This window comes from Salvelinus sp. IW2-2015, linkage group LG22, assembly GCF_002910315.2.
Source record: "Salvelinus sp. IW2-2015 linkage group LG22, ASM291031v2, whole genome shotgun sequence".
NCBI classification, from domain to species: Eukaryota; Metazoa; Chordata; class Actinopteri; order Salmoniformes; family Salmonidae; genus Salvelinus; species Salvelinus sp. IW2-2015.
This window is the reverse complement of record NC_036862.1, coordinates 660,803-732,450: the sequence shown is the minus strand read 5'-3', so window position 1 is coordinate 732,450 and position 71,648 is coordinate 660,803. Positions and strand designations below refer to the sequence as shown.

Sequence of the window (71,648 nt, the reverse complement as noted above, 5' to 3'; positions counted from 1 at the left end):
ATTCTAAATAAATCACAGACAGTGTCACCAGCAAAGAACCCCAACATCACACCTCCTCCTCCCTGCGTCACAGTGGAAACCACACATGCAGAGGTCATCCGTTTACCGACTCTGCGTCTCACAGACACGGCGGTTGGAACCAAAAATCTAAAATTTGGACTCATCAGACCAAAGGATAGATTTCCACCAGTCTAATGTCCATTGCTCGTATTTCTTGGCCCAAGCAAGTCTCTTCTTCTTATTGGTGTCCTTTAGTAGTGGTTTCTTTGCAGCAATTCAACCATGAAGGCCTGATTCACACAGTCTCCTCTGAACAGTTGATGTTGAAATGTGTCTGTTACTTGAACTCTGAAGCATTTATTTGGGCTGCAATTTCTGAGGCTGGTAACTCGAATGAACTTATCCTCTGCAGCAGAGGTAGCTCTGGGTCTTCCATTCCTGTGGCGGTCCTCATGAGAGCCAGTTTCATCAGAGCGCTTGATGGTTTTTGCGACTGCACTTAAAGAAACTTTCAAAGCTCTTGGATTTTCCGTATTGACCTTCATGTCTTAAAGTAATGATGGACGGTAGTTTCTCTTGTCTGGACTTCCTTGAGTGCCTTGTTTGGGTGAAAGTCAAGGCTGTACAGCAGAGCTCCTATGTGGAGGCCGTGAAGAGTTAAAGGAGTAATAGGGCATATTGCTGAAGATGCACCGCAACCAGTTGCGTATGTCTTATGTCAATCAATTGATCTGGATGTACTCATTGTGAAGAAGGTGGATTTTGTAGCATTCATAGCCACAGTTATTAATTGTAATGCACAAGTGTCCAAGAAGTCCAAGAAGGTGGACATCATTGTTTCCGCAGTCAAAATGTTTTTGGGGCTCCAAGACTTCACGGCAGACACACTGCAAGGACTACTGTCACCAGAAAATGTCCTGCCCTCACAGGATCCTTCTAAGCCCGTGTGAGGACCTGATTAGATTTTTAACAGAAAAGCAAGTTGATTTAGCTTAGTTTAACTTTCTTTTTGATAGTTAGTATGATAGTTTGTATTTTTAACCACCTTTATTTACTTTTTGGGATCTTTATTATCCACCAGCACAATAGGGGGCGTAATGCACATCCAATTGTTGCGAAAGTCATTATACTAGAGAATAAGAATATTTCGGTGCGCCCAATTAGCGACATTGCAATAATGATAATGAGTATGTGGGCTACAAAGTATCAGCTGTGTGCAAAGGAGAATGATGGATGGAGTGGCAGTAGAGGTGGCATCCCTCAAGGCGGCAAGATTGAGATTGATGCGTAAAAGGGGAATCTTTTCATAAGGAGTCATTTAATTGGATTTCGGAGGAGGAATGGAGGGAAAAAGAGAGGAAGAATAGGTTGAAGAGAATGAGGGAGGCAAAGGTTGAGTCTGAATTTGTTGAAGATGACGGAATAGAGAGGAAGTGTGTCCAAGAAGTTTTGGTGTCAAGTGCAAACAGAGTGAGCCCTACGCCACACCGAGTTCTGGAGGTGGAATGGAAGTGAATGAGGGCGAGTTAACTGAGGTGGAAGGTGTGGTGAAGAGCGCAGAGCCTGAATCTGACATCGATGGACATGATAAAGAAGAATCTGGTCCAGTGGGAGTGACATTTTTGGAGAAAGTGGATCCTTGCCTTTTGGTGGATCTATTTGTGGTTTCAGGGTGGGTGGGAAAGGAGTTGGGTGCAGTTGAATCAGTGAAGGTAACCTGTAGTGGACTTATGACATTTGTTTGTGTTTCTTCTGCCCAGAGGGAGTGGGTGCTCCGTGTCACGCAACTTGGGTCAAGATCTGTTTCTTGCTTTGCGCTTAGGAATAGGGCACCATTTAATGAAGTGATTTCTGGGGTAGTGTGGAGGTGGAACAATTGAAGTTGAATATTCCTGGTGTTTGTGACGCCCGCGGTTTGGTGCAACGCAGACCCGGTGGTGAACGTGGTGAAAGGGAATCACGGTCAGTCCTTTTGAGTTGAGTCTTTACCCGACAAAGTTATGTTAAAAATGGTCTCCCGGGTGGCGCAGTGGTCTAGGGCACTGCATCGCAGTGCTAGCTGCGCCACCAGAGTCTCTGGGTTCACGCCCAGGCTGGGCTGGGTTCGCGCCCAGGCTCTGTCGCAGCCGGCCGCAACCGGGAGATCCGTGGGGCGACGCACAATTGGCCTAGCGTCGTCCAGGTTAGGGAGGGTTTGGCCGGTAGGGAGGGTTTGGCCGGTAGGGATATCCTTGTTTCAGTATGTAAAAAAAAAAAAGAAATGTTATAAAATGTATGCACTCTACTGTAAGTCGCTCTGGATAAGAGCGTCTGCTCTTGGCCGGTAGGGATATCCTTGTCTCAGTATGTAAAAATGTAATAAAATGTATGCACTCTACTGTAAGTCGCTCTGGATAAGAGCGTCTGCTAAATGACTAAAATGTAAATGTAAATATATCAGTTATCCTTTTAGAGCATAGTGTGCCAAATCCACTGTGGTGTTTCAGGTGCAACGTTTATGGTCATGTCACAGCAGCGTGTTGGAGGGAGATTCCAAGATGTGGGATGTGGGCAGGAAGGCATGGGACAGAAGATTATGTAGAAGAAAGTATGATGTTGTGTGTGTCAACTGGTTGAGTGGTGGTGTCCCGTCCTCCCTGGCCGTTGGCATGGTGCAGGAGCAGATAGGGTCAAAGTAGTCGAATGGGTGTATATTTTTATACATATTTTTGGTTTATTTCTTTCCTTTTGTATCACAAAGTTTAATGATTTATATTATAGTCCAGTTGGGGGCGGTAATGCAACAATTGGATGTCAACCGCCATTAAATCCCAAAGAAGAAGAAGATTTCAGATTCAGCGAGACGGTGGACCGTTGATGGTGGTTGGAAGAGCACGCTTTTTTGAAATGGAAAAGCATCGTGGAGGCTTTTTAGAAAGAAGACGTCAAGACGAAGCAGCTGCTTTATAAGTGGGATGCACTGTTGAGCGCTACATCCCGAGGGGTTCGTGCTGATTGTACAGAGATTGTGACAGTCGGTTAAATGGCGTCCCTTGAGAAGGCAAGAACAAGATGTATGTCAGGAGAAGTGCAGTATTATCATAAGTAGACGTATACTTGGAATACGGAGGAGGAATGGAGGGAAAAGGGGAGGSAGAGGAGGTCTAAGAGAAAGAGAGGGAGGAAGAGGGTGAGCTTGAATCGGTAAAGAAATGGTGGAAAAAAGGGAAATCTGTTTAAAGAAGAATGGTAGAAAGTGTAAGCAGAGTGAGCTGAAGACAGGAGGAGAAATGGAAGTGAGGTGGTAGGTGTGGTGAAGTTCTCGGAGCCCGAGGCTTGCACTGAGGTTCAGGATAAAGATGAGTCTGTGACAGGAGTAAAGCTTTTGGAAAAAGTGGACCCTTGCCTTTTGGCTGATCCATTTGTGGTTTCAGTGTGGGTGAAAACAGAGTTGGGTGCTGGGGAATCGGTGAGGGTAATTAGAAGTGGTCTTTTGATAATTGTTTGTTTCTGCTGGTAAGAGGGAGAAGGCGCTCCGCGTTAAAGGAATGGGGTCAATAAATGTGAATTGTTTTGCTCTCAAGAAAAGTACGCCATTGAAAGGAGTGATTACTGGGGTAGCAGTAAAAGTTGACCAAATGAAGGGGAAGATTCCCGGTGTTTGTGATGCTTGTCATTTGGTTGCGATGCAGACAGGGTTGCGTGAGTGGTGAAACGGAAGAGTCATTGTCTGTTCTTTTGAGTTTTGATGTTGAGTCTTTGCGCGACAAAGTGATGTTAGGATATATAAGTTATCCTGTACGAGCTTTTGTGCCAAATACATTATGTTGTTACAGGGGTCAAGCTTATGGGCATGTGGCAGCAATGTGTAGGAGGGAGGTTCCTAGGTGTGAGAAGTGTACAGAAGGGCATGAGACAAAGAAATGTGTAGCATTGGGGAAAGTAGTGGTATGTGTTAATTGTAGGGATGCCCAAGGGGCTGGGGATCAGAAATATCCCGTGCGAGAGAGGCAGGTTGAGGTTTCCAGGGTTAGAGTAGTGCAGAAGTTGTCATATGCTGAGGCAGAGGAAGACGAGTCAAGGGGTAGGGATCCTGAGAGGAGTGGTGTGAGTAGTAGATCTGTACCACTACAGAGGGATAGGCCAACAAGTGATATATGTTTCACTAAAATTGGATTTTTAGCATGTATAGCAATGGTTATCAACTGTTCTGCAGGAATGGAACATAAGTCACAGAAAATKTAGGTTGTGGTGGCAGCTGCAGAGAGGTATTTGGGTGTGCGAGACCTGACATCAGAAGAGTTACAGGGTGTGTTATTAAGTGGTGGTGTCCCATCCTTTCAGGTTGTTGGACTTAGGTAGGACTAAATAGATTTAAATATGGAGTAAAGTGTTTAAGTTATAATAAAAAAAAAAATGTGTGACTGTAGTGTTAGATGTAAAAAATAAAAATACATTTTTAAAAAAGTATTTAACTAGCCTTATTTACAATGACGGCCTACCCCGGCCAAACCCTAACCCAATTGTGCGCCGCCCCATGGGACGCCCAATCACGGCCGGTTGTGATACAGCCTGGAATCGAACCAGGGTCTGTAGAGACGCCTGTAGCACTGAGGTGCAGTGCCCTTAGACCGCTGCGCTACTCGGGAGCTTTGTTTACTGATTTAATATTTTTTTCAAGAAAAGTATAAGGGAGTTGTACTCCAGTCTAGTAGGTGGCGGTAATGCCACATTTATTGTATGCCAACCGCCGTTAAACCTCATCAAATAAGAAGATTATGTTATCTGTCGTTGAAGCGAAGATTGTTCTGTCTGTGGTTGCAGTTGTAGCTGTAATAGCGTTCAGCAGACAGGACTTGCATAAACCTTGGCGTTCACCGGGCAGAAGTTTCCACATATCCAGAAGAGAAGTTAGTTTGCTGTCAAAGGTAAAATGCAATTTGTTGGCTCACACATTCACTAACGTTTTAGCTCATCTACACGGACGGCATCTGTCATTCAATTGCTAGCTATTTGTCATCATTATTGTATCTTCGGCATGTACTGTGCCGTAAAGCTATCTCTTGGTTATGACTCAGTTCTATTCAATGATGTATATAAATCATTGGTTACATTGCATTACACACAAGTCATTGATTGGACAAAGGCAGCTTCTGTAGGGGGTGATTTTGTTAAGAGCCCCGACGCTCGGTCTGAACATTAACGCATCGCTTGCGGTATGGTTTTGGAAGCATAAGGACCTTTTTCATATCGACGAKAAATAATTTTTGAAAAAACAAAAGGTTAAAACGACACTTTTTTTTTTTTATAGGGTCAGGGTTCCAACACCGCCATATTTCCTTGTTACAACTCTTGTTTACGGAAACAGACGGAAGACCGAGTGAACTAACGTTAACGTTACCTGTACTAATTAGTTAGCTATCTGCGTCTCAACACCTGTGTGTAAAACGGAAGACAGACGCCACCAACGTGTTGTCATTGAAAAAAACTGTCGGCTGTAAATGTATTGAAACCGGTTTAAACATTCTACATTAAGTGTTTGTTTTGCATTTATTACATTATTTTGATGTGATATGAAAGGAATTTGTTTCTAGAACTGTACCGCAATTGAGATTCGATTCACGTTTAAATKGAGTATTTGGGTGCTTTGGCTTCCAAACAGAACATGTAAGGTCCTTGGACTAAGCAGTAACTGGCAACTTTAGTCCAATATTGGGCTACTGTACAGCAGTATGAWCGTGTGCATTTAAAAAAATGTAATCCGACCTACTTATTAAAGCTGAATCATGGTGACTTATCAGTATTTGCTAGTATAGCTATGCTTGACCATGCATGTTACCTTTCCCAGTTGAGATAAAGGAGAATCAGAGATGTGTGCTGCTCTCTACGTGTTGTCTACGGTGATGGGGTATGTGCTCACCTCTGCCTTGTTATTGAAATGCCCAACACTTCTGCATCGGCGGAAGAGAGAGCCATTCCTGAGCAGACACATATCCCATCGTGGAGGTGAGTATTGCTGGAATCTTGCTTTATCCATACATGACACATCCATGAAACTGGAACTACAAAAGGCAGTGTTGTTCCTCAAGACATCTTGCTAACTTGGCTCACACCAACTCCGTTTCAGGAACCTCTAATTTATGAATTCCTTTCTGTCATGTCTGTATTTGCAGGGGCAGGTGAAAACCTGGAGAACACCATGGCAGCTTTCAAGCAGTGAGTCAAGTCCATATCCTCCCATTGACTCGTGCTGCATCATGTCATGTTTAACATAGGCCAACACAGGAGGATTAGGCTAAATATCCAGATTAACAGCAAGCAATGCCATAAGCAGATAACACATGGAACTGAATTGATGGTAAACCTACGCTATCAATGGARGAAGTAGGCAGATGGGACTGGATGTCCTTATGGGTAAAATATATAATTCTGCTGAATGTATTATTCAGCTTGCCAAAATTACTCATATCATCAAGTTTTATTGCTAGTAGAGGATGATTGTGTGTAATAGTAGTCCAGACTCAAAAGTATGAATCATGTCACGTCGGTGTGCTGGAGTGCTTTATCATGTACTGTGTGTGGCTGTTGCAACTGACAGATCAGACCATATTTTGACACACATGACACCAACAATGTTCAAATAGGAGCAGTAGTGGTTCATGGGTAAAATCATTGTGGAAGCCAAGCCAGAAARAAAATAGCCATATTTCAACCTATATGTTGGTAATTGCGTTGTTTGCTCTATAACCTGTTAGTTCATATGCCTTGCCACCGTGATACACTGCATTCGGAAAATATTCAGACCCCTTGACCTTTTCCACATTTTGTTACGTTACAGCCTTATTCTAAAATGGATGAAATCTTTTTTTTTTACCCTCAATCTACACACAATACCCCATAATGACAAAGCAAAAACAGGTTTAGACATTTTAGCAAATGTATAAAAAAAACTGAAATCACATTTTCATAAGTATTCAGGCCCCTTACTCAGTACTTTGTTGACGCACCTTTGGCAGCGATTACAGCCTCAAGTCTTCTTGGGTATGATGCTACAAGCTTAGCACACCTGTATTTGGGTAGTTTCTCCCATTCTCTGCAGATCCTCAAGCTCTGTCAGGTTGGATGGGGAGTGTCGCTGCACAGCTATATTCAGGTCTCTCCTGAGATGTTCACGGTCGGGCTCTGGCTGGGCCACTCAAGGACATCCGGAGACTTGTCCCAAAGCCACTCCTGCATTGTCTTGGTTGTGTGTTTAGTCGTTGTCCTGTTGGAAGGTGAACCTTCGTCAAATTCTGAGGCCCTGAGCTCTCTGGAGCTCAGCAAGGATCTCTCTGTACTTTGCACTGTTCATCTTTCCCTCGATCCTGACTAGTCTCCCAGACCCTGCCGCTGAAGAACATCCCAACAGCATGATGCTGCCACCACCATGCTTCACCGTATGGATGGTGCCAGGTTTCCTCCAGAYGAGTTTCATCCGACCAGAGAATCTTGTTTCTCATGGTCTGAAAGTCCTTTAGGTGCCTTTTGGGGAACACCAAGGGGGCTGTCATGTGCCTTTTACTGAGGCGTGGCTTCTGTCTGGCCACTCTACCATAAAGGTCTGTTTGGTAGAGTGCTGTGGAGATGGTTGTTCTTCTGGAAGGTTCTCCTATCTCCACAGAGGATCTCTGGAGCTCTGTCAGACTGACCATCGGGTTCTTGGTCACCTCCCTGACCAAGGCCCTTCTCCCCCGATTGCTCAGTTTGCCTGGGCAGCCAGCTCTAGGAAGAGTCTTGTTGGTTCCAAACTTCTTACATTTTAAGAATGATGGAAGCCAGTGTTTTTGGGAACCTTCAATGCAGCAGACATTTTTTGGTAMCCTTCCCCAGATCTGTGCCTCGACACAATCCTGTCTCGGAGCTCTACGGACAATTCCTTTGACCTCATGGCTTGGTTTTTGCTCTGACATGCACTGTCAACTGGTGTGTGCCCTTCCAATCAATTGAATTTACGACAGGTGGTCTCCAATCAAGTAGAAACATCAAGGATGATCAAAGGAAACAGAATGCACCTGAACTCAATTTCGAGTCTCATAGCAGAGGGTTTGAATACTTGTCTAAATAAGTTCCGTTTTTTATTTGTAATACATTTCCAAACGTTTCTAAAAACCTGTTTGCTTTGTCATTATTGGCTATTGATTGAAAATCAGTCAATCAGTACTCTTATTTTTGTTTTCCTAGGTTACCTGGCTAAAATGTTGCTCGCTTACCTAACTTCCTTCATGGGCAACGATGAGCAAGTTAGTTAACGTTAGCCTACTACGTCTAGCTACATATTGAACTTCCATCCTCTCAAGGGCCAGGCGCACAATGTATAAATGAATGGTTATATCAGAATCGCCATTTATAATCATTGGCCCGTATGTTGAATTAAGTAAAACCACAAGTCGAAATCCCTATCTCCATCCATGGCTAATTTGAGAAAGAGACGAGTTTAGCTAGCTAGCCACCGGAGGACAAAGACACGAGGTAACAATTAAGTTTTCTATCAATGGTGTTTTGCTTTTGATGTGATTGGTGTGAATTAAAATCCAAACTGGCTTTCCTTGACACTTATTTTTGGTGCGTCAGGACCATTCACAATTTAGCTCAATGCTGATTTTTGTCTTAACTTTTTTTTTATCAAGGGAGGCCAAATGCTCGCTGGCTTCCCTTGTATTCAATGCTACGGKCGGCAACAATGTCGTGACCAGACAGCATCAGATAGATGGGCTACACATACAGAGATAGAGGGGCGACGTTTCGCTCGCTCGGATGCTTTGTCCGGTGAGATGCAATGAAGGAAAATTATGAAACACAGAGAGACGAAATATGCATTATTACTTATTTTGGTAAATGCACACCACTTTGAAGTGTGGGTAACCGAGTTGAATTGGTTAACCTCACTCTTCGGCTTGAAATGCCAACGACTTGCTAGCGTTGCGGTGGTGTAGTTGGCTATGGCATTGTCAAGAGGGTGGTCGAGTGTTTGCAAGACAGAGGACGCACGATAAATCCCAATGAGGGAGGAAGATGTACTGTTCAGCACGCAGCGTTGATGTCCATTACGYGTGTGTACCCTGTCTATATTTGTTGACGCTATCCTCAACTTCCTGCTGGTGGGGTATATGTGTGTGATTGTCTCCTTTACATGTGTCCAGTGCAGTGGACCTTGGCACTGACATGCTGGAGCTGGACTGTCACATGACCAAGGACGAGCAGGTGGTCGTGTCACACGATGCCAACCTGGAGAGGTCGACTGGCGTCAGTGCCCACATCTCTGACGTGGCCTACGCCGTGAGTATCGCAAGGTTGGCTTCTCAACAGCCATAAAAACTTAGCCTACGTACTTTACCTAGGCCTCATTGAGGCAAGTGGTCCGTAAGGCCTCCAAGGTCCCGCCATTTCTTCCTGTCTTGGGCTATTTTAGACGCTAGTTTCCATGTCTTGAACTCCGCTTTCATATAATTCTACTCCCAAGTCTTTTGATGCATTTATCTCCCTATTAGAATATATCCTGTCAAAAGTTTACTCAGATTTTTGACCAAAGAATACATCTCAAGGGATTGTTGTCACGCTACCAGTATCGCAATAATACAATACCAGATTTTCCTTGGCAAGAAAGAGTACACGAAGCAGACTAAACTCTATGGTCCTTTTTGATAACCTACTTTTGTAAAATATTGTGTGCTATAGCTTGCAAAATAAACACGTGACATAAGGCTGTTTTTTCCAACATTAGGAGTGTTTTCCTCAAAGAATAAGTCTGCTTCATGTTTTGTTTCTTTTTCTTCCTTACTTCCTGGTATTGTGACAACACAAAATGTGTGTAATATGTTTGTTCTCTACAGGATCTGCCTCCTTACCTGTGCAAGCTTGGTGTGACTTTCCAGAGAGGTGAGTATCACTGTTTGTATGTAGTACATGCTGCTTTGGCAGGTGTGGATGTGGTCTTAATTTTTCCCTGTGTGTGTCTACAGAATGCGTCTGTGAGGGAGGGGATGACAAACGCATTCCTCTCCTCAGGGATGTGTTTGAGGCCTTCCCTAAGACCCCTGTCAACATTGACATCAAGGTCAACAATGACACCCTTATCAAGAAGGTGTGTCCTGGGGTTAGACATTTCAGGAAAGAAGTGGGTGCTTTGAATGTGTGATGGGGTAAGTGTTCTCATCAAATGGTTGTTCTCATTGTGGGTTGTGAACTTGTTTGTTCTGCAGGTCTCTGAGCTGGTTGTGAAGTATGACAGAGAACACATCACTGTTTGGGGCAACTCTAGCAACCAGATTGTGCAGAAGTGTTACAAGGAGGTACCCAATGGCTAATTTCCTTGTATAAAGATATAATCTGTTTATGCTTGATAATATTTACCTTGATCAACACAAAATTGGAAATTCTATTTACATGTTTTTATGATGGGTGTTTGGGAAGAACCTTTTTAGCACATAGGAAAACCGAGTTCTTTGTCATACTAGGAAAGCTGGATTGTGGACTTTGTTTTTTTTTATCACTACCTTGTACTTTCCTGTCTGTGTTGTAGAACCCTCGTATCCCAGTGCTGTTCAGCATGCGCAGGGTTCTAATGCTGGTGGGTCTCTTCTACACCGGCCTTCTGCCATTTGTGCCACTCAAAGAGCAGTTCCTGGAGATCCCCATGCCCTCCATTGTCACTAAGTATGCAACACCCAGAGAGACACACACACACGTAACTTAGCTTAGGCCATCATTTTACATGTAACACCTATCCTCCTTGGTTCTAGTGTTTGTATGACTTGTTTTACTTGATATGAGGCATGTCTTACCTTGCTTCAAAGTAGCCTAGCCAAAATTCAACTATAGAAATGTGGAGGCAATTATTTTACTAATATTTTAAATATTTTTTTTATTTTACCAAGTAGGTTGACTGAACACATTCTCATTTACAGCAACGACCTGGGGTTATAGTTACAGGAGAGAGGGGAGATGAATGAGCCAATTGGATGTCTGTTTTAAGTGCCTTGCTAAAGATCGACGTAAAGAAATCCACAGGGGCTGGTTCACTTGACCTCTTCTTACTACAGCTCTCTGCCACACTCATTGTTGAATCTTTTAACTTGACAATTGCTCCTGGTGTTATCCCTAAGGTTTGGAAAGCGGCACATGTCCTCCCGCTACATAAAGGCAGAGAGGTCCTTCTGACTTAGGTAATTACGGTCCAATCTCCAAGTTATCTTACCTAGCCAAAGTATTAGAATCTCTGACCCACTCCCAGCTAATAATAACTCTCTTCTAAATATGCACCAATTTTGTTTTGGATCTGGACATGACACTGTTTCAGTTACTATGGTAACTGAAGTGTGCAAAGCTGTCAAGGCAAAGGGTGGCTTTTTGAAGAATCTCAAATATAAAATATATTTTGATTTGTTTGACACTTTTGTTTTGGTTACTACATGATCCCATATGTGTTATTTCATAGTTTTGGTGTCTTCATGATTATTCTCCAATGTAGAAAATAGTAAAAATATAGAAAAACTCTTGAAGGAGTAGGTGTTCTAAAACTTTTGACCGGTAGTGTATGTTCTGTAATTCATGGACATTTTTCTCAGATGGGCTACATATTCACTCATTGGATGGTTCTCTCATCGAGCGGGTTCCTGCCTATAAATATCTGAACATTTTGATTGATAAAGATCTAATGTTTAAAAAGAAGCTAAGATTTAACGTGGACTTCTTTTTTAGACATAAACTCGGCAACAAAAAAAAAACTTTTTCAGGACCCAATTTTTTTTTGTAAAAATCAACTTCACAGATTTTCAGGGGAAAGGGTTTAAACACTGTTTCCCATGCTTGTTCAATGAACCATAAACAATTAATGAACATGCACCTGTGGAACGGTCGTGAAGACACAAACAGCTTACAGACGGTAGGTAATTACGGTCACAGTTATGAAAACTTAGGACACTAAAGAGGCCTTTCTACTGACACTGATAAACATCAAAATAAAGATGCACAGGGTCCCTGCTCATCTGTGTGAACGTGCCTTAGGCATGCTGCAAGGAGGCATGAGGACTGCAGATGTGGCCAGGGCAATAAATTGCAATGTCCGTACTGTGAGACGCCTAAGACAGCGCTACAGGGAGACAGGACGGACAGTTGATCGTCCTCGCAGTGGCAGACCACGTGTAACACCTGCACAGGTTCGGTACATCCGAACATCACACCTGCGGGACAGGTACAGGATGGCAACCACAGCTGCTCGAGTTACACCAGGGACGCACAATTCCTCCATCAGTGCTCAGACTGTCCCACAGACTGAGAGAGGCTGGACTGAGGGCTTGTAAGGCAGGTCCTCACCAGACCTCACCGGCAACAACGTTGCCTATGGGCACAAACCCACCGTCGCTGGACCAGACAGGACTGGCAAAAAGTGCACTTCACTGACGAGTTGCGGTTTTGTCTCACCAGGGGTGATGGTTGGATTTGTGTTTATCGTCGAAGGAATGAGCATTACACCGAGGCCTGTACTCTGGAGCGGGATTGATTTGGAGGTGGAGGGTCCGTCAATGTCTGGGGTGGTGTGTCACAGCATCATCGGACTGATCTTGTCATTGCAGGCAGTCTCAACGCTGTGCGTTACAGGGAAGACATCCTCCTCCCTCATGTGGTACCCTTCCTGCAGGCTCATCCTGACATGACCCTCCAGCATGACAATGCCACCAGCCATACTGCTCATTCTGTGTGTTATTTCCTGCAAGACAGAAATGTCAGTGTTCTGCCATGGCCAGCAAAGAGCCTGGATCTCAGTCCAATTGATTACGTCTGGGAACTGTTGGATCGGAGGGTGAGGGCTAGAGCCATTCCCCCCCCAGAAATGTCCGGGGACTTGCACGTACCTTGGTGGAAGAGTGGGGTAACATCTCACAGCAAGAACTGGCAAATCTGGTGCAGTCCATGAGGAGGAGATGCACTGCAGTAGTTAATGCAGCTGGTGGCCACACCAGATACTGACTTACTTTTGATTTTGACCCCTGCCACCTTTGTTCAGGGACACATTATTCCATTTCTGTTAGTCACATGTCTGTGGAACTTGTTCAGTTATGTCTCAGTTGTTGAATCTTATGTTCATACAAATATTTACACATGTTAAGTTTGATGAAAATAAATGTAGTTGAGAGTGAGAGGTTTCTTTTTTTGCTGAGTTTAGAGCTTGCCTTACTATGGTGACACCATTTACCAGAATGCAGCAGACACTACTTTTAAACCTTTGGATGCCTTCTACCATATCGCCCTTTGCTTTATTACAGGTGAGAGTTTTAATACTCATCACTGCATCAGAAGGTCGGCTGGACCTCACTAAAGTCCTGTCAATCAGTCACTTTGTTACCTCCCTTGTTTGCAAAGCTCTGCTTCACATGCTTCCAGCATACCTCACTTCACTGTTGAAATATACTGAGCAGAAATATAAACGCAACATGCAACAATTTCAAAGATTTGACTGAGTTACAGTTCAGTTAATTTAAATGTGTCCCTAATCTATGGATTTCACATGACTGGGAAAACAGATATGCGTCTGTGTCACAGATGCCTTAAAAAAAGGTAGGGGCGTGGATCAGAAAACCAGTCATTATCTAGTGTGACCACCATTTGCCTCATGCAGCTCGACACATCTCCTTCGCATAGAGTAGATCAGGCTGATTGTAGCCTGTGGAAAGTTGTCCCTTTCCTCTTCAGTGGCTGTGCATAGTTGCTGGATATTGGCTGGAACTGGAACATGCTGTTGAGCCAGAGCATCCCAAACATGCTCAATAGGTGACATGTCTGAGTATGCAGGCCATGGAAGAACTGGGACATTTTCAGCTTCCAGGAATTCTGTACAGATCCTTGCGACATGGGGCCGTGCATTATCGTACTGAAACATGAGGTGATGGCGGGTTTGACTGGCACAACAATGGGCCTTTGGATCTTGTTACTGTATCTCTGTGCATTCAATTTGCCAGCGATTTAAATTGTGTTCGTTGTCCGTAGCTTTTGCCTGCCTTACTATAACCCCACGGCCGCCATGGGGCACTCTGTTCAAAACGTGGACATCGCACACACGACGCCAAACGAGGTCTGCGGTTGTGTGGCCGGTTGTACGTACTGCCAAATTCTCTAAAACAACGTTGGAGGCGAATTTAAATTCTCTGGAAACAGCTCTGGTGGGCATTCCTACAGTCAGCATGCCAATTGCACACTCCCCTTCAACTTGAGACAACTGCACATTTTAGAGTGACCTTTTATTGCCCCCAGCACAAGGTGTACCTGTGTAATGATCATGCTTCTTGAAATGCCACACCTGTCCCGTGGATGGATTATCTTGGCAAAGGAGAAATGCTCACTACCAGGGAGGTAGTGAGCATTGTTGTCAGAGACTCCATGTGGGTATTGTGAGGGRAGGTAGACTGTTTTATCTGCTACCGCACGGCAAGCGGTACCGGAACGAAACTGCTGAACAATTACTCAAATGGCCACCGGACTATTTACATTGACACCCCCCCCTTCCATTTGTTTTGTACACTGCTGCTACTTGCTGTTTATTATCTATGCATTGTCACTTCACCCCTATCTACATGTACAAATTTACCTCGACTAACCTGCACATTGACTCGCTATCGCTACCCCCCTGTATGTAGCCTCGTTATTGTTATTTTTTAAACAAAATTTGTTAAAGTATTTAACTCTATCTTGAACTGCACTGTTGGTTAGGAGCTTGTAAGTAAGCATTTCATGGTAAAGTCTACACTTGTTGTATTCTGTGCATGTGACAAAGTTTGATTTGTTCTCTCTAGCCACTGGCTCTCCTCCCTCTCAATCTCTTGTTATCTGGAACCACAGGTTGCCGTTTGAAAGTTGATCTCTGGGCACAATTAAATGATTCAAATAACATGCCTGTTTGTTCTCTGGATTGTAAATACTTTCTAATTTGGAAGTAGGCCAAACAGCAGGGATCAATAATAAATGCCTTTCCATTTAAAGCAGCTGAATTTGGATGTAAACAGAGGTTGAGGCCACTGTGGTTTGTTATAAGCTAGCCATCTTTATTTTTCCTTTTTGTTCACCGGAGGGGCCTTTTCAAATGGATATTGTGAGATTCTGTACATTTTTCTTCTTACCCAGAGTCAGATGAACTCATGGATAGTGCTGGTGAACCTGTAGACTGTCATTGTGCTAACGCCAGTTAGCATTGGCTCGCAAAACCTCCTCTATCCCTTTAAAAGAGGATTGATCTGTTTAAGAAGTGTGCTTTTGATTCCTTTATTTTCACTTATGTATTGCCTGTGCTGTTTGATTCCACAGACATCTTATGAGGGATCCTGATAAGATGACTAAGAGTCAGCATGTCATCACCTGGCTGGCAGATACGTAAGTGTAATAGTCTGAGATTACTGTACCCTCCACTTGGAACAACTGCTCCATTGCACCCTTCAGAAGGAGCTCACAGCATTACGTTTAGACTTCCGATCAGTGGTTGTCTGTAGCTGTGGTCCAGAACAGGTGATATGTATCATAAATGACGAGGTTCATTAATCAGGGTCTAAACTTTCTCATGCAGCCTGCTGATGAGAAGAGCTCTGTTCAATCACCTAACAGCAAGGGGAATACAAGTAAGGCCATTCTGACAACTGCTATCGATTTTGCTTTTTATCACAGTCACGTTGTATAATGTGCTCTGCTCGTGCTTATTTTTTTWAAATTCCAGGTTTATGTCTGGGTGCTGAACGACGAGAAGGACTTTAAGAGAGCCTTTGACCTGGGAGCCACAGGGGTCATGACCGACTACCCCACAAAGTTGAGGGACTTCATGGAGAAGAATGGCACTGCTAAATCACTAAATAAACTAGACTGAATGATCTGCCAAAGTTGCCACTTCCCCACCACTAAAGCCAACTGACTTGTCAAACTATCTCCAGACTCCCATGTAGATACAGCACTGTTTGAACACCACCACARGCAGCTAAGATTATTTGGCCCTTTGTCCTGCACGTCAACTGGGCAATACGCCTTGTTAGTGTGTAGTGTATCTACTTTTACAGTAAGGTTTTGTTATGTTGTTTGATTTAATTTAACATGGTCAGTTCAGATGTTAATCGTAGTTGAGGGATATTTGATCCAAGAAGTGGTTCAATATTCAAGTATGTCATTGTGTTTTGCTGTTTGACAGAATGCACACATCTGTCTTATTCAAGACTTATTTCAGTGCCAGTCTGTTTGTGCTATAATGCCATCTCCATTGCTCATAGTTGAGCCTAACATGGCATGACAGCAAAAATACTGGCATTACAATTAGTCTTGAATTTATGTAATAGTAAAGTGATAATTATTTTCACCTGCAGAATCAATAGAATTGTAAGTGTTTTAGTTTTTGCAGTTTTAGATTTTTTTTGTTTTTTTTGTTATTYAAATATTGATTGTAAAATTGTATTGAAATATGTAATGCATTTGAAGTTTGGTCGTGCTGTAAAGACAACTCTCCAGAAAGGTGCATAGAACACGGGAAAGGGATAGATGTGTACAGTTACTGGAGTTAGAACAGATGACCTATTGAAAGGGCAACAGTCAGACGTTATATCAGGGAAAGATGTKTAATCAGAATGAAGCCATAGGACATGGAAAATGTATGACAATTCAAAGTGTTAGAATTAATGATTAAAGTGATTTCCTGGATGTTTTGAATAATTTCAGCTAGTTTTTGAGCTCACCCGGCAACCTCAATGGACTATACTGTACTGACCTGAACCCGCCTCCCACTTTAAGCTTGCAACCTCATTGGGCGTTATTCCACCTGCCAATTAACATTGTCCATCAGGTCTGGTTGTTGCAGGAAAGTTTACATAGATGGGAAGGAGAAGCGGGGATCAGCAACAAGTCAATTTGATTGGAACACATGATTGCTAGAGAACAAAGACAAAAGGCTGGTCATTGTTTTTTTGTTTTGTGTTYGATCATAAATTTCGATTTCGAAAGTTAACGCAGTTGCGTTTGGTTGGCGGATCTGCACAGCTGTACCAAATATTTTTTATAACTAAATCAAGATAGACCACAGCCTGTCGTTTCCAATGGTAACAAATGAGTCATAGTGGGCAGAAAAAGGAAGGTGGGCAGAGCCAAGCACGAGCCAGCGAGATCCTATTGRAGCTTTCTAGCGTGCATTTGCATATTTCTGTTAGGGAACGCCTACTCTGAAGTGCACTTGTGCAATAACTAAATTCACATCTGCACTCCTGCTAAACACGGTTCATAACGGATTCTAGTTTTGACAACAGAAAACTGTTTAATTGATGAGAATTTGCAGAATGTCGGCAAAAATCCATCTCGTTCTATTTTCTCTCCATGCAGGCCAGTGGGCTTCCTCTCACTACCATATTTGATAGTGAGTTGAAACGCAAAGCTGATGCTTCACATTTATACAGTGAAATATCTCAATGTTCTATCTTTGACTGTGCTGACACTGAGGTAGGCATGGCAGGTAGCTCAGAAGGGAGTAAGTCTGAGATGGATGAAGGTAGTAGGATTAGTGGTGTCTACTTACGACTACGGAAAGAAAATAGGAAAAGGTACAGAAGAGGGGATGAGGGTGGATTTACTACAGATGGGGACATAAAAAATGGAAGGGGGAATCTAGAAGTGCAAACGGGCAGAAAAGAAAACTTGTGGTTTGAATTGAAGAGGGCAGTCAATAAGCGCAGATGAAGGATATCAAGGATCTGGAAGGATTCTGTATGGAGGAATGGGCTAAGATCCCTCCCAATGTGTTCTACACCGCAAAACATTTTAGAAGAAGGCTCAGCGCTGTTGTCCTTTCAAAGTGAGGTATTGAAAGGTACTGAAAACATGGGTGAAATTCAATTTGGCCCCTATTTCTTTCTATGAGCAATTGTATTAGTATAAAATAATTTCCCAATTTTTGGAGCATACAATAAAGCTCAGTCATTTCTGCCCATCTTTATCAAGGGTTCAATAATTTGGGACCCCAGTGTATAATATAATGTAGGGTCATTCCCTGTAGTATTATTGTAGTAGAGCTTGTCAGTCTTGCTACCCGTCTTCAAAGTTGCTTAGACAAGAATGAGCTCAGAGGAACAGTATTTTAGAGAAAGTTTGCTAATAACAAACAACAAGTTCGCCACCAGACAGCATTAGAAATGCCAAGGACTGGAACGAATTGCAAAAATCATTGAAGCTGGAGACTCATATCTCCCTCTCTAACTTTAAGCACCAGCTGTCAGAGCAGCTCACAGATCACTGCACCTGTACATAGCCCATCTGTAAATAGCCCGTCCAACTACCTCATCCCCATACTGTTATTTATTTCTTTGCTCCTTTGCACCCCAGTATCTCTACTTGCACATTCATCTTTTGCACATCTATCACACCAGTGTTTAATTGCTAAATTGTAATTATTTTGCCACTATGGYCTATTTATTGCCTTACCTCCCTTATCTTACCTCATTTGCACACACTGTATATAGACTTTTCTATTGTGTTATTGACTGTATGTTTGTTTATTCCATGTGTAACTCTGTGTTGTTGTTTGTGTCGCACTGCTTTGCTTTATCTTGGCCAGGTCGCAGTTGTAAATGAGAACTTGTTCTCAACTGGCCTACCTGGTAAAATAAAGGTGAAATAAAAAAAATGGTGAAACTTGATACATTACTCCAGAGTGCGTTTCCACTGTTCCAGAGACCAATGGCGGTGAGCTTTACACCACTCCAGACGACGCTTGGCAATGCGTGTTGAGATCTTAGGCTTGTGTGCGGCTGCTCGGCCATGGTAACCCATTTCATGAAGCTCCCGATTAACAAGTTCTTGTGCTGACGTTGCTTCCAGAGGCAGTGTGGATCTCAGTAGTGAGTGTTGCAACCCAGGATAGAGGATTTTTATGCGCTTCTGCACTCGGCGGTCCCATTCTGTGAGCTTGTGTGGGTTACCACTGAGCCGTTGTTGCTCCTATACATTTTTCACTTCACAATAACAGCCCTTACAGTTGACCGGGGCAGCTCTAGCAGGGAAGAAATCTGATGAACTGTCTTGTTGGAAAGGTGGCATCCTATGACGGTGCCACGTTGAAAGCCACTGAGCTCTTCAGTAAGGCCATTCTACTGCTAATGTTTGTCTATGGATTTGATACTCCTGAAATCGCCGAAGGGGTGTTAWTTTTTTTTTAAATATTAAAACATACAATCTACTTGCAGTGAAGCCGCTCAACATCTACATCACATGTCCACATACTTTTGTATATATAGTGTAATTAGGTACTGTCACTGACTCGTCATGATTGACTTCACTGCATTTATCAACCGGTCTTATTACCATTGTGATATTGTAAATGAATAGTTTATTTTCTTTATATTTAAAGGGCATAGCTTTGCACATGGACAAGGACACATTCCAAGTCTTTCTTGTAATGGTGGGCTGACTAAAAAAGGAAGATACAGTCATGAGAAAGTCCATCAGCCCTGCAGAGAGACTGGATGTGACCCTAAACGCTTTCTGTTAAAAGGAGAGACATTCACATCTCTCGCTTACGTATTCTGAATAAGTTGCTATGCCATCTCAGAGATTGTCATTGAGACATGCAAGGCTGTTAAGGCTGTTAAGTGTACTGAAGACAGACTACCTGAAGGTGAAAAGCAATAGGCCAGGGATAAGATGGCACCGATAGACATTGCCGCCTTGTTTCAGGCTCCTAAGCAACTTTGCAGTATATATTCTGTATTTACAGTTGGAAGTCGGAAGTTTACATACAAGTTTACATACACCTTAGCCAGTGGGTCAGAAGTGTACATACACTCAATTAGTATTTGGTAGCATTGCCTTTAAATTGTTTAACTTGGGTCAAACGTTTTGGGTAGTCTTCCACAAGATTCCCACAATAAGTTGGGTGAATTTTGGCCCATTCCTCCTGACAGAGCTAGTGTAACTGAGTCAGGTTTGTAGGCCTCCTTGCTCGCAAACGCTTTTTCAGTTCTGCCCACAAACTGTCTATTGGATTGAGGTCAGGGCTTTGTGATGGCCATTCCAATACCTTGACTTTGTTGTCCTTAAGCCATTTTGCCACAACTTTGGAGGTATGCTTGGGGTCATTGTCCATTCGGAAGACCCATTTGCGACCAAGTTGTAACTTCCTGACTGATGTCTTGAGATGTTGCTTCAATATATCCACGTAATTTTCCTCCCTCATGATGCCATCTATTTTGTGAAGTGCACCAGTCCCTCCTGCAGCAAAGCACCCACACAACATGATGCTGCCACACCCGTGCTTCACGTTTGGGATGGTGATCTTCGGCTTGCAAGCCTCCCCCTTTTCCTCCAAACATAACGATGGTCATTATGGCCAAACAGTTCTATTTCTGTTTCATCAGACCAGAGGACATTTCTCCAAAAAGTACCATCTTTGTCCCCATGTGCAGTTGCAAACCGTAGTCTGGCTTTTTTTATGACAGTTTTGGACCAGTGACTTCTTCCTTGCTGAGTGGCCTTTCAGGTTATGTCGATATAGGACTTGTTTTACTGTGGATATAGATATTTTGTACCTGTTCCTCCAGCATCTTCACAAGGTCCTTTGCTGTTGTTCTGGGATTGATTTGCACTTCTCGCACCAAAGTATGTTCATCTCTAGGAAACAGATCGTGCCTCCTTCCTGAGCGGAATGACGGCTGCGTGGTGCCATGGTGTTTATACTTGCGTACTATTGTTTGTACAGATGAACGTGGTACCTTCAGGCGTTTGGAAATTGCTCCCAAGGATGAACCAGACTTGTGGAGGTCTACAATTTTCTTTCTGAGGTCTTGGCTGATTTCTTTTGATTTTCCCATGATGTCAAGCAAAGACGCACTGAGTTTGAAGGTAGGCCTTGAAATACATCCACAGGTACACCTCCAATTGACTTGATGTCAATTAGAAGCTTCTGATAGGCTAAAGCCATGACTTCATTTTCTGGAGTTTTCCAAGCTGTTTAAAGGCACAGTCAACTTAGTGTATGTGAACTTCTGACCCACTGGAATTGTGATACACTGGAATTGTGATAGTGAAATAATAATCTGTCAATAACAATTGTTGGAAAAATTACTTGTGTCACAAAGTAGATGTCCTAAACGACTTGCCAAAACTATAGTTTGTTGAAAAGAAATTTGTGGAGTGGTTGAAAAACAAGTTTTAATGACTCCAACCTAAGTGTATGTAAACTTCCGACTTCAACTGTATATATATGTGTATATAATTTATAAGTTCAAAAATGGATGTAGCAACTACAGATTGCCCCTTTTAAGTCTATCAAAAGTTTACGAGTTTGAGCATGTGTCCATTACTTCTGACCCACTGGGAATGTGATGAAAGAAATAAAACCTGAAATAAATTGTTCTCTCTACTATTATTCTGACATTTCACATTCTTAAAATAAAGTGGTGATCCTAACCGACSTAAGACAGGGAATTTTTACTAGGATTAAATGTCAGAAATTGTGAAAACTGAGTTTAAATGTATTTGGCTAAGGTGTATGTAATCTTCAGACTTCAACTGTAAGCACCTTTGAACGGGGTATGGTAGTAGGTGCCAGGCACACCGATTTGTGTCAAGAACTGCAACGGTGCTGGGTTTTTCATACTCAACAGTCTCCCGTGTGTATCAAGAATGATCCACCACCCAAAGGACATCCAGCCAACTTGACAACTGTGGGAAGCATGAGTCAACATGGGCCAACATCCACGTGGAACGCTTTCAACACCTTGTAGAGTCCATGCCCCGAGAAATGAAGGCTGTTTTGAGGGCAAAAGGGGATGCAACTCAATATTAACAAGGTGTTCCTAATGTTTTGTACACTCACTCAGTGTATACACACACACTGAGTATACCAAACATTAGGAACACCTTGTTAATATTGAGTTGCAACCCCCCTCAGACAACGACCCTAAGCACACAGCCAAGACAACGCAGGAGTGGCTTCGGGACAAGTCTCTGAATGTCCTTGGGTGGCCAACTAGAGCCCAGACTAACATCTCCGGAGAGACCTGAAAATAGCTGTGCACCGACGCTCCCCATCCAACCAGACAGAGCTTGAGAGGTTCTGCAGAGAATGAGAGAAACTCCTCAAATACAGGTGTGCCAAGCTTGTAGCGTCATACCCAAGAAGACTTGAGGCTGAAATCATTGCCAAAGGCGCTTCAACAAAGTACTGAGTACAGGGTCTGAACACTTATTAAAAATTTGATCTTTCATTTTTATACTTTTGCTAAAATTTCTTTTTTTCCCCTTTTCATTACAGGGTATTGTGTGTAGATTGAGGGGAAAAAGCAATTTAATCAATGTCAGAATATGGCTGTAAACTAACAAAATGTTGAAAAAGTCAAGGGGTCTGAAAACTTTCCGAATGCACTGTATAAACCCAAGGTTGATAATTTACTGCCACCGAGGACCTCAGCTCTTCCAATTTGGTTGTTGTTGATCTGTAACCAGGAAGTCGCTCCGCTGTACACAATGTCATATAGCTGAGTGAGTCTATACCTTTAACATAACTTGCTCAGAGAAGGAAACTATTATTAACCTGTGTGGACTGGATGATTGTCATATCCTTAATGAGGGCAAAGCGTCGCCCATGGCTGCCCTCAGCCCTGCCGTCCCAAATGCCATCCTGCAGCACAGCCTAAGCCTCAGCTCCTCCACTTGCCTATCCTGCAATAGGGCCTCTATCTGAGCTCTGGTCCATCGATTCTGAATGGGAAGAAGCGTCACAAATTAGCTACACATTCAGCACTCTCTTAATGACATCGTTTATGTCATGTCAACACAGTTACACACCACTTAATTTAAGACTAACTTGCTTGCTGATTGAGTCAAATATACAATACCCACTACTTCAGCATTATGGTTGAGCTACACTGGAACTGAACAAAAATATAATCTTTGTTGTTGCTAAATGTAGCCTAATCTTGTTTGATAAATAAGCATTTGTTGATGCAGAATATCCTATTAAATCTAGACATACAGTACCCGTCATAAGTATGGAAACACCTCCCCCTCCCAGTTTTCTTTATTTCACTATTTTCTATATTGTAGAATAATAGTGAAGACATCAAAACTATGAAATAACACACATGGAATCATGTAGTAACCAAACTTTTGACTGGTACTGTAGATCTGGGCTCTCACAGTTCCATGCTGCATCTGACAGTCCCGAGTCAAGTTAAGGGGTCAGACAGATCCATTGCTTTTACACCCTTTCTCAACTAGGGCGGCAGTGCAAGTGTTTGGGGTGGAGTAGAGGCTGCATGAGCTTGGCGCTGTACTTTTTCATTAGTAATAAGAAAAATAGGKACAATTGTAGCCTGGGTACCAGACTTGTTTGTGCTAACATTCCACCCCTTATCATATGCCAAACTGTTTGGMATAATGACAAGGAGTGGAATGTTAGCACAAACAGATCCTGCCATCATTTTTATTTTATTTTTACATTTTAGTCATTTATGCAGAGCAATATGGGTTTGACAGATGTTCTTACCTAGTCGGCTTGGGATTCGAACCAGCAACCTTAAGGTTACTGCTCTAACGCTCTTAACCGCTAGGCTACCTGCCACGAATATGCAAGAAACATACACTACAGGGATTTCAGAAGACCTCAGAGCAGAAGAACATATGGATTTTGCACCTGACAACTCAAGTCAGTGCACCGTCCATAAAAAGTGTTAGCTATGATAATGACACTGACCGGTGACTCACTGACCTTATCCATTGGTAAATAGCCTTATCAAGTCGCACGTCCCCAGTTGCATGGCAATTTAGGTCCAGTTCTCCATAGCAGGATATTGTGCAGCAAAACATCAAGCTAGCTAGCTACGTAGATAACGTTAAACCAACGTTAGTTTACAAAACTAGCAGGCTAGCAATAGGCCAGGCAGGGCAGAACGTCCCTAGTTATCGGTCTTGACGTCTGTTTGCTTTGGCTACCGAAACAGATAGAGCTAGCTACATATCTAAAAATATAATCATCAGCCAAGATACATGTATTATCTAACAAACCGTTAGGACGCTACCTAGCTTCACTCGCTAGAGTGGTGGTGTTGTTGAGCGACCGAGCTAACTAGCTACCCCATGCCATCTTATCTGCAGTGGTCATCTGGCTGTGGTAATCACCCTTGAAAAACAGTAAACTAGGTAGTTATAATTAGTTATCTAGCGTAGCAACATAATGGCCCCGCATTACCACGCGTGTCCTATCTTGGCACTCAAGTTGTCTTTATTAATGTTAAACTAGTTAGTTCGCTACCTTACTTGGTCCTTGTTTAGTAGACTGAGGTTCGGTTACCACAGCCACAAAGTCAACATTGGCCATATCGTAAAAATTCATGAAATCAAAATCTGCTTTTTGGTCTTAAATTAAGGTTAGGCATAAGGTTAGCAGTGTGGTTAAAATCTAAAATCTATTACATTTTAGAACTAGTCGGGGTTTAGCCATCATTATGACTTTGTGACTGTGGTAACTAGTGACGACCAACTAGTAGCCTTCAGTCGCGCGGCTACATTATTATTATTTTTAACCTTTACTAAACTCGGCAAGTCAGTTAAGAACAAATTCGTATTTACAATGACGCCTACACCGGCCAAACCAGGACGACGCTGGGCCAACTGAGCGCAGCCCTATGGGACTCCCAATCACGGCCGGTAGTGACGCCTCTAGCACCGAGAGGCAGTGCCTTAGACCGCTGCGCCAATCGGGAGCCACATTTACCCCACCATAACATAAACAGCGGACGTGCGCCCTCATAGCACAATCTGGGAAACATAGTTTCTTAGCTAACAAGTGAGACAGAGAGAGGGAGAGAACATTTTATGATTGTGAAAATATACATGTTAAATTTACCGAGCAGTGTTTATTCATTATTAGAATATTCTCCATGATGCAGTGTGCAGTCAAACTGATCACTGAAAGTTTCCAGCAGTGGTGGGATGGATTCTTCAATAGAGACATCTCTTCCCAGTTCTTGACTGAGGGATGTGACACCTTTCCCTACAATCCCACATGGCACAATGTTTTCAAACCAGCCCATATCTGTGTTGCAGTTCAGTGCCAAGCCATGAGATGTTATGTATCTCCCACAATGGATTCCTGAAAGAGGAAACATTGACTGTAATATTAAGAATGACATATTGTAGCTTTGTTGTTGTAAACATTGCAAAAAATGGGTAATCTTTAATTTAGAAGTTTAACCTACCTATGGCACATATCTTGTTGTCTCCAACCCAGACCCCAGTGTTTGGGGAGGTGGATGCTTTTATCCCATACTTTCTGCAAAGGTTGATGACAGTCCTCTCCAGCTCACACACGTACCATCGCACGCTTTTCTTGAAGCAGCCCAAATTGAGTATTGGGTAGCACACCAACTGCCCTGGACCATGGAAAGTTATGAGTCCGCCACGGTTGCTACGAAAGAATTCAGCACCAAGGAGTTTGAGTCTTTGCTCCTCTTCGAATGGGTATAGTGCCTGTCTGATTCCAATGGTGTAGACTGGCGGGTGTTCACATAATAGCAGCGCATTGTGCAATTTGTCTTTAGAATCCAGATGTCTCCTGACATAGAGTTGCTGTACCTGTAATGCACGCCCATAGGAAATACGACCCAACTGGATCACTTCAACTGCTGCTTTTGAAGGGTACATTTTATGATGATAATTGAGTGTCAACTCCTTATTCAAGGTTTTCAGAAGACAGACAATGCCACGTTTCTATTGTGAAGGACATAACGTACAGTAACATTGACCATGCAGCTCGCCACTCACAACGAACGTTGCATCCTTTGACTGCGTCTGATAATGCCTTGTTCCATGATGCAGGTTATCCAGTGTCGATAACTTGTAGATGGGGGCAGAGACGTTGAACGTAGCTGGTCGACTAATGTTAAATTGACATCATTTGCAGTCTGTTTGATAATGACTGGACAATGGCGACATAAATAGTGTGCATACTTGACATCCATGCCATGGGCGCAGCCATATTAGATTCGTTATTTTATCTTTAATGGTGGTTCAACCAGCTGAGTGGTGCGTTATCGCCACCAACTGGACGGGGTTGTAACCGCAAGGCTTTCTGATATGAGGCACAGAGGGTTACGTTACCGCCCTCTGGCGTTTTAGTGTTCGAACAACATCTGAGACAAAATATTTATGTGGCCCCCTCTGAATACTTTGAAAATGCATACTTCCTTGCTCCTTTCACTAAGGTAAAATCTGGTAGGCTTACAGTGGATTTGTGAAAGTTAATGCAACCCCTTGCTTTCACCCATCTGTCCTGTTAGATCCAGGATATGGAGACAATGATACATTGATTTCATCTGTACCTGAAACAGGACTCGATGTTGGGGGTAGAGGTGGTATCTACTGTACCTTCTTGTCAATTTCCCTCCATCTACACTGACCTGAAAAAACAGTACTGGTAAAAGCATATGTCAGGTAGGATAGGGGCCCACACCACATTGCTTTCACCTATCCAGTATTTTTAAATCAGTGCAGATGAAAGGAATGGAATGAGGGAGTAAATTTAGATGATTGTCATGCAGCGCTGATTGATTCCTTGAGTGTTTAAATTAAGTGGGGGAGGCATAAGTCTTACATGGGGCGTAATACATTTCTTTCACTAGTAGCTCTAACATTATTCAGACAAGAGCAAGAAGGGCTGATCTAAGAGTAGGCTAATGTAATTACACATGATTTGATTCACTTCCAAATGTGTACTTCTCACTGGTCCCCATGTTCCAGGTCAGTTTTTCCCCCCTCCTTATTTGAAGCACAAGCTCTGACTCATGACTACTAGTCTTATTAAGTTAACTGGGACTGATTGCAAAGAATAGACTGAACCGGAGAGAAACTGTCACATTGCAACTCTTCTAAAGAACAGTCAACATCAGCAAATCATCATGAAATATCATTGCACGGTGCTCTTTGTGCTCCTCGCTTTCTTGGCCATCGCATGTAAGTCTTGAAAACTACCCTCTTGTGAAACAGACAAGGTCAGAATTACTGAAATTATGGACTCATCTATCTGTTTGAGTGATATTTAGCTATTTAGTTTTACCACAGACCATAATTTGCATGTCTTTAAAATGTTACAATGCTGTAAAACCATTAAATTGTTGCTCAGCAGATACATTTTCTCTGGTGATAAATACGTAATTGCTATAAAACATCTAAGAAACTATTTATAATACTGTACCTACATTTCAGGAACGTGTGAAAGGTAATTTAATGGAATGAAGATACTTAAAATTATACAAAGGCAAATAAAAACATCCTGTTTTTTAAATGACAGGTGATGTAAATGAGGCAGCTGCATTTCCAATTCCATGGGGATGCTCAAACTACAGCGGGGTCTGCCGTGCGGTCTGTCTGTCAGCAGAACTACCATTTGGACCTTTTGGATGTGCTAAAGGATTTGTGTATGTTTATTGTTACCTTGATTAATGTTATACAATTTCTGTAGTAGTGTGTACATAAAATGTGATGCATAGGCTCTGTTTGAGAGCCACGTTGTGTACTTTTCAAAATGCTGTAATGTGTTGAATATTGATTTAGTGGCTGCCAACGTAAAGTACTACTATTAAAACATCCGTCTCTCTTTCAGATGCTGTGTCGCCCACGTCTTCTAAATCTCTTCAGTTTTTGTCCTGCGCCTAAACTTCCAGCTAAATCAATGCAACAGTTACTTTTCTATGCACTTTGGCATTTAACCTCTTGCAATTGAAGACAGTGATTAGAAGACATGCATTCACAGATACTCCCTTGGTCTGCATTGATGTTCCTCCAACTTTTCTTCAATTCCAACTTCTCTGACATGATTATCACACATACAACATGTTTTGAAATGAAATGGTTTGACATTTTAAAACAGTACTTCAGAATAAAATGAGAATGGAAAATATTACATTGCTGTTGAATAATACTGGCTATGATGTGGTTGGGCAGTGTAGAGAGCAACTTGAGCTAAGCCTGAGGCAACAGTGCAATCCGATCTCTAAAGCCTTGTTCACATTGGCAGTTTGAAGTGACTCAAATCCTATTTATTTGCATATCTGATTCGAATCTGTTCTTTTTCCTGCAGTTTGAACAGCCMAAAAGCAGATGGAATCAGATATTTCAAGCAACATTTCAAACCACCTTTGTAGGTGGTTTGAAGTCAGATACAAATCTGATTCCTGGCCATGTGACTTGTGTCTGAATGGTCAAATCTGATTTATTTGCCTTCAAGTGGTTTTTAGACTGTTATTCAGCATATCTTGTTGTTGCTAGCTACGCTGTTGAAAGTTTGACACAAACATGTGGTAGCTAACTAGCTTGTTAATTGTTTACAAACAAATTAAGGAATGTGCTAGAAAGCTAAACAGCTGCCTAGCTAGCTAGTTGACCTCTGTGGCCAGGGCTCTCGACTTTTTCCCCTCACCCTCCCGGTACTGTCCCAAAGCATAATTTCAACTTTCTAAAACTGAACCATCCCAAAATTAAAATACTTAAAAAAAATAATGTTTTGATATGCCAACATGGGTCTAGGTCATTCGCAGTGCTTTTAAGTAATTGGTGTATTTCTGAGACAAATACAGTCTGTATTACATACACTTAATTTGTTCGTTAAAAAAAACCTTGCATCTTAATGAAAACAGACAACATTATTAATTTAACATGTTAACCCCATGTATACAATATATATCTAAGAGAGAACAATGTTATTTCAAACTGGTTACTGAATAAACACAAGTTAGACATTTACATTCCAGCAACAGCTGCCCCATGAAACATAACACAACAATATACAATAAAGAACATGTGTGTGTATGTGTGTTCCCCAGCCTTCACTGTCTGCTTCAACCTCCCTCTTCAGTCACTGAAGAATGGTCACCTTGACCTTTTAAAGCGCCACCACTTGCTAACGGCCAGGGCCAAAATTTATCTTTTTGGAACATAAAATAAATATATTTTGGGGCTGAAATTACACTCAAAAAACAGATGAGCATGCTCTGTAATGTTTATAAAACAATAAATATATTACTAGTAAGAAGTGATGTGGTATATTGTTTAATTTCATTTTTTTGTGACCTGAGTCATTTAACCAAAATGTCACAGATTGGACATATTTTCACCTGCCCCTTTAAGGCCAGGAGGTTACCGTGGTCATGTTAATGCCTGTGAGATTGAGAGTCGGATAGTATCTGCGTTGCTTATCTTCCCTAACAGCATAGCTGCGGGAATAATCCCACCCCAAATGTTTTAAACCTATTTTTTTATAGCACAGTGCAGCTGCCTTAGCTTCACAAGTAATCAGGTGTGTAGTGCAGTGCTCCCTCACTTTTTTCAATTTGAGAATACAAGGGAAATTTATTCTGATCAATTCTAAATAAAATCATATTTATTTACATCAAAAATTCCATGGAAAAACAAGAGAATGACAAACCAAATAAATATGTAGGCTACAGCAGCCTAGAGGTAGGTAAATGGTGTTTTCCCTGTCTCTGGCGAATAATGAAGAACTGTAGGCTACATGTGTGCACTGCAGAGGCCCATTGGAGGCTTGACGACTTTAGAACGTTAAAAAAAGAAAGTCACCGGTCTGCCTTGATGTTCAGAAAATTCCACCGACCTGCTCTTGCAGAGTGGAACCCAGACCAATAATGTGACCACTTGTTACAGCGACACCATTCTGCTGAGCACACCCAAACCAGAGTGGCCACCGTAAAGACCAAGAGCCTGACCCTCTCTGGAAGTTGTTGTAGCCCTGCTTGGGATCTTTAGCATATATTGAATATTGGTTGAAACACATGGCCCGTTAGAGTAGTCTATGTCAGGTTTGGAAATTGGAAATGTGAATTGGGACAAGTTGAAGGTAATTGTAAAAACGGCAAGCTCATCTCCTTTCCAAGACCCCAACTTTCTTTTGGTTTTCCTATTGGAATAAAGTCACACCAATCATTTTATTACTCCACAACAGTGCCTTCATACATCCCTTTTCTCTCCATCTGCAGAGCTCTTAAGCCACGTAGAGAAGCTCTGGCAGTTGGATACGCTACCGTACAGGAGTGAGAAGCTCATCACACAGTCCAGACAAGATGTAGAAGCCATGCATCTACTGGAGAAGACAGTCAGGGTTGAAACGGATGTGGTTCAAAAGGTACGCCACTCCCCTTTTGTGGAAGAAGTACTGGCTCATCTGCGAGGGACAGCGAAGGGTCTGTCCAAGGATCCAGAGAAAGCAGCAGTGTACAACGCAGAGGTTCACAAATTGGTGGAGTCCGGCCACGTTAAGAAGGTATCCCCAGTAGCAGTCGAAGAGTACCAGGGTTGGTCCATCACAATGGGAAAAACAAAGTTGTCTTCAACTGTTCCTTCAACTACAGGGGCAAGAGCTAGAACGAACAACTCTTTCCCGGACCCACCTTGGGAGCTACTCTGTTTGGGGTCCTTCTCCGTTTCCAGGGAACACTGGCCATCAGCAGTGACAAAGGGGATTTTCCATCAAGTCCGCCTGCTACCCAAAGACCAGCTTCTTCTCCGGTTTGTGTGGCGAGACCTAAACCATGATGATTGCTCTGATGCCTATGAGTGGCAGGTTCTTCCCTTTGGGATGACATGTAGCCTCTGCTGCGCCACATTTGCCCTCCAGAAGCATATGTTCGACCAGTGAGCCTGAAGAAGATGTGCGCTTTTCTGTAGAACGCTATTTCTATGTAGACAACTGTCTACAAAGTCTCCCCTCTGCAGGTGCAGCCAAGAAACTGGTGGACAAGCAGAAGCACCTTCTTGCTGAGGGAGGATTCGATCTACGCCAGTGGGCCAACAATCTCCAGCAGTCATCGAACACCTACCTCAAGAGTCCAGGGCTGAGAGCAATGAGCTGTGGTTCACCCAGGATGGCGTGGAACCCCAAGAGCACACCCTTGGATTACAATATCAATGTCTGTCCGACACCATTGGCTACAAGCAAGGTCACCATATAGTCGGATCCTTGCCAGCCAGTAGGATCCACTCGGCTTCATCGTCCCATACACCACACGGGCCAAGGTTGTGGTCACGAGGCTCTGGAATAAGAAAAGAGGGTGGGATTACCCTGACCTACCTGAAGATCTTCTCCAAGCGTGGCTTATTTGGGAGAACAAACTTCCACAGCTGTCTCAGGTCACACTGACAAGGTGTTTCGTCAGCCCGACATGGATCTTCCAACCAAACCAACAAGTGTTCACGTCTTCAGTGATGCCTCAGAACGTGCATATGGTGCCGTTGCGTACCTCTGTACTGAAGACACCAATGGACGGATCCAAGTGGCATTCCATGCATCAAGATGAAGAGTGGCCCCGAAACGACAACAGTCGATGCCAAGACTTGAGCTCTGCGCTGCACTCACCGGTGCACAGCTGGCCGTGATCATCCGAAAAGAACTCACCCTGGGAATCCATGAGGTCACGTATTGGTCGGATTCTACAACAGCCTTAACCTGGCTCCAGTCAGACTCCTGCAGGTACAAAGTATTTGTAGGCACAAGAGTCGCAGAAATACAGGAGCTCACGGACCACAGGCCCAAAAATCCAGCTGACGATATCACATGCGGCAAGATGCCGTCTCAGCTTTCAGAACACAACCGTTGGAGTCAAGTTCCTCCATTCCTGTGCCAGGCCCAGTCATCCTAGCTGAGAAGACCAGACCAAGTACCTCCTGACGAAGCAGAGGATCTGCGGAAGCCTACCTTCTGTGGACTCATGTCAGCGGACACAAAGTCGTCTCTCCCCGATGTTGCCCAGTTCAATACTTTCCATGATCTGGTGTAAGCCACAGTGCACTTGCTACATGGGGCGGCCAGTAGTGCAGACAGACCTTCAGCCGACAATTTCAAGCAAGCAGAACTCGGAAGTACTCAGACATGCTCAGTCAGAGCTTCCCAGTTTACCTCTCCCTACTAGTCAGGCAAGACAATCCCTCCGAGCAGCCATCTGCTCCTTACTTTGCTACCTGCCAACTTAACGGTTTTTACTTTTTAATTACGTTTATATTTTTAGTTTTTCCCCTCGATCGACTTTTTTCATTGAACTTTTTCCCTCCAGACGCTTTATCTGGATGTGGTTCGTCAGGACCTCCACCGACCGAAGCTAAGTAGTAACATTAACATGATGCCTTCTAATTGCAGTCGCTGTACTCATAATGTACAAGAGAACGATCGCCTTATAGCTGTGCTGCAAGCCCAGCTTCAGACGCAATCGTTAGGCAAGAGTAAATTAAGTGTAGGAAAGGATGAAACAGCGTCTGTGCCACCAGTAAGTACAGATAGTAGTATAAATCCCCTCGCACAGTCCCCAAAGCCGGATAACTTTCTCATGGCTTCTGGAAGGAAATGTTGTAGGAATGCTCAACCGGTGTCGCTCATTCAGCCGACAGAAACTTTCAACCGGTTCGCCCCATTACGCAGCGAATCGGAGTCAGAGGCCTAGCCTTCTCTGGTCTCTACTCTTTCCGTTATGGGGTCTGAGACGCAAAAGCCTCCCATCATTAGCTCTGACAAATTGAAAACCCTAGTCATTGGCGACTCCATTACCCGCCAGTATTAGACTAAAAATGAATCATCCAGCGATCATACACTGTTTACCGCGGGGCAGGGGTACCGACATTAAGGCTAATCTGAAGATGGTGCTGGCTAAAGCTAAAACTGGCGAGTGTAGAGAGTATAGGGATATTGTTATCCACGTCGGCACCAACGATGTTAAGATGAAACAGTCAGAGGTCACCAAGCGCAACATAGCTTCAGCGTGTAAATCAGCTAGAAAGATGTGTCGGCATCGAGTAATTGTCTCTGGCCCCCTCCCAGTTAGGGGGAGTGATGAGCTCTACAGCAGAGTCTCACAACTCAATCGCTGGTTGAAAACTGTTGTTTTCTGCCCCTCCCAAAAGATAGAAAGAGGGCCAATTATCTACAAATTCTGGGACTCACCCACAAACAGGACCAAGCCTGGCCTGTTGAGGAGTGACGGACTCCATCCTAGCTGGAGGGGTGCTCTCATCCTATCTACGAGCATAGACAGGGCTCTTACTCCCCTAGCTCCACAATGAGATCGGGTGTATGCCAGGCAGCAGGCTGTTAGCCAGCCTGGCAGCTTAGTGGGGTCTGCCACTAGCACAGTCAGTGTAGTCAGCTCAGCTATCCCCATTGAGACCGTGTCTGTGCCTCGACCTAGGTTGGGCAAAACTAAACATGGCAGTGTTCGCCTTAGCAATCTCACTGGAATAAAGACCTCCTCCATTCCTGCCATTATTGAAAGAGATTGTGATACCTCACATCTCAAAATAGGGCTACTTAATGTTAGATCTCTCACTTCAAAGGCAGTTATAGTCAATGAACTAATCACTGATCATAATCTTGATGTGATTGGCCTGACTGAAACATGGCTTAACCCTGATGAATTTACTGTGTTAAATGAGGCCTCACCTCCTGGTTACACTAGTGACCATATCCCCCGCATCTATGCAGCCTACTCAATCACTTTGTATAGCTACTGTTTACAGGCCTCCTGGGCCATATACAGCGTTCCTCACTGAGTTCCCTGAATTCCTATCAGACCTTGTAGTCATGGCAGATAGTTAGATAATAATTTTTGGTGACTTTAATATTCACATGAAAAAGTCCACAGACCCACTCCAAAAGGCTTTCAGAGCCCTCGTCGACTCAGTGGGTTTTGTTCAACATGTCTCCGGACCTACTCCCTGCCACAGTGAGTCATACTCGGACCTAGTTTTGTCCCGTGGAATAAATGTTGTGGATCTGAATGTTTTTGGACTATCGGACCACCATTCTATTAAGTTTACAATCGCAACAAATAATCTGCTCAGACCCCAACCAAGGAGCATCAAAAGTCGTGCTATAAATTCTCGGACAACCCAAAGATTCCTAGATGCCCTTCCAGACTCCCTCCGCCTACCCAAGGACGTCAGAGTACAAAAATCAGTTAACCACCTAACTGAGGAACTCAATTTAACCTTGCGCAATATCCTAGATGCAGTCGCACCCCTAAAAACCAAAAACATTTGTCATAAGGAACTAGCTCCCTGGTATACAGAAAATACCCGAGCTCTGAAGCAAGCTTCCAGAAAATTGGAACGGAAATGGCGCCACACCAAACTGGAAGTCTTCCGACTAGCTTGGAAAGACAGTACCGTGCAGTATCGAAGAGCCCTCACTGCTGCTCGATCATCCTATTTTTCCAACTTAATTGAGGAAAATAAGAACAATCCAAAATCTATTTTTGATACTGTCGCAAAGCTAACTAAAAAGCAGCATTCTCCAAGAGAGGATGGCTTTCACTTCAGCAGTGATAAATTCATTAACTTCTTTGAGGAAAAGATCATGATCATTAGAAAGCAAATTACTGACTCCTCTTTAAATCTGCGTATTCCTCCAAAGCCCAGTTGTCCTGAGTCTGCACAACTCGTCCAGGACCTAGGATCAAGGGAGACACTCAAGTTTTTTTAGTACTACATTTCTTTGACACAATGATGAAAATAATCATGGCCTCTAAACCTTCAAGCTGCATACTGGACCCTATTCCAACTAAACAACTGAAAGAGCTGCTTCCTGTGCTTGGCCCTCCTATGTTGAACATAATAAACGTCTCTCTATCCACCGGATGTGTACCAAACTCACTAAAAGTGGCAGTAATAAAGCCTCTCTTGAAAAAGCCAAACCTTGACCTAGAAAATAAAAAAAACTAATCGGCCTATATTGAATCTCCCATTCCTCTCATAAATTTTAGAAAAAGCTGTTGCACAGCAACTCACTGCCTTCCTGAAGACAAACAATGTATACAAAACGCTTCAGTCTGGTTTTAGACCCCATCATAGCACTGAGACTGCACTTGTGAAGGTGGTAAATGACCTTTTACAGGAGTCAGACCGAGGCTCTGCATCTGTCCTCATGCTCCTAGACCTTAGTGCTGCTTTTGATACCGTCGATCACCACATTGTTTTGGAGGGATTGGAAACCTAAATTGGTCTACACGCCTTATCTGTCGGAAAGATATGTTTGTCTCTGTGGATGGTTTGTCCTCTGACAAATCAACTGTAAATTTCGATGTTTCCTCAAGGTTCCGTTTTAGGACCACTATTGTTTTCACCATATATTTTACCTCTTGGTGATGTCATTCGGAAACATAAATGTTAACTTTCATTGCCATGCGGATGACACACATTTGTACATTTCGATGAAACCCCAAAATTGGCCTCCCTGGAAGCCTGTGTTTCAGACATAAGGAAGTGGATGGCTGGAAATGTTCTACTTTTAAACTCGGACAAAACTGAGATGCTTGTTCTAGGTCCCAAGAAACAAAGAGATCTTCTGTTGAATCTGACAATTAATGTTGATGGTTGTACAGTCGTCTCAAATTAAATGGAAGGACCTCGGTGTTACTCTGGACCCTGATCTCTCTTTTTACGAACATATCAAGACTGTTTCAAGGACAGCTTTTTTCCATCTACATAGACATTGCAAAAATCAGAAACTTTCTGTCCAAAAATGATGCAGAAAAATGTATCCATGCTTTTGTCACTTCTAGGTTAGACTACTGCAATGCTCTACTTTCCGGCTACCTGGATAAAGCACTAATAAACTTCAGTTAGTGCTAAACACGGCTGCTAAAATCTTGACTAGAACCAAAGAATTTGATCATATTATTCCAGTGCTAGCCTCTATACACTGGCTTCCTGTTAAGGCAAGGGCTGATTTCAAGGTTTTACTGCTAACCTACAAAGCATTACATGGGCTTGCTCCTACCCATCTTTCCGATTTGGTCCTACCGTACATACCTACACGTACGCTACGGTCACAAGACGCAGGCCTCCTAACTGTCCCTAGAATTTCTAAGCAAACAGCTGGAGGCAGGGCTTTCTCCTATAGAGCTCTATTTTTATGGAATGGTCTGCCTACCCATGTGAGAGACGCAGACTCGGTCTCAACCTTTATGTCTTTATTGAAGACTCATCTCTTCAGTAGGTCCTATGATTGAGTGTAGTCTGGCCCAGGAGTGTGAAGGTGAACGGAAAGGCACTGGAGCAACGAACCGCCCTTGCTGTCTCTGCCTGGCCGGTTCCCCTCTCTCCACTGGGATTCTCTGCCTCTAACCCTATTACAGGGGCTGAGTCACTGGCTTACTGGTGCTCTTCCATGCCGTCCCTAGGAGGGTTGAGTCACTTGAGCGTGATCTTTCTGTACGGGTTGGAGCCCCCCCCTTGGGTTGTGCCGTGGTGGAGATCTTTGTGGGCTATACTTGGCCTTGTCTCAGGATGGTAAGTTGGTGGTTGAGAGAGTGATGTTGTATGCATGTGTGGATCCTCATTAAACCCTTGAACTACTGCTTCCTCATGTTCTGAACGGACACCCTGTGGTGGTTGCTACCGGACTAAAATTCAGCACCTAATTTGTTTATCCCTTTTTATTGGTCCTTCGAATTCATAAACACCCCTATTTTTCAGTAAATTGCATTTAGGTTATAGTTTATTGAGATGCATGAATACACCACACAAAAAGCTTGTTTTCCTGCAATTCTTTGTAGTAATGATTTATGTTCACTACTTGGTCAATTGATTTGATGATTAAATCTATGCAATTAAATGAAATGATAGTTCATCCCTCTTTTTGTATTCTGTAATGGGTATATTGTAACCATGTGTTCAAGCTAATCAAATCAAAGTTTATTTAGCGCTGTCCTTTTAGAACCAGGAAGGGCACTCCAATCGATAACTTATCAAGATCTGTTGCCTATGCCCAATAGTCCAACTCATCACTGATCATTATTATTACAAATAGAAGATTCTCACAATGGTGCTCGTTTAGTAAAGTTACATCAAAGCTGAATCAATGTCTGGAGAGATCACACTACAATGAATTAGTATTTTATATAACAGAACTGAATAATATAGCAGGCCTATAACATTACTGTTACACCAAAAACACCTAATTTATAATGCTATTTTAGGATGGTTAACTGAAGCTGAAGGGTCAAAAAAAGATATATCATACACCAAAACTGAGCCACTATGCAGGATACAGTATTTGCTTTAATTGAAACAAAATACAAGAATAGCTAATAGCTTTAACATAATCTGCTCTAATTCACTCACGAAACAGTGAATCAAGAAGATTGAAATGCATAAGCTATTCCCATGAAACTGATTGAGATCAATCAAATGATTGAAACTGCATCTGCATGCCACCGGTAAAACGTGAATAATTATCATTCAGGATTAACAGAGTGATGGCCTATTTTGAAATTAGGTATGCCTAACTTGGTAATTGAGGGTATTAAAAATATAAAATTTTCCTGAGACAATATGTGTGGGCATAGGCAAATGGTGCAATTGTAGGATGATTTTTATGCTTATTTTATTACAGGGTTCTCCAACCCTGTTCCTGGAGAACTACCATGCTGTAGGTTTTCATCCCAACCATAATCTAGCGCACTTGATTCTAATAATTAGCTGGTTTATAAGATAAATCGGGTTAGTTACAACTCGGGTTGGACTGAAACCCTACATGATGGTAGCACTCCAGGAACAGGGTTGAGGAGCCATGAGAGGCTATTCAATAGGCTACATCTGTCTGTACAAACTTTGAGAATTATTTAATTTGCATATTTAAAAAATAAATAAATGACATGACATGACAGCACCATGGACAACTTCTCCATTCACCCAGAGACTTCATGCTGCTATTTTTATACGCCTCTGACCACGTTTTAGCATTATTCTTCATGTACATTGTGTCATAACCTACACTTGGATTAGCCTACACTGTAATTCATTAAACTTTTAATTATTATTTTACCGCACCAGCATTGCAATCCAATGCATGCATGATTTATGCAATCATTTAAAATGATTTATACCTTTATTTTTGAGTATATTTAAAACCAAATACTTTGAGAATTTTACTCAAGTAGTATTTTACTGTGTGACTTTCACTTTTACTGGGTCATTTTCTATTAAGGGATCTTTACTTTTACCCAAGTATGACAATTGGGTACTTTTTCCACCACTGCCTGCAAGTCATCTCTAGCTGACACCTTTGCTAACAGGTATTGTGCCAATTTAAAACTTGCACAAGACAGTTCACAGAATTGTCAATTGATTATATATTTTTTCCAATTCATTACTCAATGTAGGTAACATTAGATAGTTAATCCAGACATTCTTACAATTGCCTCGATTTGGCACTCTCATCCAAATCATCATGGCTTTTGTAGTTCTTTATGATAGTCACTTTAGCAGATAATTAGCATTTYCGTTTGTTTTTTGGGGGGTATGGGGGGGGGGTACAGGCGAATATATTGATAAAAGTCACATTGTTCTAGAGATTTACACGGTATCAAAACGTCACACCAGGGTAAACCTACACAAAACATTGTGCTTATTTTAAGTGTTACTACAATCCCGATGGGAAAAATTAATGGTGGAAAAACGATTGGAACCATTTCCTTGTTTGACCGCTAGGTTTTCTGTGTACTGTGACTCATACTGTGGTACTCTATATCCTTTTTTAGTAACCTACCTGTGGCTTGCTCGGTAGGTGGAGTTTGCACTAGAGCAGAATTTCCAAAGCTCAGTCCTGGGAACTCCAAGGKGTGCATGTTTTGTTTTTCTGTCCTAACACTACACAGCTAATTCAAATGATCGCAGCTTGATGATTAGTTGATTATTTGAATCAGCTGTGTAGCGCTAGGCCAAAAACCAAAACGTGCACCCCTTGGGGTGAGTTTGGGAAACCCTGCACTAGGGCTCGGCACGTGTAGGCTATTCCAAGGTGCGAACTCCGCTCATCCGGCAAGCTAAATCAAGCACACCTAATTTGTATGCCTCTGCTGCCGTTGATGCATTGAGTGACTGGGCGGGGATTGTTTTCAAACCTAGAGATGGTACAAAGACTGAAGAGGAAGCGAGACAACCCGCTCCCTCATTTTTTTCTAGTTAAATTACAGTCAATCAGGCATGTGCGTAGATAGGGCTCTACCTGTGAAAAGCAAATGCAACTTTGTCCTTCTCGGTAGTGGTATAAAACAAATGCTATACATTTTTGTGTCCTTATTGTTCTGAACCCACTGCAAGCAAGTCATCGTTAAGTTATCATCTATGCTTGAGAACCGAAACGCACATCTTGGTTGTTGATCAATTCATCATCATTATCCAGATTAGCGACCAGAAATAACTTGTTTCATTTCCTGGCAAAAACAGAGTAGGCCTACTTCATCATAAATATAAAATACATTTTAGAAATCTACTACTCACTCATAGCCAGAACAATAGGCTACCTGACGATTTGATAAATACTTTTTATATTTCAGATATACTTAGTTTGGTTGGCTACTGGCTATATAACTAAAAATAAGCAGCTGTAAAATTGCACTGCCTTCAATATTTTGGGATGAAGATGTAACATATTCTGGCGACTTTATTACATTATTTGTGAGAAAGAACAGGGTTTAACGGCTGGCACGTTGAACTTGAACTATGCAGACCGGCTGCCCTCCAAAGTGATGGTATGGTGCAGACAAAACATGCTTTCCATCCAATCCTGCAACAAGTAGGCAGAATGATTTCCCTTGCTCTGGACATGCTATATCCCTACTCTATATTGTCTGCTAACATTAATGAGTTTCAGCTCCAAATGCAGGTGTAARACGCATTGTATTTCTGTAGCCAAGTTTTCAAAATGCATCACTGATTATGGCTGTAATGACAGGCTATACATTTGGACAGCGATTGTGCGCGTCACAAGTTTTTTACAACTTGCTTTTGGGGGTCGCTGGTCTAAATGTTTGAATACAGGATAGTGGCAACACATGTTGGGTTAGATATAGTAATGATAGGCTACAGTATTTCTTAAACGCTTCTATTTTGACTGGAATTGTGTTGATCATTGTTAATAAGTGCAGTATTTATTCCAGTACTTTACTTATCAGTTTGTGCTGCTTTCTCCTCTTCTTGTAATAATTGCTCAACAAGTCCATGATCGCGGTAGGGCGAATTGGGTTGCCCTTTGTTTTTTATTTTTTAGATCGAGCACATTCTCCCAAAAGGTCTGTGCATGGCTCAATGAACTAATTAGACCAGAACCAGCTGCTATCGCACTGGTGTCTATGGAACCACCCCCTTAAGCAGACCAGAAGTGATCATTGTTTTCAATGGTAAACGGCCAAAGTAACCTCTCTTCATTTATCCACCATCTTTGGTAGGGAGAGACCAATGAAAATGGCGGCGACAGGGTCCGTCAGATCCACCAGTGGATTGGGGCACAAATGCAAAGCCAGGCCCGCCGATATGCTGAAAACTCGGACACATTCACAGCTGCTGACCTTGGAGGAGGCAAGGTGTCCGGTTTGTTCGGAAATTTTATTAGAGCCCGTAACTATGCCATGTAGCCACTCGGTGTGTCTGCACTGTTTCAAGCGGACAGTTGAATTCACCAGTCTGTGCTGTCCCCTCTGCCGGCTGCGAGTATCCAGCTGGGCCCGTAAACAGTCCCGGGAGAAAAGCCTAGTTAACATCGAACTCTGGGAAATGGTTCGACAGAGTTACCCACAACGATGCGAGATGAGAATGGAGCAGAGAGACTGTGAGACTGGTGGAGAAGGTATGCTTTTTTGATAACAACAGTTATTACAATTCAGTTTTAGGCTCTTTGGGGTTGTATTGGGTTAGGGTACATACATTTGTGTATGTCATAAGGATTTTGTTCAGTCCTCTTAATTTGTTTCCAAGTATAGGTTATGACCACGAACACAAAGTAGGAAAACATATAGGCTTATCGTTTTTATTCGCGGCAAACATTGTAACTGACAGTGGTGCGGTCATTCCATGTTGGCAACACCACTGCAGTACATACAGTTTCATGTTTTTTTTTCTTCACATTTACACATAGTGTGTTACTTTGTTGTTACAACGATATTATTTGGAATTAGAACGGTTCTGTTACATTGTAACAAATTATATTTAACTCGGTGCTGTGCGTTCTCCCATACGCGCCTTTGATGGCCATTCCATATAACCAATAGGCACTTGTACAAGGCTTAAGAACCAGACCAGTCAGTTTTGATATACCGGACTTGTCTGGGCATAGAAAGTTTCACTGTGACTTGCCCAGACTTGTGGCGCTTTTTGTGGGAGGTGCTACTCTATTGACACCATCTGTACTGTCTGGGGAGTTTTTAAATGTAATATGTTATATATATGTGTATACATGTTCTATACAGTGGTTCCCAAACCTTTTTGACCCAGCTCTTGTTTTCAGAATATTTTTGAGCGATTTTGATAATTTACATATTTTTTTTTTCCTCAGACATTTTCCGCTCGCCTGCTCAGGTATCCAAATCTGGAGAGATCCGACTGGAGTATGGAAAGCAAAAAGTAAAGGTAACATTGTAATATGGGTTATTATAACAACTGTTGATTATTTAAATACAATAGAGGTTTTGTGTCCCGTAGTGCATTTTTTTATAAACATTATACAATACCCATTAACCCCTCAAAAGGAGAGACCTATGTGTTTGAGACTTGGATTAGAGAAAGAATATATTGATGTCATCATTTTATTCCTATCACAAATTCCACTGTTGTAGATTGGCACACAACACATTGATTTTAAACAATCACGGGTTATGTGAATGATCCCTTGGGTTCAGTTACTATCAGTAAGAATTGATTTGTTTTTTTCAGGTACCAATCAATGAAGAGAAAGAAGAGGGGAGGAGGAAAGTCCACCACAGAGAGGGATGTGGAACCCTCAAGCACTTTCAAGATCCTGTAAGTTTTATCTTGTAACCCTCTTGTGAATAGATTGTTGAATAGATTGTGAATGGATTGTTGCTCAGAATGCTATGCCAACACACTGATGAATAAGTGTAAACATGATGCTGAGATATACAACCCTCTCTTCCAGTTCTATGGGTTGCTGTCAGACTCGGAGAATGAAGAACCCATTGGGAAGAGAACCAGAAATGTGTCTGCGTTTGTTAGAAGAACAAAGATCTCAGCGTTTGTGTTACATTTGACATTTAGGGCTGCTTGTAACTGTAATAATGTCCTCATATAACAGTAATGAATAATCATGTTGCAATTTTTAAAACTTAATGCTGCAGTATTGATTCTTTGCACACATACATTTTCAAAGCCACAGAACAATTGATGTTACCTTTTAATGTTTTTGTGTGTTTTTAATTCAGTTATTTACTCAGTCCCCTTTTCCCTCAGTGGTCTACATACCAATGTGGTGCAGAGAAGCCAGAGCTGTACTGATCCAGAAGAGGGAAGGCGAAAAATGAGGGTATCTACTCATCTTCCTGGACTGGACAAGGTATGATGCTGTGCTTTTAATTATGATTCCCATGTAAAGGGGATAGAAATGCTCAAAATTGTAGAATTATTTTTCTCTCGTGGCTAACAACCAGGACGTTTGAAAAGAGGCTGAGTGGTCGGGGAGCTTATATTCACAAGCTCCCCTTGACTGATAGCTCTTTGAAACACCGAGGTCAAGAAACTTGGATGCAGTATTGTAGTAAAATCTTCTCAAACAAATTTGGTGTTACACAAAGGAACTCAAACAACATTGAAATTGGCATGTCGCTCTTGATTCGGTTCACAGCCACACTAACGGATGTGTTTACATGACAACGGCATCATAGTTTTGAACGACCCCCTCCCCGTTCTGTTTCATGCTTGCTAAAGACCTAGCTAGCCAGTAACTAGCTAACACCAGACACAGATGAAAGGGGAGACATACAGTGCATTTGGAAAGTATTCAGACCCCTTGACTTTTTCCACATTTTTTTACGGTACAGCCTTATTCTAAAATGTATTATATAAAAACATTTCCTCATCAATCTACACACAATACCCCATAATGACAAAGCAAAAGCAGGTTTTTAGATTTTTTTGCACATTTAGTAAAAATATAAAAACAGAAATACCTTATTTACATAAGTATTCAGACCCTTTGCTATGAGCCTCGAAATTGAGCTCAGGTGCCTCCTGTTTCCATTGATCATCCTTCAGATGTTTCTACAACTTGATTGAAGTCCATCTGTGGAAAAATCATTTGATTGGACATGATTTGGAAAGGCACACACATGTCTATATAAGGTCCCACAGTTGACAGTGCATGTCAGAGCAAAAACCAAGCCATGAGGCCAAAGGAATTGTCCGTAGAGCTCCGAGACAGAATTGTGTCGAGGCACAGATCTGGGGAAGGATACCAAAACATTTCCGCAGCATTGAAGGTCCCCAAGAACACAGTGGCCTCCATCATTCTTAAATGGAAGAAATTTGGAACCACCAAGACCCTTCCTAGAGCTGGCCGTCCGGCCAAACTGAGCAATCGGGTTCAGTGAGGTGACCAAGAACCCAATGGTCACTCTGACCGAGCGCTATAGTTCCTCTGTGGAGATGGTTGTCCTTCTGGAAGGTTCTCCCATCTCTTTCCTTTAAAATGAGTCAATAAGTATTCAACCCTTTTGTTATGGCAAGCCTAAATAAGTTCAGGAGTAAACATTTGCTTAACAAGTCACATAAGTTGCAATGGACTCTGTCCAGTTTTGAATGGCTACCTCATCTCTGTTTTTGAATGGCTACCTCATCTCTGTACCCCACAGTCGAGCAGTGACTGGTCCCTCAGTCGAGCAGTGAATTTCAAACACAGATTCAACCACAAAGACAAGGGAGGTTTTCCAATGCCTCGCAAAGAAGGGCTCCTATTGGTAGATGGGTATAAAAATAAAAGCAGACATTGAATATCCCTTTGAGCATGGTGAAGTTATTATTTACAATTTGGATGGTGTATTTATACACGCAGGCACTACAAAGATACAGGCGCCCTTCCTAACTCAGTTGCCGGAGAGGAAGGAAACCGCTCAGGGATTTCCTCTAATTGTGACTTTAAAACAATTAGAGTTTAATGGCTGTGATAGGAGAACTGAGGATGGATGACAGAGTGATAAGAAGGAAGCCTGTGCAGAATAAAAATATTCCAAAACATACATCCTGTTTGCAATAAGGCACTAAAGTAAAGAAAAATGCGACAAAGAAATWAACTTTTTGTCCTGAATACAAAGTGTTATGTTTGGGGCAAAAACAACACATCACTTAGTGCCACTCTTCATATTTTTAAACATGGTGGTAGCTGCATCATGTTATCGGTATGCTTGTCATCGGCAAAGAATAGGTAGTTTTTTTTAAGGATAAAAGGAAACAGAATAGAGCTAAGCACAGACAAAAGCCTAGAGGAAAACCTTTCATCAGGACAATAACCTAAAATACAAGGCCAAATATACACTGGAGTTGCTTACCAAGACGACTGAATGTTCCTGATGGGATTAGTTACATTTTTGACTTAAATCGGCTTGAAAATCTGTGGCAAGACTTGAAAATGGCTGTCTAGCAATGATCAACAACCAACTTGACATATTTTGAATAATTTAAAAATAATCATGTGCAAATATTGTACAATCCAGGTGAGCAGAGCTCTTAGACTTACCCAGAAAGACTCACAACTATAATAGCTGCCGACGGTGATTCTAACATGCATTGACTCAGGGGTATGAATACTTAAATGAATACTGTAAATTAGATACTTTTGTATATACAGTTGAAGTTGGAAGTTTACATACACTTAGGTTGGAGTCATTAAAACTCGTTTTTCAACCACTCCACAAATTTCTTGTTAACAAACTATAGTTTTGTCAAAGTCGGTTAGGACATCTACTTTGTGCATGACACAAGTAATTTTTTCAACAATTGTTTACAGACAGATTATTTCACTTATAACTCACTGTATCATAATTCCAGTGGGTCAGAAGATTACATACACTAAGTTGACTGTGCCTTTAAACAGCTTGGAAAATTCCAGAAAATGATGTCATGGCTTTAGAAGCTTCTGATAGGCTAATTGACATCATTTGAGTCAATTTGAGGTTTACCTGTGGATGTATTTCAAGGCCTACCTTCAAACTCAGTTCCTCTTTGTTTGACACCATGGGAAAATCAAAAGAAATCAGCCAAGACCTCAGAAAACAAATTGTAGACCTCCACAAGTCTGGTTCATCCTTGGGAGTAATTTCCAAATGCCTGAGGGTACCACGTTCATCTGTACAAACAATAGTACGCAAGTATAAACACCATGGGACCGCACAGCAGTCATACCGTTCAGGAAGGAGACATGTTCTGTCTCCTAGAGATGAGCGTACTTTGGAGCGAGAAGTCCAAATCAATCCCAGAACAACAGCAAAAGACCTTGTGAAGATGCTGGAGGAAACCGGTACAAAAGTATCTATATCCACAGTAAAACGAGTCCTATATCGACCTAACCTGAAAGGCCGCTCAGCAAGGAAGAAGCCACTGCTCCAAAACCGCCATAAAAAAGCCAGACTACGGTTTGCAACTGCACATGGGGACAAAGATCGTACTTTTAGGAGAAATGTCCTCTGGTCTGATGAAACAAAAATAGAACCGTTTGGCCATAATGACCATTGTTATGTTTGGAGGAGAAAGGGGGATGCTTGCGAGCTGAAGAACACCATCCCAACCGTGAACCATGGGGGTGGCAGCATCATGTTGTGGGGGTGCTTTGCTGCAGGAGGGACTAGTGCACTTCACAAAATAGATGGCATCATGAGGTAGGAAAATTATAGAGATATATTGAAGCAACATCTCAAGACATCAGTCAGGAAGTTAAAGCTTGGTCGCAAATGGGTCTTCCAAATGAAAAATGAACAAGCATACTTCCAAAGTTGTGGCAAAATGGCTTAAGGACAACAAAGTCAAGGTACTGGAGTGGCCATCACAAAGCCCTGACCTCGATCCTATAGAAAATTTGTGGGCAGAACTGAAAAGGTGTGTGCGAGCAAGGAGGCCTATAAACCTGACTCAGTTACACCAGCTTTGTCAGGAGGAAAGGGCCAAAATTCACCCAACTTATTGTGGGAAACTTGTGGAAGGCTACACGAAACGTTTGACCCAAGTTAAACAATTTAAAGGCAATGATACCAAATACTAATTGTGTATGTAAACTTCTGACCCACTGGGAATGTGATGAAAGAAATACAAGCTGAAATAAATAATTCTCTCTACTATTATTCTGACATTTCACATTCTTAAAATAAAGTGCTGATCCTAACTGACCTAAGACAAGGAATTTTTACTAGGATTAAATGTGAGGAATTGTGAAAAACTGAGTTTAAATGTATTTGGCTAAGGTGTATGTAAACTTCCGGCTTCAACTGTATAGTGTATATGGACACCCCTTCAAATTAGTGGATTCAGCTATTTCAGCCACACCCATTGCTGACAGGTGTTTCAAATCAAGCACACAGCCATGCGATCTCCATAGACAAACATTGGCAGCAGAATGGCCTTACTGAAGAGCTCAGTGACTTTCAACATGGCATAGGATGCCATCTTTCGAACAAGTCAATTTGTCAAATTTCTGCCCTGCTAGAGCTGCCCCAGTCAACTGTTAGTGCGGTTATTTTGAAGTGTAAATGTCTAGGAGCAACAACAGTGAAGTGGTAGGCCACACAAGCTCACAGAASGGGACCGCCGAGTGCTGAAGCGCATAGTGGGTAGAAATAGTCTTTCCTCGGTTGCAACACTCACTACTGAGTTCCAAACTGCCTCTGAACGCAACGTCAGCACAAGAACTGTTCATTGGGAGCTTCATGAAACAGGTTTCCATGGCCTAGCAGCCGCACACAAACCTAAGATAACCATGTGCATTGCCAAGCGCCAGCTGGAGTGGTGTAAAACTTGCCGCCATTGGACTCTGGAGCAGTGGAAACGCATTCTCTGGAGTGATGAATCACCCTCTGGCAGTCCGACGGACGAATCTGGGTTTGGCGGATGCCAGGAGAACGCTACCTGCCCCAGTGCATAGTGCCAACTGTAAAGTTTGGTGGAGGAAGAATAATGGTCTGGGGCTGTTTTTCATGGTTCGGGCTAGGCCCCTTAGTTCCAGTGAAGGGAAATCTTAACATTACAAAATACAATGACATTCTAGATGATTCTGTGCTTCCAACTTTGTGGCAACAGTTTGGGGAAGGCCCTTTCCTGTTTCAGCATGACAATTTCCCCATGCACGAAGCGAGGTCCATACAGAAATGGTTTGTTGAGATCTGTGTGGAAGATCTTGACTGGTTTGCACAGAGCCCTGACCTCAACCCCATCGAACACCTTAGTGATGAATTGGAATGCTGACTGCGAGCCAGGCCTAATCGCCCAACATCAGTGCCCCACCTCACTAATGCTCTAGTGGCTGAATGGAAGCAAGTCCCCGCAGCAATGTTCCAGCATCTAGTGGAAAGCCTTCCCAGAAGAGTGGAGGCTGTTAAAGCAACAAAGGGGTGACCAACTMCATATTAATGCCCATGACTTTGGAATGAGATGTTCGACGAGCAGGTGTCCACATACTTTTGGTAATGTATTTCATTTTCAATAAAATTGCTAAAATTTCACTTTGTTAGGATATTGTGTGTAGATGGGTGAGAAAATATATCTATTAAATCAATTTTGAATTCAGGCTGTAACACAACAAAATGTGTAATGAGTCCAGGAGTATGAATACTTTCTGACGGCATTGTATACAAACCACGGCCTTCTGCAAACACGCCTTCTCCGCTGTTGGTTACAAGGCGCTACTAATTTAAATTAGGTAAGAGAATATCATGTTACCATTGGTGCATTAAAATGAGAGTTCGGTTAATGTCCAATGTTCCCTCTAAGCTGTGCCTGTGCAAGGCCGCGCACCTCCTCCTGGACTGATGGGCAGAAGAAATGCCAGGCTGCGCAGAGGCACAAGAGATTGAACTTAACTGAGTTCACCCCATTAGTTTGCACAATATAGATAAAAGTTTTTTCTGGGATCGAATCAACATTATATCAGTCCCTTTTTCAATGCAACAAACCAAAACAAATCTAACTTTACAAGATTGAGTCTGTGATTTTGTTGTAGGGATAGCCAGAGCGCAAAGGAGTAGAATTTAGGCGGGTAGCCCATGAGGGGTCTTTAAATCACCTGCAAATGAATTAATGGGCTTTTCAGATCAAAGTTATGCATGTGAACATTTGTTGATATTCTTTGCTAGTTAGCGAGTTATTAGCCCAGTTATAGATTAGTATAGGCCAGCAATGGGGAGTTACTGCTTCCTACAAGAGCATAAAACCTGTTGGCTACATTTCAAGCTGTCTTTGAAAAGCGAGTCAGGTAAAAAGCTTGTCTTAATTAAATGGGCAGTGTTGTATTTTGAGACCGGCTTGAATATGCTAATAAGCCAATAGGCAGTGGCGTAGTCTACATTGTCTAATTCTCTGTATTATGTTGTAAAGTGGTTTCTTATATCATACAATACAATGCAATTTACAGTCACCTATTTGGCCCGTGGTGTTACAGACTAAAAAAAAAGTAATTCATGTCAAGCCTTTCATAATGTAAAAACGTTTTTTAAAGTCTCATGCAATGTAGGCCTGCATTGAACACCACATACTGCGTAGGCTATATCATAGAAATAAAAGCTATTTCCACGTGAACATTTTATGGCATTTGCTCCATTGGTTTTGTTGGTAGGTCTACATTATGCTCAAATAGCCTTTTGGCTACTGTCTAAAACTGTAAGGTTGTACAGCCTTAGTTTTCACTGTAAACGCAAGCCGGAAGCTGCACAAAATTCTCACAGCGGTCAAGTTTACGCTCACAAGACCTAAAATTTAAGGGAACATTAGTGATGTCACCATATCCCTTTAATAATCCCCCCTCTTGAATCTAAGTGTTTGAGATGGGGGAGGGGACCAGTAATTTTAAGATCAAACTTGATCAATGTAGAAGCAACAGTAATTTTTCATGCTTTGGTCATAATACTTTCATCTGGTTCCATCCAAATATCAAATTTCAAGAAAAATATGATTCTGACTGTTCATGACCTTTAAAACATTGATCTTCCTTTTTCTGTTGGTTTGTTGTCTCTGTACAGGCAAGTATTGCTCACAGCTACAATGCAGGAATCCTTCTGTCCTCTGAGAACAGCCGATCTCTTTCGGCACCCATCATTGTCCAAGACAAGAGGCATAGCTGGCGAGGCGTCATCATGGCGTCATCAACACCTTTTATGGTCCCCCAGTCGAAACAGGAGAGGTCCATTAGCCCTGAGAGCAATGACAGTATTTCTGAGGAGCTGAATCACTTCAAGCCAATAGTGTGTTCGCCGTGCACCCCACCAAAGCGACTACCCGACGGGCGAGTGATGGAACCCACAATTGTGAAGTCCACCCCCCGGAACTTATTCCGCAGCCTGGAGAGGCCCACCAGCTATGAAGCGAGCCCTACTATCCTCCAGAAATGGAAGCAGATAGAGGTGGACCGTCAGTCTGTCAAAGTGACCTCGAAGGGCACCTTGACCAACCCCATGAACGAGGACCTTGTCTTCAAACCAAGCCCCATAGAGGAGAAGGACGGCAAGCCCTGTAGCTGCGCTCCAGCAGCAAATAAGGGAAAAGAACACTTAGTTATGTGTGCCAAGACTGATTCCTCTGGGCAAGAGAATGAAAGAACTTGTGTACATAATAAACGAAGACTGATATTTGATCAGGCCATTGGAGAGACAGCCTTCCATCAAAAACAATTCACGAAGTTTCATACTCCATTTGTAGCCTTAACCAGTGAGGAGACTGTTCAAGAATGTGGGGTTTCTTTTGAGTCTGTGGTGGTACCTGAATCACATTGTGGACCAACTTCAATTAATCAAAATCCAACCTTAGTACCACACGATATAAATGCCGGTGTTAGGAGTTCCAAACTTAAATCAAAGGACTCACAGGATCAGAGAAAAGAGTTTGATAATAGAAACTGTGCCCAGAACCAACCTACCTCAAGGAGGGGCAAAAAGAGGAGCCAGAAGACCAAACACCTGGAAGAGACAGAGTCTGGACTCAAGAGGCCAAGATCCCAGAGCCAAGATGGTTTCAATATAGAGTGTGCGCAGGCTGAACTGTACATTCAACAGGTACAGCAAGAGAGAGAGGACAGAGAGCTAGCGTTGAATCTTCAAAGACAGTTTGACAGAGAACAGCAACAAGAAGACAAGCAAAAGACCAGTCCTGACAAGTACTTTCTCCGGTCTTGCATGTCCAGTGAAAACAGAATCAAATGCAATCCACGCAGATCAGGAAGAATTTCCAAAAAGAATGAGCACTTTAATTGCTATTATTAAATGGTTATTCTTGTGCTTTTTAAAAGATAATTCAATCAGACAACTTCTTGCATACAAGAACTATACTGCTTTTGTTGCCCAGGTTCCAAATTCATTGCTTTTAAACAGGCTAGCTAGGGTTTAGTTTCTATGTCATAAATTGTTCATCTTCATTTTGTTGTATTCCTATTAGATGTAGTTTCTACGAACATGGTTCTGCTGAAACTTTAGGTACTATCGTTATTTATTTTCTTCTCGTTTGCAGTTACTCATAAAATTGTTATCCACTAAATCATTGTGCAGTTAATGCACTGTGAGAAAAAGCAAAAATGATTCACAGTGTGAGGTTGTGTTGAGATTCAGTGCAGACACTTCAAAATCTGTGTTCAAGCTCATGTATGATTCTGATTCGAGCTCAGCCAAGGACACAAGATATATCACTAGTACTTTGTCAGACCCTCCATTCAGATTCCCATTAACCCGGTGGAGTAACACCCGGGTCGTATTCTGTTTCCCATGGGGCAAATCACCAGTAATTCCTATCATCAAATTGAACTCAGACCTCAGAAGCTGATCCAGTGTTAGTGTTGTGCACATTTGAATAGTTAAAGGTGATCCGAGAGCTGCACTGCCACCCTATTGATTATTTCATGATCCACAAGTCATATTGATTGGGTTCTGTCAATGTTAGACAGGTTTTGCCAGAGTAAATGGTTATAATTAAACCTCATCAATAAGATTTAACGATCTGAAAATCTGCACAGAACACCTACAATGCAGGCAGCCTGAAACGTGTGGGTGTTGAGGTGTTCAGCCACTCATACTCTAAAATCTTCGGTTACAACGTAGCTTCTGGTCACGTCATATTGTTGATTTAAAGGATCAGTGTTGCCATGTTAAATATATGCAATATGTGTAAACTCTTTGCTGTACACTATTACAGTAATATTGGAAAGGGGCACAATATTAACATGCTTTTTGGATGGTGATTTTCTGATCAAATTCAATTCCAGAATGTATTTTCTGTCAATCTTATGCCCACACTTCTACCTCTACACTCACTGTTGCATTGTTGCTTTTCTCAATGATTTAGGCCCTCTTTTTCACTACCACAAACCAAAATGTCTCTATGCATGTGTATGGCACTGCTTTATAAAGTTTTAGCACTGCCAAAGCTTTATAGTTTTGATGTATATTAATCATGGGTTGACTGCTATAGTATGGTATTAATTAGGATAATTGTTTTATGCAATATTTCTATTGGAGATTCCACATTAATATATTTAATCAGCATTGTTATTTTTCTCATCTTTGAGTTGTAGTTAGTATATTGTTTGAGACGCTTATTCAAAGGGCTATTATTTTATTTGATAAATGTCTTTCATATTCTATTTCATTTCTTGTTTTCCTAAAAATGTATATTTTTCCAATGGCATATGCCAAAAATATGAGCTTTAATGTCCATTACTACTTAACATTTTTAAAGAATAAGATTTTGCAATATTATTTTGCACATATTTATGTACACAAATACTTGTATACTTACCTTTGTAGATACAGTATAAATACTCAGATGCATATTTTAGTATTGGAGGGGAGAAATGGGTTAGTGCCAAATGGCTGATTTTCTGTCGACTGTGTCATACATCTACAGTTTTTTTGTTTACTTTCCTGATTTTAAAGATTAGGTTATTGATTCTTTATAGTAATCAGAATGTACCACTTGTATAGCCTACATGATTCATTGACAGAAGTGTACTTTGAAGGAAACAACTTGTTCTGGTCATGTCCATCCAAATTCTGAAGGAACTGTGAAACACAATAACACATTCAAATGCAAATTAGAGGTGAATTACTTTTTTCATTTTCATCCAAGCGCTTGTCTTGTCTTATCTTTCACTTTAAGTATGTAAAGAAGTTGGCATTTATGTTATTCTGTATCTGTTGTTTTCCCGATATCTGGTATTGAAATGTTTGAATGCTGAATGGCTTTCCAAGACATTGATTTGACCACTCAACACAATGACAGCAAAGACTTGTAATCTCCCTCACATAATATTAAAATCATTGGTTTGCAATTATATTTCAACTCATTGGAGGTCATACATGAAACWAAAAAAATGCTTTAAATAAACATCAGTTATTATCGCTTCAAATAATTCATTTGAATTTGAGTTTTTAGCAAAATTGCATAAATCTTACAATCTTTAAGCTTCTATTTTTCTTCCTCAAGCCAATTTCCTTGTGTAGCTACAGTTGAAGTCGGGAAGTTTACATACACCTTAGCCAAATACCGTTAAACTCAGTTTTTCACAATTCCTGACATTTAATCCTAGTAAAAGTCTTAGGTCAGTTAGGATCACCACTTTGTTTTAAGAATGTGAAATGTCAGAATAAAAGTAGAGTGATTTATTTCAGCTTTTATTTCTTTCATCACATTCCCAGTGGGTCAGAAGTTTACATACACACACACTTAATATTTGGTAGCATTGCCTTTAAATTGTTTTACTTGGGTCAAACATTTCGTGTAGCCTTCCACAATCTTCCCACAATAAGTTGGGTGAATTTTGGCCCATTCCTCCTGACAGAGCTAGTGTAACTGAGTCAGGTTTGTAGGCCTCCTTGCTCGCACACACTTTTTCAGTTCTGCCCACAAATTTTCTATAGGATTGAGGTCAGGGCTTTGTGATGGCCACTCCAATACCTTGATTTTGTTGTCCTTAAGCCATTTTGCCACAACTTTGGAAGTATGCTTGGGGTCATTGTCCATTTGTAATACCCATTTGCGACCAAGCTTTAACTTCCTGACTGATGTCTTGAGATGTTGCTTCAATATATCCACATAATTTTCCTGTCTCATGATGCCATCTATTTTGTGAAGTGCACCAGTCCCTCCTGCAGCAAAGSACCCCCACAACATGATGCTGCCACCCCCGTTCTTCACGGTTGGGATGGTGTTCTTCGGCTTGCAAGCATCCCCCTTTTTCCTCCAAACATAATGATGTTCATTATAGCCTAACAGTTCTATTTTTGTTTCATCAGACCAGAGGACATTTCTACAAAAAGTACGATCATTGTCCCCATGTGCAGTTGCAAATCGTAGTCTGGCTTTTTTATGGCGGATTTCATGTCCTTTGCACATTAACTAAGCCACGCCCCGAATTAGGTCAGAAGAGCGTGTTAGTGTGATGGAACCGCCCTTTTCGACCAGAGTGCTTAAAAGGACTCGCTAAGAATTAACATACCAAACCAGCAGATGTGAAGTGTGAGCTAAACGTTACAAATGGTTGAAACTCTAAGACCAGAAAACACGACTGAAAATGGTAAGAACTTTGAATCGCCACACGAGGTGAAGAAGAGAAAGACTAGACCTTAACATTGCCAGTGTGCAGCTGGGCATGTAAAAGTAGTCCTAGATCTTTGACTAAAGACATAAGGTGGGAAGGAAGTAAATCCCATCTCAGACAACCATTGGTGCATGTGAAGAGCTGTTCTATTTGAACACTCCATTACAAGACCAAGACAACTACGAAGAAGGACATTGTGACCTCTGGTGGACAACCAGAGCTTTACACCCATCGAACCATTCCCCATAGAAGGATCAATTGGTTTCAACAGAGAGAGGACGAACAMAGACATCTACACGTAAATGCATTCCATTTCTTATCCAACCTCGCGGTGGCTCATGTGTAAGGTATGTGGTTACTGTGAGCGTAGTTTCCAAACGTACGATAAATGTCCCTTTTTCCCTATCTCTCTATTTTCCCCACCCTCTTCTCCATCTCTGTGTAATAAGGGATGTAAGGTGTTTGTTTGCCCAAAGCAGTAGATCCCTTCCTACCTGGTGCATTGCCATTGACCTCAGTCCACCCTGGCGCTTGATGTGTCTGTCCTCTCAGTACTGGGAGAAAGTGCCGGAAGTACTGGGAGGAAGTACCGGAGTGCAAGGTGAACCGCCGTGAGCTCCAGTACGTTGATGTGAGCTGTTGTCCATCGTGATGTACTATACACCATGGACCCCTGACTGGTTCAAGACTGCTTCCCATCCTTGTAGGGAGGCGACTGTGGTCAAAGTCACCCGGTTGTAAACTTCGCCTAGAACTCCACTGGGAGTTTGTAGTGTTAGGTGCTACTATTGTATTGCTCTCCAGCAACTAATTGAAATTGTCAGCTTTTTGTGTTTGTCCCTTCTCGGACACAGATTGTGTCTGTTGTACCAGTGCTGTATTGACCGCATGTGGAGCAAGCCCAATGGTACAGCATGGACTGCAGGAAGCTAGGAGGCTTAGGAGCCTCTGACTCTCTAGCGCTGACACCTGTTTTCTCAGTTCCAATGTTGAAAGACAATTTGTCAATGACTCCACTCTTTCTGGAGAGCGTGTTGCTCGCATGATTTGATTGTCCAATGCCAAGCCCAGGAAGTGCACACACTGAGTCGGGACCAGATAACTATTTTCAGAGTTAATTGTTTGTCCCAACTTGGAGAGGTGATGTGGGACCATGGATGGGCAATTGGGCATCATTGGCAAAAGTGGGCATGTAAGTAATCCATACCCAACCCTCTAGTAAGTTGTGACGAACTCACAAAACTGTTTTGGACTAGACTGACTTGACCACAATTATCCTATTTACATTTTGTAGTCAGTTTTGACACTAGAATGTATGTTTCTGACTCATACGGATGCCACATAGGCTGTTTAAAACCAGATAAGTTGGTTCTAAGGGGCAGTTGACCTTTACTCCATTGCAAACTGCAGAGATGCTCAGAGGTTTGGATAAGTCAAAGGTGTCCCACTTTCCATCCCTCCAAAGCTGGATGACATTTTTATATTTGAGGGCCCAATATATTTTATTTAGAGTRTGTAATGAAGTCACAAAATGATTGGGGAGTACGTTTAGTGGAGTAAAAGTCCTTAGGAGTCTCCCGGCGTGGAAAATGAGCAGACCTAGAGAGAAGCCCAAAGTGGAGTGCGGGAGATCGAGAGTGAAATGTTGGTGAAACTGTGACAGAGGGACTATATTTTTTTATAATTCTATAGTATGAACTTCTCAGAAATCTACCTAAGCAGCTAAATGAAGCTCAAACATCTCAACCTGCACAAAGCCATTTTTCCCCCCACCAAACCCCATCTGGCAAAACTGCGCCCACCCAGGCAAAAGTCGTGCGGCCGCAGGTYGCAATATGCATGCACAATTAGAATGAACGTGGGCGCACAGGGCTTTATAACAAAGATCGTGCTGACAGAGATGGTCACCTCGCTTCGAGTCCTTAGGAAACTATGCAGTATTTAGTTTTTCATGTATTATTTCTTACATTGTTATCCCAGAAAATCTTAAGTGTTATTACATACAGCTGGGAAGAACTATTGGATATAAAATCGACGTCAACTTACCAACATTACGACCATAAATGCGACTTTCCCAAAGTGGATCCTTTGTTCGGACCACCACCCAGGACATTGAATCTAATCCCAGAGCCCAAAACAACGTCGCCGCAGAAGAGGTATACAGAGTCCTCCTGGTCAGACTTTGAAGATGTGCACACCACCCGCTGCTTCCGAGTATATTACTCGCCAATGTCCACCTCTAGACAACAAGGTGGATGAAATTAGGGCAAGGGTTGCCTTCCAGAGAGACATCAGAGATTGTAACATTCTCTGTTTCACGGAAACATGGCTGTCTCGGGATATGTTGTCGGAGTCGGTACAGCCACCGGGTTTCTTCATGCTTTGCGCCGACAGAAATAAACATCTCTCTGGGAAGAAGAAGGGCGGGGTTGTATGCTTCATGATTAACGACTCATGGTGTAATCATAACAACATACAGGAAGTCAAGTCCTTCTGTTCACCTGACCTAGAATTCCTTACAACCAAATGCCGATCATGTTATCTCCCAAGAGAATTCAGCTGACTCTGTGAATTAGTTTATAAGGAAGTGCATTGGAGATGTTGTACCCACTGTGACTATTAAAACCTACCCTAACCAGAAACTGAAAGCGCAAACCACCACATTTAACCATGGAAAGATTACAGGGAATATGGCAGAATATAAACAGCGTAGTTAGTCCTTCTGAAAAGCAATCAAACAAGTGAAATATCGGTATAGGGAGTGGCAATTACGGACTACAAAAAGACAACCAGCCACGTCAGACACCGACGTCTTGCTTCCAGACAAACTAAATACTTTCTTTGCCCGCTTTGAGGATAATACAGTGCCACCGATGCGGCCCGCTACCAAGGACTGTGGTCYCCCCTCTCCTTATCCGTGGCTGACGTGAGTAAGACATTTAAACGTGTTAACCCTTGCAGGGATGCAGGCCCAGACGGCATCCCTAGTCGCGTCCTCAGAGCATGCGCAGACCAGCTGGCTGGTGTGTTTACAGACATATTCAACCAATCCCTATCCCAGTCTGCTGTCCCCACATGCTTCAAGATGAACACCAATGTTCCTGTCCCCAAGAAGGCAAAGATAACTGAACTAAATGACTATCGCCCCGTAGCACTCACTTCTGTCATCATGAAGTGCTTTGAGAGACTTGTCAAGGATCATATCACCTCCACCTTACCTGCCACTCTAGACCCAATTCAGTTTGCATACTGCCCCAACAGGTCCACAGACGATGCAATCGCCATCACACTGCACACTGCTCTATCCCATCTGGACAGGAGGAATAGCTATGTAAGACTGCTGTTCATTGACTACAGCTCAGCATTCAAGACCATAGTACCCTCCAATCTCATCATTAAGCTTGAGGCCCTGGGTCTCAACACCGCCTTGTGCAATTGGGTCCTGGACTTTCTGACGGGCTGCCCCCAGGTGGTGAAGGTAGGAAACAACATCTTCACATCGCTGATCCTCAACACTGGGGCCCCACAAGCGTGTGTGCTCAGCCCCCTCCTGTACTCCCTGTTCACCCATGACTGCGTGGCCATCCAACTCAATCATCAAGTTTGCAGACAACACAACACAGACAACACAACAGTAGTGGGCTTGATTCCCAAAAACGACGAGACAGCCTACAGGGAGGAGGGCACTCGGAGTGTGGTGTCAGGAAAACAACCTCTCACTCAACGTCAACAAAGGAGATGATTGTGGCCTTCAGGAAACAGCAGAGGGAGCATCCCCCTATCCACATCGACGGGACAGCAGTGGAGAAGGTGGAAAGTTTAAGTTCCTCGGCGTACACGTCACAGACAAATTGAAATGGTCCACCCACACAGTGTTGTGAAGAAGGCGCAACAGCACCTCTTCAACCTCAGGAGACTGAAGAAATTTGGATTGTCACCTAAAACCCTCACAGATGCACAATTGAGAGCATTCTGTCAGACTGTACCACTGCCTGGTACTCCAGAGGGTGGTGCGGTCTGCACAACACATCACTGGGGGCAAACTACATGCCCTCCAGGACACCTACAGCACCCGATGTCACAGGAAGGCCAAAAAGATTATCAAGGACAACAACCACCCGAGCCGCTGCCTGTTCACCCCACTACCATCCAGAAGGCGAGGTCAGTACAGGTGCATCAAAGCTGGGACCGAGAGACTGAAAAAGAGCTTCTATCTCAAGGCCATCAGACTGTTAAACAGCCGTCACTAATACAGAGAGGCTTCTGCCTACATACAGACTCAAATCATTGGCCACTTTAATAAATTGATCACTAGTCACTTTAAATAATTCCACTTTAGTAATGTTTACATATCTTACATTACTCATCTCATATGTATATTCTGTATCTTATACCATCTATTGCATCTTGCTTATGCCTCTCGGTCATCGCTCATCCATATAATCATATGTACATATTCTTATTCCATCCCTTTAGATTTATGTGTATTAGGTAGTTGTACTGGAATTGTTAGATTACTTGTTAGATATTACTGCACTGTCGGAACTAGAAGCACAAGCATTTCGCTACACTCGCATTAACATCTGCTAACCATGTGTATGTAACCAATAACATTTAACTTTATTTATGGTATATGGTTCATGGCCGGGAGGCAGCCTGTTTACAAAACAAATGCAATCACTTTTAAACCAGTGCAAACTCAGCCCACCCGGTACTGGTTCCCATTAGATGGGCAAGCGCTAAAGTCAAAACAAGGCAACAGTAAACATGACGTCCCCCACAAATTATGCAGCGTATATAACAATAATTTCCCCCCTCGTTGTATGTAATGGGCCGAGCTTCTATGTCCTTATGGGAAACGTGTTGCTCATGAGGAGATGCATATATGTAAAAACATATATGACTGTAGCTCAAACGGTACAGGAGATATGCTTGCTCAAAGTTTAGAATTTCAGTTGATTACTATTCCACTCATCCGCTCCAGTATTACCACAAGCCCGTTCTCCCCAATTAAGTTGCCACCAACCTCCTGTGATACATACATACATACATACATACATACATACCTACATACTAGGACAGAGAAAGATCCATAGTCCCCCCTCGATTACATCATGAAAACTAAAATTAGCTTTTTGGTCTTAATTTAAGGTTAGGGTTAGGCATAAGTTTATCAGTGTGGTTAGGTTTCAAATCAGATATTAAGAAGATCAATTGTAGAAATGGGCGGGGTTTATGACTTTGCCGCTTGCCCTGTTAGTCGACGACCTATAGGCAGTGCGAGCTAAAATAAGGGGATTTGATTAGTCTGGCCTGGGGGCCTGGGTATGCTTGTTTTGCATTGGTTGACAGTGACTGTATTTGTTTGGCAACCGGGCTACCTCCCGGGCGCGAGCCAGGCGCCCCGTATCAAAGCCCACGGCGAAGTAGGCTCAAACAAAAGTGACGTAATTAAGCACGTGGAGTTATGACTTGGTTTCTGTCTTTTCACATGCAAAAGTGATTGCTTTTGATTTTTTTTWAATTACATATATTTTATGGAAAGAGATATTGTATGTTTCTGGTTGACGCATCATGCTGCCTTGTTGACAACATGACCGAGCAGCGCGGGCCATGTTCAGGTTCCCTGCGGTTCAGCATAATCGAATTATCCCATTGAATCGTCATTCTTTGTTTTAACCGTTTGTTTTAAGCATCCGTCAACTGCTAATAATATTAGGTACATTTCATATTCACAAATGCAAATGGTCTAATTCAAAACCTAACTTTTTTCACTTTATAAATGAATTTAAACAAATGGCACTACTTGAACTAAAATGAAAAACAAAAAGGCAATTCAAACTTGTTGTATTATTAATGAATATGATTTGTTTGTTTAGGATTCCTGGCAATGTAAATAGTTTGTATGTATGCTTGTTTGCATATGACTATTCCTCTTTTGTTTGGTGATATTTGTTAATAAAAAATAAATGAAAGCGTCCAGACGACTTCTGTATACGTACATCGTTCCTAGTTAATTTGGTTGGCTGCTAAAATTACGATTTTAGCCAATCACATTGTCCCAGGTCACACACAGCAAATGTACAGGAAGGAAAGATGGCAGCCAGAAATGGGAAAAATGGTCTACTTGAGAAAGTAAGAATTATTTTACACCGTCATTTATAAGGCACAGGGATCGGTAATTAAACCTGTCGTGCTTGGGTCTTTTTCAATAGTTGGCCGCCTAGCCGATATTGTATTACTCCACGGCAAGCATGTCTATCAGACAGACCGTTCATTTTGAGCTTAAGCTAACGTTAACAGTAGTTTTTAGCAAGCTACTGTTATTTTATAAGGCTAGAAGGAAATAAAGGAATTGGCTATGCAAATAACGTGGCCTTTAGTGGTAACGTTATTTGTATGTTGTAATTTCAAGAGGAACGCAGATCTTCTTTGAAGTGAGGGAAGCTGTTTGACCAGCTAGCTAACTTGGCTAAGTTATGGCTAGCCTAGCATGCTAGCTAACATTGTTCCTGGTTGATGTTGGCTAGTCCGATGTTAGCACTACGCGCTAGATACACTAACGTTATATATCCAAAAGTATGTAGACATCCCTTCAAATTAGTGGATTCGGCTATTTCAGCCACACCCGTTACTGACAGGTGTATAAATTCGAGCACACAGCCATGCAATCTCCATAGACAAAAATAGGCAGAAAAATGGCCTTACTGAAGAACTCAGTGACTTTCAACGTGGCACCGTCATAGGATACCACTTTTCCAACAAGTCAGTTCATAAAATTTCTGCCCTGCTAGAGTTGTTCCCGAACAACTGTACGTGCTGTTATTGTGAACTGGAAACGTCTAGGAGCAACAACGGCTCAGCTGTAAAGTGGTAGGCCACACACACAAGCTCACAGAAATGGACTGCCGGGTGCTGTAGCGCGTGAAAATCGTCTGTCTTCGGTTGCAACACTCACTACCGAGTTCCAAACTGCCTCTGGAAGCAATGTCAGCACAAGAACTGTTTATCGGGAGCTTCATGAAATTAGTTTCCATGGCTGAGCAGTCRCACACAAGCCTAAGATCACCATGCGCAATGTCAAAAGACGGCTGGAGTGGCAAGAATCTCTGGAGTGATGAATCACACTTCACCATCTGGCAGTCCGACAGACAAGTAAAAATACTTTAAAGTACTACTTAAGTAGTTTTTTGGGGGTATCTGTACTTTTCTATTAATATTTGACAACTTTTACTTTCACTACATTCCTAAAGAAAATAATGTACTTTTTACTACATACATACCTGACACCCAAAAGTACTCGTTACATTTTGAATGCTTAGCAGGACAGGAAAATGGTCCAATTCACGCACTTATCAAGACATGGTCATCCCTTCTGCCTCTGATCTGACGGACTCACTAAAGACAAATGCGTATTTTGTAAATGATGTCTGAGGGTTTATGTGTGCCCATGGCTATGCATACATTTTAAAAACAAGAAAATGGTGCCTTCTGCTTTGCTTAAAATAAGGAATTTAAAATGATTTATACTAGGGATGCATGATATATCGGTGAACATATCGGAATCAGTCGATATTAGCTAAAAATGCCAACATCGGTATTGGCCTGATGTCTAGTTTAACACCGATGTTAAAAACCGATGTCAAAGCTACCGTGCGTACCTATATAATGTAGGTACATGACGTAATAACGGCATGTAAAATTTTGCGCTACACGTGCAACAAAGCATTCCCAACCTAGCCCGGTCGAGCAGTCATTTGAAAGAGTAAGAAAATTTTAGCAAGACAAGTAAAAGGCGAAAGCCATTAAAGCCAAGATAATGGAATTCATTGCCCTTGACATTCAACCGTTCTCTGCCGTGGCTGATGTTGGCTTTCGCCGACTGGTCGAGCACCGGTACACGCTACCAAGTGCGCTATTTTTCAGATGTTGCCCTACCGGAGTTACACAGTAATAGCATTGCTGTAGCTTCACGACATGCATACTATGGAATGCCGTTTGGGTCTTTGCGTGTCAAAAAAGATACAGTAGCACTGTCAAAGCTGTACAAAAAAGTCTGCAAACAAACACCGGCTACGAATKATGTGTTTACAATACAGAGTTGGTAATAAAGAATATTTTGTTAGATCGCTACTTCTGGCGTAGCTAGCTTTAGCTTGGTACCTAGCTAGCACCAATACAACCAGCCTGAAAACAATGACCAGTAGAAACTGCAGTCATTTTCATTATTGTTAGCAATGATTTAGGAATCCTTGTAAGTATTAGCTAGGTTGCCACTTGTTGTTCGCCTATTGAAATGTAACTTCAGTTCATGAAAATAAATACCTAGCCAACTTCTTAACCCTGTTGCCCAAAGCTAATGTTATAAGCAGCCAGCTAGCTTCACATCTGGCTAGTGAGGCTCGACCGGGTTGTGTTGTGAAGCTAGCCACAATAACGATTAGGCACAATAGTGGAATTTGCATTTTGCCTTCAAAATAAGTGTCATTGACAATGATGCAAATGAATACAAATAGTAGAATTATGCCATGAAGGCTAACCGCAAAGTCCACTTTTGTGGCTAATCCTTATTGTGGCTAGCTTTACATAGATGGGWTCGACCACCATTAATCAGGTATGAACTGTCTTATAAATTAGGGTTATTTTAGATGAAGCCACCTAGCTATATTGTTAGCTAGCTAACTATAGCTACTGAAACAGATTATGTTGTGTTATTTGACACAACAAATAGTGTTATTTGACGTGTATCTTTTTTGACACGCAAAGACCCAAACGGCGTTCCATAGAAATCCTGGTTGACATTTTGGATCTTTTTCCACCACTGATGTATAGATGTGTGTGTGTGTGTACACACACATACTACCGTTCAAAAGTTTGGGGTGACTTAGAAATGAAAGAAAAGCAAATGTTTTGTCCATAAAAATAGCTAACACAACGTGCCATTGGAACAGAAGAGTGATGGTTGCTGATAATGGGCCTCTGTACGCCTATGTAGATATTCCATAAAAAAATCTGCCGTTTACAGCTACATTAGTCATTTACAACATTGTCTACACTATATTTCTGATCAATTTGATGTTATTTTAATGGACAAAATGCGCTTTTCTTTCAAAAACAAGGACATTTCTAAGTAACCCCAAACTTTAGAGCGGTAGTGTGTGTGTAGATACAGTTGAAGTCAGAAGTTTACATTTAAACCCAGTTTTTCACAATTCCTGAACGTTGAATCCCAGTAAGAATTCCCTGTCTTAGGTCTGTCTCTTATACACATCTAGATGTGTATAAGAGACAGGTACTAGAATGCTTAAAAGGCCGCTAAAATGTTAAATATCGGTTATCGGTATAGTTTTTTTGTGAAGAAAAATATTGGATATCGGTATCGGACAAAAAAGTAATATCGGTGCATCACTAATTTTTATGGAAGGTGAGAGTCTGTCTCTTATACACATCTAGATGTGTATAAGAGACAGGGTCAGAAGTTTACATACACTCAATTAGTATTTGGTAGCATTGGCTTTAAATAGTTTAACTTGGGTCAAACTTTTCGGGTAGCCTTCCACAAGCTTCCCACAATAAGTTGGGTGAATTTTGGCCCATTCCTCCTGACAGAGCTGGTGTAACTGAGTCAGGTTTGTAGGCCTCCTTGCTCGCACACACTTTTTCAGTTCTGCCCACAAATTTTCTATAGGATTGAGGTCAGGGCTTTGTGATGGCCTCTCCAATACCTTGACTTTGTTGTCCTTGAGCCATTTTGCCAAAACATACATACATGCATGACATTCTTTGCTCAAGTGTTTTTTAGACTGTTATTGGCATATCTTGTTGCTTTCTAGCCACTCTGTTGACAGTTTTCCAGGAACGTGTGGTAGCTAACTAGCTTGTTAATTGTTTACAAACAAATTAGTGAATGTGCTAGGAAGTTTTGAAAGTTGGATCATCTTATATCCTTTGTGGCTTTAAGTGTTCTTACCTTATGATTTTGAACATTCAAAGCAACTAGGAAACATCCATGGCAGGCATTGTCACCTTAGCTTGCTACATAACTTCTGAGTGATAGAAAGCACGAGCACCACCACAAATCAGCCTACACAACTGCACACACCCCCCTCGTTACTATGACAACTAGCATAGCCTTGTCAGCAGATGACTGCTGTCTGAACACACACACACATCCGATATGGTCACTTGTAACTTGCTGTTTGGACAGTCAGTAGTCCAAAATGGATTTGAGCATTAAAGGCCTGCAGTGTGAACAAGGCTTAATTGTAATCTGCAATATGAGTTTGGTACAGGAGGAAACACTGTCAAGAACTGTGTTGCTCATTCTATTGACCATTGTCATTTGCTTTCAGTGGAGGATTGATGAGAAACCTGTGAAGATTGACAAATGGGATGGTGCAGCTGTCAAGAATTCTCTTGATGATGCAGCGAAGAAGGTTTGCATACAGTACATTGAGGGGGGAAAATGTTTCAACATTCTCTTCTATGTAAAAAAAAAAAAAAAAAGTATGGTTTTGATATTTTACATATGTTTTGATCATATTTTTCCAACATTCATCAGGTCCTCTTGGAGAAGTATGGTTATGCAGAGAACTTCAATCTCGTAGATGGACGTCTCCTTATTTGCACAATCTCCTGCCTCTTCGCCATCGTAGCTTTAATTTGGGACTTCCTTTATCCATTCCCTGAGTCCAAGCCAGTCCTGGCAATCTGTGTCATATCATATCCTTTTAATGGAAAAATAATGAAATGACTGCTTCGTCACTGTAACAGACATGTATGAAGATGGCATGATTGCCTACAGTTTGAGGTAATTTAGTACTACAACCTAACATGCCTTATTGCTTTTATAAAAACAATTCCAACTGTGGATATTGCTTTAAAGTCCTCTACAGTTGTATTTCTTTATTTAGATTAACAGACTGATGCTGATAACATGTTTTTGATAGGCTATTATTACTCACCCGAAGTCTTTTATTGSCCAAATTGACATTCTCACGGCTTAGTAACTTAATTGTCCTTCCAAAAATTTTCATTATTGGATTCTGGAATTTATATATCCAAGTTTTCCCTAACTGATCCTTACGTATTTCATAATGATGGGCATTCTAACCTTATACACCTCCTACCAAGAAAAGAACATCTTCCTTGTTTGTGTCCAGAAGGACCCAGCTGGCATGGACCCTGACCACACTTGGCAGCTTTCATCTAGTCTGAAAAGGTATTTTTTTTTCATGGTTTACTTTTTGTGCCGTTTTTTTGGGACTACCACATTTTCTGAGTAATGCCTGGTAATGTTTTTAATTTATCTTGACTTTGAAAAGTCCTGCCTAGCAAATTGTGACTTCTACTCTCTGCAGGTTTGATGACCAGTACACACTAAGAGTGTCCTTCACAGATGGGAAGTCCAAACACACGCGGGTGCAAGAGATCACGAAGTCTGTGGGGGCTTTCTTTGACGGGAACGGAACGCTGGTCATGGACCAGTTTGAAAAGTGCGTGTCAAAACTCCATGATACCTTGGCCACTGAAAAGAAGACAAAATAATAATGATCAGACATAGCCTTCTTTACAATGCTGCACCACACTGGCAGAAACCGCAGTAGAGCACACTGGTATTGTACRGTCCTGGGTGCATTTGAATGAGTTATTGGTTGTTATAAAAGTCTGCACGCCAGCATTTGTTGTCCATTGTTTAATTTGTCCAATAAATTGACTGTTGCGCATAATTATTGTTTTTCTTCCTATGTTTACCKTGATACAAGTCTCATCTAGACATTGCTTTTAAGAACCCCTAAGACAACTCAAAACAAAGATTAATCAAATATTTCTTGCACCACTCAAGTTTTTATCTCCACCATTGAATGGTCGTTCTAAAAATGAAGAGATTGGTCCTTTTTTTTTTATATATATATWTTTTTTAACTTCTCTTCCCCACATTTTATGCTGCCTTACATAATGTGCGCAGTGAATGACCAGATCATTTTGTTGGAAATTATGTAAAATACGTATATTTTTTTTGTCCTGAAAGCCTTATTCAATGTAACTAGTGTATTTTAAAAGTTTTACAATTCTACCTGTATTTTTCTGTTAATGGATTTTGTTACTACAGTATGTAGTTACCATAAGGCTTTAAAGGGCAAAAGAAACGATCTGAAAAGGGACTGTATCCACACATTTACTAGTTTCATCACCATTCCTCTCTTCAGTACATGGTTTGTTGGAAGTATGTCTTTAAAGCTGGAATCCGTTTTGGTGAAACTGCCACGTCCTTCTGCGATATTACAACAACAACGTATGTTACTTCGAAAAAATGTTTTTTCCCCCCTCCAGATATTGAACTGGGGTAATTGGGGTAATTGTTTTGATGTACATGTTAGGTCAACGATTTGGAAATGAAATAGTATTGATCAGTTCTCCTCACTTAGGAGTGCATGACCATTGGTTTTCAATTTCCAGTCTCACAGAATATTGAATACACAAGCACATTTTTTTTTTAGACTTATATTGGTAAAGTTTCCTGAATGCAGTTTATTTCTCTGTCGTATGACTTTAAAAGTGAGTGGTACAGAGACATTGCCGTTTTTGTCCGTAGATTTTTGGCTTTAGCAACCTTATTGTACGTGCCTGTTCTTCATATAAGTTTAAAATAAAGTTCGAAAGCATTTGTACATTGTCTACTTATTTGGTCTTTGTCTCAATGAATAGAAGTGCTGATCTGGGCCTGTATCCACACAATGTCTCAGAGTAGAAAAGCGGTCCTAAGTGCTGGGAATAGAGATATTTTACTCCTACTCTTATGTGTATGCATGAACCCTCATAAATCGAGTCCCACCTTGTCGACAGATATATATATGAGACCTCATGAGCTKTCCTAAACAGTTAAGAGTTACCAGCAGGTGTCTCGATATAGAAAAAGGCACAGACAGGCAATTGTTTTGATATTTCTATATGATCGACTCACATGCAACAGTATCTCTTGTGCTTTTGACAATTTCACCTGAGGCCTAATTTAGGAGAGACCGGGACATGTTGTCCCACTTTTCACTTAAGTGTAGATTTCTTAGCATTGGTATATCTATTAAGACCAATCTAAATATTGATGAATAGATCAAGGTCTTGCCAAAAAATTGGCACTTCTACTTTTCTCATTACTTATTGCAAAATGAAGTTATTACTGATAAACACTGAGCAGTTGTGACAACTTGCCCCGTAGCGGGTATGGGGCAAGCTGTCACAATGTTATGTGTTGTTAGTGCCAACAGTTGAAGCATTATTCATCACTTGATGAATAAGTAAGAATATTCTCAAAAAAGCAAACTAAATGATTGCAAGTATATCTAATTGTACTGCTTATTGGTGATAATTCCACTTTGTTGTGCTAAGTCCTTATAAATGAACTAAACATGATAATAAATTACAATGTCAATGTTTCTTCCTCTTAAGGATAATTTTTTTCTCTCAAATTTTTGCCTAAAATGACATACCCAAACTAACAGCCTGTAGCTCAGGACCTGAAGCAAGGATATGCATATTCTTGATACCATTTGAAAGGAAACACTTTGAAGTTTGTGGAAATGTAGGAGAATGTAACACATTAGATGTGGTAAAACATATATTTTTTGTACCATCATCTTAGAAATGCAAGAGAAGGGCCATAATGAATTATTCCAGTCCCGGTGCAATTTCTATTTTGGCCACTAGATGGCAGCAGTGTATGTGCAAAGGTTTAGACTGATCCAATGAACCATTGYATATCTGTTCAAAATGTTGTATCAAGACTGCCCAAATGTGCCTAATTGGTTTATTAATACATTTTCAAGTTCATAATTGTGCAGTGAGATTCAGCCACTTGCTAATTGAAGGAAAATTATGAAAAACACAGAGAGATGAAAGAGAAATTATTTTAGAATWWAAAAAAAAATGTATTGGTCAAATATTTGGGGACGCCTTTTCCCTTGGCATCCATGAATACATGCCACTGGAGCAAAGTCATTGTAGCCTATTATTTTACTTCCCCTAGCTGTGAGAACCATGGCATGAGCATGGGCTGACCTTGTATTGCTGTAGCACGGCCGCATAGCCTYCCAGCAGCCTATTAAATGTTGCACCGTGTCCATTAYAATGTAGAAAAATATGTCTCTAGTCCAAACCATTCAATAGTTACAGTAGGCTATTCATATATCCGGAGCTTCATCTTATTCTTTCTATTTCTATGGTGGATTTGCGGCCGCAATTTATGGAACATGCCAAAACTTGAGATAACAATAGATGGCAAAGTCAAAGATGCTGGTTTTCCCCTATCAATCCGTGGCGAAGTTTTCCATAAATGCTTATGGCAAATCCAGCTCCAGAACCAGTCATAGCCTAGCCAGCTGGCTAATCTTTTGAATACGTTGTAGCAACAACAGATAACATTAGYTAGCTATGTAGATAAGGTTAGCATGCTTGATAGCTACAACGACATCTGTCAGTACTCTACTTATTGTTATTTCTCCACTCCCCGTAGAAATCGCCAGAATTCCCAACCCCAATTTTCGAATAGCTATTAGCAGCCTGCGTCATTCTTTGGAAGTGGAACCTAAATGAGAATTTCCACTATAGGACAGGAATTATATTGAAATAGGGGCGGCATTGCCCTGGCATTTGAAGCTAAAATTCTACACATTTTGCAATGACTTATGCCATGTTAATATGATATCTGAGTGAGAATGACAAAATCAATTTGGGCCCCCCAGAGGTCAAGGCCCATGACTTACATAACAAGAGAAAAACTGCTGATGCACAACCACATTTTGAAATTGCACCTGGTGTATTTTATGAATCGTGCTCTCATTCTCCCGACTGAATAAAATAAAAAATAAAAAATAGATACAGTACCAGTCAAAAGTTTGGACACACCTACTCGTTGAAGGGTTTTTCTTTTTTTAAAGTATTTTCTACATTGTACAATAATAGGGAAGACATCAACACTATGAAATAACACATATGGAATCATGTAGTAGCCCAAAAAGTCTTTCAGGCTAGGGTCTATTTTTCTCCACTTCCTGTCTGACTGACGTGCCCAAACTAAACTGCCTGTTACTCAGGCCCAGAAGCCTGGATATGCATATAATCGGTACCATTGGATAGAAAACACTTTGAAGTTTGTAGAAATGTTAAAANGGTACCATTGGATAGAAAACACTTTGAAGTTTGTAGAAATGTTAAAATAATGTATGAGACTATAACACAATAGATATGGTARGAGAAAATCCAAAGACAAACTAACCKGAATTKTTKTTTTTTTGAGAGCCCATGCTCTTCCAATGGAACGAATAGGGTGATAACCAAATCCAGCTCCCAGATTGCAATTGCTATGGCTTCCACTAGATGTCAACAGTCTTTGTTCAAGGTTTCAGGCTTGTTTCTTCCCAAACGAGGAAGAATTTTGAGTTTTAGTACTGGGAGTCAGAGTTGGAAATCAGTCTTAGTGCGCGTGATGAAAAGGACTCGCACAATTTTGCTTTCCTATTGAACATACTTCTTTCTGTATGATATATTATAGTTTAATTACATTTTAGGGTACCTGAGGATTAAATAGAAATGTATTTTGACCTGTTTTAACAAAGTTTAGCGGAAGCTTTTTGGATTCCTTTCTCTGCACGTTGAACGAGTGGATTACTCAAATCGATGGCGCCAACTAAACTGACTTTCTGGGATATAAAGAAGGATTTTATCTAACAAAACGACCATGCATGTTGTAGCTGGGACCCTTTGGATTGCAAATCAGAGGAAGATTTTCAAAAAGTAAGTTAATATTTAATCGCTATTTGTGATTTTATGAAGCCTATGCTGGTTGAAAAATATTTTGATGTGGGGCGTTGTCCTCAAACAATAGCATGACATGCTTTCACTGTAAAGCCTATTGGAAATTGGACAATGCAGTTAGATGAACAAGACTTTAAGCTTTTAACCAATATAAGACACTTGTATATATCTAAATGTTTAATGTCCATCATTTTAATGATTATTTATTTTAATTGCGCGCCCTCCAGTTTCACCGGAAGTTGTCGACAGGTGTCCGTCCCACTGTCGAGACGCCTAGGCCTAAGAAGTTTTAAACAAATCAAAATATATTTTAGGTAATTCAAAGTAGTCATCCTTTGCCTTGATGACAGCTTTGCACACTCTTGGCATTCTCTCAACCAGCTTCATGAGGAATGCTTTTCCAACAGTTTTGAAGGAGTTCCCACATWTGCTGAGCACTTGTTGGCTGCTTTTCCTTCACTCTGCGGTCCAACTCATCCCAAACCATCTCAATTGGGTTGAGGTCAGGTGATTGTGGAACCCAGGTCATCTGATGCAGCACTCCATCACTCTCCTTCTTGGCCAAATAGCCCTTACACAGCCTGGAGGTGTGTTGGTTCATTGTCCTGTTGAAAAACAAATGATAGTCCCATTAAACGCAAACCAGATTGGATGGTGTATYGCTGCAGAATGCTGTGGTAGCCATGCTGGTTAAGTGTGTCTTGAATTCTAAATAAATCACTGACAGTGTCACCAGAAAAGCACCATCACACCTCCTCCTTCATGCTTCACAGTGGGAACCACACATGCGGAGATCATCCGTTCACCTACCCTGCGTCTCACAAAGACACAGCGGTTGGAACCAAAAATCTCAAATTTGGACTCATCAGGCCAAAGGACAGATTTCCACCGGTCTAATGTATATTGCTTGTGTTTCTTGGCCCAAGCAAGACTCTTCTTCTTACTAGTGTCCTTTAGTAGTGGTTTCTTTGCAGCAATTTGACCATGAAGGCCTGATTCACGCAGTCTCCTCTGAAAAGTTGATGTTGAGATGTGTCTGTTTCTTGAACTTTGTGAAGCATTTATTTGGGCTTCAATCTGATGCTGGTAACTAATGAACTTATCCTCTGCAGCAGAGGTAACTCTGGCTTTTCCTTTCCTGTGGCAGTTCTCATGAGAGCCAGTTTCATCACAGCGCTTGATGGTTTTTGCGACTGCACTTGAAGAAACTTTCAAAGTTCCTGAAATTTTCCGTATTGACTGACCTTCATGTCTTTAAGTAGCGATGGACTGTTGTTTCTCTTTGCTTATTTGAGCTGTTCTTGCCATAATATGGACTTGGTATTTTACCAAATAGGGCTATCTTCTATATACCACCCCTACCTTGTCACAACACAAGTGATTGGCTCAAATGCATTAAGAGGGAAAGAAATTCCACAAATGAACTTTTAACAAGGCACACCTGTTAATTGAAATGCATTCCAGGTGACTACCTCATTTTTATTTATTTATTTATTTCACCTTTATTTAACCAGGCAAGTTGAGAACAAGTTCTCATTTACAATTGCGACCTGGCCAAGATAAAGCAAAGCAGTTMGACACATACAACAACACAGAGTTACACATCTAGTAAAACAAACATACAGTCAATAATACAGTAGAAAARAAATAAGTATATTCAATGTAAGCAAATGAGGTGATATAAGGGAGRTAAAGGCAAAAAAAAGGCCATGGTGGCGAAGTAAATATACAAACAATATAGCAAGTAAAACACTGGAATGGTAGATTTGCAGTGGAAGAATGTGCAAAGTAAAGATAGAAATAATGGGGTGCAAAGGAGCAAAATAAATAAATATATAAATACAGTAGGGGGAGAGGTAGTTATTTGGACTAAATTATAGATGGGCTATGTACAGGTGCAGTAATCTGTGAGCTGCTCTGACAGCTGGTGCTTAAAGCTAGTGAGGGAGATAAGTATCTCCAGTTTCAGAGATTTTTGTAGTTCATTCCAGCCATTGGCAGCAGAGAACTGGAAGGAGAGGCGGCCAAAGGAAGAATTGGTTTTGGGAGTGACCAGAGAGTATACCTGCTGGAGTGCGTGCTACAGGTTGGTGCTGCTATGAGATAAGGGGGACTTTACCTAGCAGGGTCTTGTAGATGACCTGGAGCCAGTGGGTTGGCGACGAGTATGAAGCGAGGCCAGCCAACGAGAGCGTACAGGTCGCACTGGTCTATGTATATGGGCTTTGGTGACAAAACGGATGGCACTGTGATA

General features: G+C 41.7%; 4 protein-coding genes across 7 annotated transcripts; 3 read left to right on the top strand and 1 right to left on the bottom strand.

The window, feature by feature from the left end:
• Positions 1-2,843: 2,843 nt before the first annotated feature.
• Positions 2,844-16,680, top strand: gdpd1 (glycerophosphodiester phosphodiesterase domain containing 1). 2 transcript variants are annotated; one of them, XM_023966635.3, is made up of 12 exons: positions 2,844-2,983; positions 4,804-4,907; positions 5,828-5,985; positions 6,153-6,195; positions 9,159-9,294; positions 9,849-9,894; positions 9,978-10,099; positions 10,218-10,307; positions 10,538-10,671; positions 15,313-15,378; positions 15,569-15,620; positions 15,716-16,680. In XM_023966635.3, the coding sequence occupies exons 3-12, from the start codon at positions 5,850-5,852 to the stop codon at positions 15,860-15,862; spliced, it is 972 nt and encodes a 323-aa protein (XP_023822403.1). In that variant the 5' UTR covers positions 2,844-2,983; positions 4,804-4,907; positions 5,828-5,849; the 3' UTR covers positions 15,863-16,680. The 2 variants fall into 2 exon arrangements, with proteins under 2 accessions (XP_023822403.1, XP_023822402.1); XM_023966634.3 differs by lacking the exon at positions 2,844-2,983 and adding an exon at positions 3,035-3,053.
• On the bottom strand, positions 16,376-26,027 carry lipt2 (lipoyl(octanoyl) transferase 2). Its single transcript, XM_023967328.2, has 3 exons — positions 25,221-26,027; positions 24,869-25,114; positions 16,376-22,722 (listed from the first exon to the last, which is right to left on the bottom strand). Exons 1-2 carry the CDS (start codon positions 25,663-25,665, stop codon positions 24,879-24,881), a joined length of 681 nt encoding a protein of 226 aa, XP_023823096.1. The 5' UTR covers positions 25,666-26,027; the 3' UTR covers positions 16,376-22,722; positions 24,869-24,878.
• A 13,207-nt stretch (positions 26,028-39,234) lies between these two features.
• On the top strand, positions 39,235-52,396 carry rnf169 (ring finger protein 169). 2 transcript variants are annotated; one of them, XM_023966728.2, is made up of 7 exons: positions 39,235-39,595; positions 40,248-40,645; positions 41,351-41,418; positions 41,728-41,814; positions 41,951-42,045; positions 42,262-42,364; positions 49,023-52,396. In XM_023966728.2, exons 1-7 carry the CDS (start codon positions 39,549-39,551, stop codon positions 50,256-50,258), a joined length of 2,034 nt encoding a protein of 677 aa, XP_023822496.2. In that variant the 5' UTR covers positions 39,235-39,548; the 3' UTR covers positions 50,259-52,396. The 2 variants fall into 2 exon arrangements, with proteins under 2 accessions (XP_023822496.2, XP_023822495.2); XM_023966727.2 differs by having other exon boundaries at positions 39,239-39,595; positions 41,351-41,424.
• Positions 52,397-59,610: 7,214 nt separating this feature from the next.
• spcs2 (signal peptidase complex subunit 2) lies at positions 59,611-65,313 on the top strand. 2 transcript variants are annotated; one of them, XM_023966820.2, is made up of 5 exons: positions 59,611-59,719; positions 63,937-64,020; positions 64,146-64,306; positions 64,671-64,805; positions 64,945-65,313. In XM_023966820.2, the coding sequence occupies exons 1-5, from the start codon at positions 59,681-59,683 to the stop codon at positions 65,129-65,131; spliced, it is 606 nt and encodes a 201-aa protein (XP_023822588.1). In that variant the 5' UTR covers positions 59,611-59,680; the 3' UTR covers positions 65,132-65,313. The 2 variants fall into 2 exon arrangements, with proteins under 2 accessions (XP_023822588.1, XP_070290015.1); XM_070433914.1 differs by lacking the exon at positions 59,611-59,719 and adding an exon at positions 60,522-60,739.
• The last annotated feature ends 6,335 nt before the right edge of the window (positions 65,314-71,648 follow it).

Coding starts and splice junctions, on each gene's coding strand:
- gdpd1 (XM_023966635.3), top strand. CDS start 5,850: ATGTGTGCTGCTCTCTACGTGTTGTCTACGGTGATGGGGTATGTGCTC. Junction 9,895..9,977: donor TGGTGTGACTTTCCAGAGAG/GTGAGTATCACT, acceptor GTGTGTCTACAG/AATGCGTCTGTGAGGGAGGG. Junction 10,100..10,217: donor ATGACACCCTTATCAAGAAG/GTGTGTCCTGGG, acceptor TTTGTTCTGCAG/GTCTCTGAGCTGGTTGTGAA.
- rnf169 (XM_023966727.2), top strand. CDS start 39,549: ATGGTATGGTGCAGACAAAACATGCTTTCCATCCAATCCTGCAACAA. Junction 40,646..41,350: donor CTGTGAGACTGGTGGAGAAG/GTATGCTTTTTT, acceptor TTTTTTCCTCAG/ACATTTTCCGCTCGCCTGCT. Junction 42,046..42,261: donor AGAAGAACAAAGATCTCAGC/GTTTGTGTTACA, acceptor CTTTTCCCTCAG/TGGTCTACATACCAATGTGG.
- lipt2 (XM_023967328.2), bottom strand. CDS start 25,665: ATGTACCCTTCAAAAGCAGCAGTTGAAGTGATCCAGTTGGGTCGTATT. Junction 25,115..25,220: donor CAACAAGATATGTGCCATAG/GTAGGTTAAACT, acceptor TTCCTCTTTCAG/GAATCCATTGTGGGAGATAC.